A 60,948-nucleotide genomic window follows, 5' to 3' on the forward strand; every position below is an offset into this window, starting at 1 on the left:
TTTCTAGAAAATAGATTTGAAGTTGTACCCTCTGTTAACTTTCTGAGATTAGATCTATCATTTTAAATTCTATCTGGAGAATGGATTATAGTTCTGTGATTCTGTCATTAAAATAAACGACCCAAAAGTAAAATATAATTGCAATGAACCAAGGAATTAAGGTGAGATAATAAGTTAGTAATTCATTCAAAGGACAAGCCAGTTTCTCTCTGTTAGCTTCAAGTTCATAGATAAAAACCTGAAAACATAAACAAATTAAAATAAAGAGAAAAAAAAACAATTCTTGAAACTGAGTTAGATCATTTTATCACTTCTACATATCTCTCCCATAGCTCACCCAGGAGGTGAAACAGAGATTGAACTGTTGGTATCAAACCAAAGAATGACATTCAAAATATTTTACAACCAACAAGGCATCAGCACCTAGTAGAACAGATGAGCAGAATACAATAAGGGAATAGACTCTAGACTATCTGAGGGAGGAAGTAAGTCTCTGAGGAACCCTTTTGCAGTAGGCAAAAGGGGGAGGATCTGGTGTAGCAAGGGCAAGGGGGATAGTGGGAGAAAAGTCACTCCAAGAATAATCACTATTCTATGTTCAACTTGGCCTCTTCAAGCTTCTACCTCTCAGAGCAATACTCCTTGTCTTTGTGTGTGTGAGCCTGAGCTCTCAATCTCTACCTCTTCTGTTTTCATGTTTAATCTATTTTACATACACCTCCTTCATAAACTGGTAGATATTTTCCACTCCTGTGCAGAATTGGACTAAGTATGTATAAGAATCAAAGAAATTCATTATAAAAGATAACAAGGGCTGGGGTTGCAGCACAGTGGTAGAGTGCTTACCTAGCAAGTGTGAGACACTAGTTTCAAGGCCCAATACCACTTCAAAAAAAAAGAAAAGAGATAACAAGAAAAACTGCTACAGATATTTTCTGGTTATCTGTTCAATGAGCAGATGGTGTACTTCTGAGAAATATCAAGATACATGAAAGAAAACATTTAGGCAACTGATGTTTATGTGGGTGCTGATTTCTGGCTATAGCAGATGCCTGTTGCTTCCTGACATCTGCCATACTCCACTCTAACTACCGAAAAAACACAGCTTACAAAGTTATAGAGATGGTGGTCTTGGATACTCATAAATTATATTAGCTGGTCCTATAAAGTATCATCTAACAAGAAACACAAAAGCTTGATCTCTCAGCTTTCATGGCATAGTGGAAAGAAGAGAGACTTTTCAAACAAATCTGAGTTCACAATCCTGTGCCTGACATTTACATGCTTGGTAACCTTGAGGAATATTTTTAACCTTATAGAGCTTGTTTTTTTTTTTTCTTTAATCAGCAAAATAATACAGTAATGATTCACCTGCTTATTGCTATAAGATTCAAAAAAATTGCTTGACAAACAGTAAGCATTTACCAGTTAACTATTCAACCCATGCCCAAGTTTAATATCATTAAAGTATGCCTTGATGGACTATCAGATTAAACAGAAAAAAAAATTAATTTTAGATCTTGAAATTTAAAGGGAAGAAATGGCCCTAAGGGTGAACAGGTTTAATACAGAAAGAGGAATAAGGAATTGGCATCTATTCTTGGGCTGAGATATCAACAGGCCTAATGGCAATCTCAGTTTATAAAAAGACTCAGTGAAGGTGACTAGTAGACTAATAAATGGGGCTACCCAGAGGAAAAATGAACAGGAAATTCCAGAGACAGGCCATGAGGTCAGTCTTCTGATTGCTTCTTTTGTGGTGTAAGACTTCTAGTCTCATTTTAGTGTTATATTTAAGGTTCAGAGGAAATTGGATGCATTGAGGCAATGGCCTGTTGAATGGTAAAACCAAAGGGATAATCAAGACAGCGCTCTCTAGTCAGAAAGGAATGGTGGTCTCCTTAAAGATCAATGCTCAGAGAAAGTCTGGGAGCTCAAAAAGATTCCCTGCCCCTGTCCAAGGCTCATGTGGTCAAATATCTAAGGTCTCAGAGCATCTGAGAAAGCAACAGGCCCCTAAATCAGCTACATAAACAAAATATGAGATTAGGCCTCCTGACATCTTGAGTTAAGTTCATTTTCATATTGCCTCTTGATTGCTGAGGAAAAAAAACCTCTAAGGAAATTCAGGTTCCTAAAATAATGCCTCTGCCAAAAATCTCTGCTTATTCAGAACTTTGGTGTTTTTGTATTGTTTTGTTTTGGTTTGGTTTGGTTTTGATTTTTGCTGCAACTGATTTATTATATATCCACACAGTCAACATATTTCTTCATGAGTTAGCACACCACATTTTCTAAAAATCACTCTTAATTACTTTGGCCCAACACCAGTTCATTGTTATTGGCTTCACTTTATATATCAGTCCCAGTCATTGGGAAGTTATAAACAAATGTTTTGTCATTACTCTGGAAATCTTTGTCTAAGATCTGTTAAGAAAATGTGATGATTGATTTTATAGTCAGCTTGGCTAGGTCATGGTACCCAGATATTTGATCAAATACCACTCTTGATGTTGGTACGAAGGTATAATTTAGATGAGATTAATACTTAAATGAGTAAAACATTACTCTCCACAATGTGGGTGGACTTTAAGAGGTCTTAAGAGGGCAGAGAGAGAGAGAGAGAGAGAGAGAGAGAGATTACCTCTTTTGTTCCCTAAGGAAGAAGAAATTTTAAAAGAGTTAATTTTGCCTGTATAGTGCCTTTGAACTTGAGCTTAAAACATTAACTCTTCCTAGAGTCTTCATCAGCATTAAAAGAGAATAAAATCATGGCATTTCCAGGTAAATGGATGGAGTTGGAGAATATCATGTTAAGTGAAGTAAGACAATCCCCAAAACCAAAGGCTGAATGTTTTCTCTGATAAGTGAATGCTGATCCATAATTGGGGGTAGGGTGGGGCGTGGGGTGGGGGGAGCATGGGAGGAATGGAGCAACTTTGGATAGGGCAAAGAGGAGGGAGGGGAAGGGAGGCAAAGGGGGCATGGGGGTAGGAAAGATGGTGGAATGACACGGGCATCATTACTCTAGGTACATATATGGTATGACTGTACATTTTATACAAGCAGAGAAATGAAAAGTTGTGCTTCATTTGTGTACTATGAATCGAAATGCCATTCTGCTGTCATGTATAACTATCAAAACAAATATTTTTTTTAAAAATTGGCTATAAGAAACTAAAACTAATTCAATAGCAGAATTTTACCATCTCTGTGTTGTTTTAGCTTTTACAAAGATTATGTGATACATCCCCCAAATTACTTCTTGGACATTATACATTCCATCACAACCATCATTGTGCTTTGATTACATAGTACTTTCCATAGTCATTATCAACTCATTGATTTAAAGTCTATTGCTCCCAGACAATGTCTATTTTTTCATCATAGTCATAGCTTGTCTTGTACATGGTAGGTGTTCATTGTCTGTGTGTGTATGTGTATGTGTATGTATAAACTTGTGTGCTGAATGAATGAATGAATTGCTTCTGGTGTTAATTACTGCAATTTCGTTTTTTAATTATACAGAAGTTTGATTCAGGTTTAACTTTATCCATCCAGTTTTTTTGAAGATTGTTTGATTTCTCTGTTGTTTATAATTATATATGCTTACTCAAGTAGTGTTTGGAGTCTACATTTCTTCACTGGTCTTTAAGATGAATTGTTGTTCTAATTGAGTTACTCAACTTTCATTGTTAAAATTCTCTCCTGGAATGTGATGAGTGAGCAATAATTAATAGGAATGCTTTAAAAACAGCTACATAAAATTCTCTCCTGGAATGTAGTAGGTGAGCAGATGTTAACAGGAATGCTTTACTGTTACCCTTAAGTTCTTATGCCACTGGACAATGATCAAAAGGTTTGAGAGCCATTATTTTTTTAATTTTTTTAAGATGTGTTTATTCATTTAGTCAATCAAACAGTAAAGTTTCATTTTCTAAATAGGTAATAGGAAATACACTGCATTTGGATGTAGCCTAGCATTTAGGATATAGTCTCTAAATATTGGCAACAAAACTTTTTTAAATCTGGCACTTTTTTCCACAACTTTACATCTGTGAATAATAATCACATTTATTTTTTTGTTTTAATTAGCCATACACGACAGAAGAATGCACTTACATACTTCAATGTATCATACATGGATGGGATAATGCAAAAAAAAATTAAAAATAAAAAAAAATGTTACCTTAGATTAGGTAGAGGGAAGTGAAAGGAGGGGAAGGCAGAGGATGTGGGAATAATAAAAATAGTAGAATGAAACAGACATTTTTACTGTATGTTTGTATGTGACTGTATGACCAATGTGATTGTACAATATGTATACTCAGAAAAATTGAGAGCCATTATTTTTGCAAGAGATGTCCTTTGTCAAGGAAAGGGGTATATCTTATTTAGTTGACACCTTGGTTCTAAGGTCATGGACATTCTGTTTTCAGAAATTCCTACATCCTCTCTTCCACAAGACTACTATCTGAATAGCTAAGCTTGCGTGGCTCCACCTGAGGTGATGCCACTTTTTTACTTGTTTAATTGTTAGCCAAGATGTGAGAAGAAAGGAGTCTTCCCATTCCAGGAAAATGATCCCAAGTAATTAGGTTTCTGTGTATTTTGTTTTTTTATAAATATGCAGGTAACAAATTTGAGCACCAGAGATGATTGTGCAAATTTCCATGTCTTGAAATCCAGGCCTACTGGGAGAAAGGCTTCTTTGGAAAATATCAGCCCTGCTGATCTGTACTCAATAGCTTCAAATACAAAGTTGGTACAATTAACCTCAGTATTGCTAACACTTAAAGAAAGATCCAACTCCAGCAAGTTATTTTAAACTGTTTCACTAAGGGCAGCATTAAGGTAATTTAGGTAAAAACAAAATTTAAACAATACAAGGAAAGGGACTGTTAATTACTTTGGGGAAATGTGTAAACTTCCTCTTCATTGAATGTTCAATGCTTATTTGTTCTAATTGCTCTTTAGTGACTATTTATTGTGCACATTATGCAAGTTGTGCTTCAGAATTGCTGATTCAGACATCGCAGAAAACTGCAAAACTACCAATAAGTTTACCAGATGTACAGAATCCTAAAAGCCCTTTTGTGCTTAACTCCTTTGGCATCTTCTGTACAAAGTTATCAATGAATCTAATGACCCAGTTCTGCCAAATACCAACCTGTTACTCTGATATGTGCTCCGAATTTAAGCTGCAAGTTTTATACAGGTTGACCCAATATGCAAAGTTGAGAGATGTGGCTAAATGGTTCCTGACACTGCAACATGTCCTTGAAAAGATAATCTTTTCAAGCTATGGTGTCTAGTTATCTTAAAAAAGAAAAAGCTTAGAGTTTTTTTGTGTGTGTGAGTTGGAAATGTGGACGTTTTTATAAAGGAAAGAGCAGCTTGTATAAAAAGTGTTTTTATTTTTACCTTTTTTTTAAAGAAAGATCATTATAATATTGCAAGTCCTACCTCCCCCTGCCACACACACATACACAAAAACCAAAAAAAAAAATATGCCAAATATTTCCCTTATGTGTTTGGTCTATTGTCTAAAAGTTAACATTTCTCAAAGGCCAACATCCAAAACTGTTCTTCCATGTCCAGGTGAAGCCCTCCCACCTCCAACTTCTGAGTTGACTTCCAAATGCATCAGCTCATGTCAATTCCTCTCTTCTCCCATTGTCTGGGCCACTGGTTATATCTCTTCTTTCTTGGCTATTTGTCTTTATTAAACTGTTCTACTTCTCCATAATCAGAGTATAAATTCCAGGAGGGTTAGGAGATTGTTTCATTTCCTTTCAGACTAGAGCGAGGAGAATTTTCAGTGGCTAGTCAGAAAGTACCTTGAGTACACTAACACAGTTGTAGAGCTAGAAAAACATCCCCACATGGGATACCCCAAAGACATATTCTCACACATCCATCCAGACCTCTCTCTAACCTATTATTCCAGCACAGGCTCTGGGCTCTCTTTACCTATACCTTTTGAAAGCACATCCACCTGATACTCAATCATTTGAGTTCTGCATCATTGATAAAACCACCTTCCTTTCTTCCTTGCAAAAACAAACAAACAAAAACCTGAGCTAGAAAAAAGTTTGTTACAGGCTTAATGGATCTCTGACATATTTTTATTTTTCTCTAATACCTCAGTATTATGTATATCATGGTACTACTACATATGGATTGGTTCCAGGTCACTGGTTGGCAAACCTGTATTTCAATTCTGGAATGGTATTTCACTTTCAGGCTTCACTGTCTATTGAGCAATTATGTTATTTGTGTCAGAACAGATGAATAAATAATGTAGCCGACCTATCACCCAGGAATTTTGTGTTCTGCAAGCAAGTGATAGCATTACAACAAATTTATAAGTAGCTGAGGAAAGAGAAACTTTATGAATCTAAAAAGTACAAAAATTACCTTCAAGGATTTTCCCCTAAATTAGAAAAGGGACTTTCTTACTTAAACAGACTTGTGTGTCATGTTCATAGAAGCATTATTCACAAAGCCAAAGATAGATGCAACCCAAGTGTTCATCAATGGATGAATGGATAAACAAAATGTGATATAGATATACATACATACATAACAGAATATTATTCACCAAGGACATTCTAACACTTGCTATAACATGGGTGAATTTTGAAGACACTTGGCTAAGTAAGTCAATCACAAAAGGACAAATACCCTTGAAGAAGGAAATAGTGCTTTATAACTTTCTGAACTTTGTAGGAATGTAGCTGTGTCACTTAATTGTTAGGTTGAGTCATAGGTCACTATGTCACTTACCTGCTGTTTGAATTATAAATTTGTAAGAACATTTTGTTTGAGTTATGTCTCTTAGGGGTGTAAACTTGCAGTCACCTTGAGAAACTGCTGCCAGTGGTAAAGGCCACTTCCCACTATCATTGATAGATATTCCACTGCCTTTGTTCTGCTTTAATAAGCTGCAATGACAAGAATTACTGCTCATGGGCTTTGGTCACATGGGCCAAGAATTCAAACCCACCCATGTTGTAATGGTTAAGAAATGATGGCAAAGTTTCTATAAAAGATCAGGGCCCAGAATTTCAGAGCACTAGCTCACCTGGGTCCGCTGGAGTAAGAAACCTGAGTTCTCCAAACTTCCAAGTGGTGCTTGGTCTCATGCTGAATGTGATTTCCACAATATGATTCCATTTATATGAGGTTCCCAGGTTAGTCAAATTCATATACACAGAAAGTAGAACAGTGGTTTCCAAAAGCCACAGGAGAGAGGAACTGGGGGTTAGTGTTTAGTGGACTTCAGTTGGGGAAGAGGAAAAAAGCACTGGAGGTGGATGGTGGTGGTGACTTACTACAATGTGATGTGCTTAACACCAAAGAAATGTATACTCCAAATGATTAGAATGGTAAATCTTATGCATATTTGGAACAATAAAAGGTGTGGCAGGGAGTTGGCTTCCCATTTCTTCACTTGGCTAACCACAGCCTAATTGTTCCATTGATGATGATACAAAAAGACCACTGAATCCTGATCATCTTCTATTTAAAATATTTTTTAAGATGCATAATTAAGTTTTTTAGTTTTCTTAAACAGACTTGTGTGCCATGTTTATAGGAGCATTATTCACAAAAGCCAAAAGGTAGATGCAACCCAAGTGTTCATCAATGGATGAATGGATAAACAAAATGTGATACAGATATACACATGTACATAACAGAATATTATTCAAATATATGTTATAATATATTTATAAGTTATACTATATTTATAAGTTATATAAATATATTATAACATATTTTTATAATATATTTATAAATAAATGTTAAAATAACACATTTTAACAAATGTGTTAAAATTCTAATACTATAAACTTTAAATCACCATCATCTTCACATAACCAAGTAGGTTTTTTACTTACTCTGCCCCTAAATATTTCTTATACCTTTTGACACCTGAAATTCCATGCACAAGGATAAAACTTGGGTTCTACAATGAAAAACAGGAATTCATATACACAAAAATTAAGAAAGAAAAGATATTTTCTGAAATTCACTAAATCAGTGTTGAATGTGATTTCTACAATATGATTCCATTTATATGAAGTTCCCAGGTTAGTTAAATTCATATAGACAGAAAGTAGAATAGTGGTTTCCAAGGGCCACAAGGAGAGAGGAACAGGGGGTTAGTGTTTAGTGGGTCTAGGGTTTCAGCTGGTTTCTACAGAAGGATTTTGCAATACACTAGGAAACTAGAAAATCTATTAAAAAATCTATCCCAGACATACCAAATCAACATTTGGGGACTAGGGAGTTGTAAACTGCATTTTAAATTAGCTCTTTTAAGTTACATTTATGCTCATTAAAGTTTGAGAATCTGCAAACTAAAACACAGTGAATGATACCAGGATAAGGAATCTTCCTCCTTAGAAAAACAGAAAAAGATGAAAATGGGAGTTTGGGTAATGGGAGTCTGAGCAAAGTAGAGAAATATAGACTGGGTAGACCAAAATCAAAGTTGCAACATCTCTTTGTAGAAACCTATACCTGTACTCAGAGCTCTTCAAAATAGATTATGCCAGAATCACATCACAGATTTTATGTGTGTGTGGTGCTGAGAATTGGACCCAGGGCCTCACATTGCTAGGCAAGCTCTCTACCATAGATATAAATTTAAAACTACAAAGAAGCAAAAGTTCTCATTGGGAAATGCACCAACGGGGACAATCTGTGTTAAGTGTCTTGGAGAAACTAAAGGAGCTACATAATGTGTATGTGTCAACCGCAGGAAGAGAACAGAGCAGTCTCTTGGCAGCGTTCAGCCTTGGCTGGCCTGCCCAAACTCAAATAAGACTTAGTATAGTGTTTTTATTTTATTTCAATTGTCAAAGTAACTTTTAATCACAGCCCACAGCTACACAAAGACCTTTATGCTTGACTTTGTTGCAGTTTTCTCTCTCATAGCTTCCAGAATGGTGGAATGTCTTCCTATAGCTGAAAAAACATCATATAGAAAGTATCCAAGCAAAGTTCAAAGAATGCACAAAGTGGTTTTTAATCTCTTAGAAACCTACTTTTCCGTCAAAAAGCAAAGGATGGGAGGAGAGTTTAAAATTCAAAGCAACAAAAATATGAATTAAAAATATTGTCAGTGATGCAAAAGCTCTAGTGTTCACACAGCCTTTTGACAGTCCCAATGTTTATGCTACAATAAGGATTTCAGAACATTCTGCCTGCAATATAGCTTAGTCAATGTGGTTTGAGTGATAAGGCTCATATCTCCTCTCTTCAACTCTTCTAATGTCCATTTTGTGCCTTCATTCTGTTCTCTCTGCCTGTATGTCTACATTTAACTCCTTCCCCTCAGTAAAGAATGGCATCTCTGACTGTGACAACATTAAGAACAGCTCCTTCTTTTAACACTAGTTTCATTCATGAAATAAAATGATACCTGTCAGCAATAAAAAGAAAAGTAGCATGAACAAATCACTTTGGAACAATTATCTATGAAGCTGCTATCATCACTTCTCACCCCATACCTTCATGTCCACGCCATGCTTCAGATATTCTGGGTCCAGAAAGAAGCAGCTGTCTGTGTAGTATATGAGGACATCCACCTGTGGGGCCAGAGAAAATGAATGAGTACAGGGACATTATGAGGGAAAAAACAGATTTCATAGCTGAATGAATGGGAGAAGCTAGGAAGGGAAGACAGGCGCCAACCTGAATCAGAGGTTTCAAGCTGGATGATAGAGAGAATCATGGTACCACCCACAGAAATAGAAAAGGGAAGAGCTGGTTTTGACAGCAAAATGATGCATTTCATTTTAGGCATAGAATTTTCAAGCTGATGACAGGATATGCAAATAGAAACATCTGGCAAATAAAATGCAGATGTATCTCTGTAGCTAAAGAGAAGGGTCAGGACTAGAGATGGTGATTTGATCATTTTAATTTATGTGATGGTTATGTCATCATGATAGAGGAAATATCTGAAGGGGGATATGGGAGACAAAGCAGAGTATAGGGCTGGACCTTTAACTTAGAAAGAGGAAGAGAAGCCAGTGAAAGATGCAGGGGAAAAGTAATCAGGGAAATTGGATGAAAGCCATAGTTGCTCAGAGTTGCAGAAGTCAAAGAAGGAAAACAAGAAAGTGGGAACTTCAATTGCATGAAAAACTAGATTTAGAAATTAGGAGGCCACTGGTGTATCTCAGTAGAGCCATATTTAGCGTAATGAGGAAATGGAAAGATACAGTATGACACCACCAGCCAAAATAGAAAAGAGGACTGATTTTGAAAGCAACATGATGCTTTTCACATAAGACCTAGAATTTTCAAACTGATGGCACAATATCCAAATGGAAACCAGCTAACAGAATTACAATGGGAACCCCTCCACTCAGGCTGGTTGACCCCAACCTTCAAGTAGAATTCCCTGAACGCCCCTGAGATCCAGATACCCAGCAGAGATTGGCATCTGCCTGGGCCTCAGGGTGTATTATTATAATCCCTCTGGAACAGATACCACCCAACAAATTGCCAATGTTCCAATCAGAGGTAACCCCCAGCTACCAGAACTTCTCATATAGAGTTCTGCACCAGACCCAACCTGGGAGTGCATTGATCTAGATAAAATTCTGATAGACAGTACTTCCTGTTCCATCCTACCTTGTACTGGTGAGCAGGGAAGCTGAGAGCTATTTCAACAAGTTTCAGTTCCAGGGGTCAACACAAGAGGAGGAATAGTTTTTCTTACAGAGCCCGAGAAGAAATGGAAAAGATGGGCAGGAAATATACATCCTTAACCACAATTGCAACTACTCAGTTAAGACAATTCTTTCATTTTTCATTAAGAATTCCTTTTGGAGAGAGATCCAAGATGGCAGAATAGAGGAGGTCACATTCCTGGCTGCTCCACGGTGTGAAACAAAGAAAGCTTCTCTTCAAGGTAAGTGAACAAACAAAAGTGGGGGTGGATTTTTTTTACTGGAATCTAAACCTGGACATTCAAAAGCAGAGTGGGGACACATGAGTGTGGATATAATAAAATAAGGGGGAAAATCCCCAGTGGCACAGCCAGGCCAACAACTCCAGCCAGAGAGGTCCCTCTGTGAGCATAATAGAGAGATAAGGCAATTAAAGGAACCCCGATTTGGGGGAGGTCCAAGGCATGTCTGAGTACAGAGTGTTTAGAGACCAAGGACATTGCCCAGCAAAACTGAAGGACATGTGGTAGGATATCCATGTGTGGGAAAAGAAGCCGTCATCTCTCCAGGTGGCATGCAGAGGACTAAGGAAGGAACCGTTTTGCAGCTGTGTCACAAGGGCTGGCAACTCAAGAAGCCAATTCCTGGCAAATCTGAGTTTGGTGCGAAATACAGGCCCAATAAACACATGCTGCATGACATAGAGTGTGCTTAAGTGACCAGGAGAAAATCTAAAGTGGAGAGAGGTTTATACAGAAGATGATTGGTCACAGAAACGCACCTGGCTCTACCCTCTCACCCCCCAACCCAACTGCTTGCAGGACTGGCTGGGAAATGCATCTGGCTGGGAACTCGCAAGGGCAGGAGTGGGAGAAATTGCTTGGAGACTGAACCCAAAACCAGGAAATGTGGGGTCTTCAGGTGAAGCAGGGACTAAGGACTAAGAGTTTCCTTGGGGCACAGTCTTCCAGTGTGAACCAACAAGTGTTGGGCCCTGGAGGTGTGCTGATTTAAAATCTCCAGAAAAATTAGCATTCAGCAAAGAACCTAGAGCTCACCTCAGCCTAAACTGTGCTTCCAGGAATTCCACCCATGGGATTACCTCTCTCCAGCAATCCACAGAGTAGAGCATCACACTCCAGAAGACCCCATCTAAAACTTCTGAGAAGAGAAGCTGAGAATATTTTCAACTCCAACAGAGAGAAGTCTTTAACTTTCTATCAAGATTTTTTTTTAATTCTTTTTCACTGTTTAATTGTAACCTTACTGGTACATGACATTTATATACTTTCCTATTTTTTTCTCCTCATCTCTAGTATATGTGAAGCCAGTTATTTTACATGAATTGTTTTTTTTTGTGTGTGAACTAGGATGTTTGATTAGTATATTTTAATGTTGATTTGTATTCTTTTATTTTTATTTTTAATTTTTTTAACTTTGCTTTATATATATTTTTACCCTACCTGTTTCCCTTGATTCTCTCTTTTCTTCTGCTAACAGCCAATCCCTATGGTTCTCTCTTTCACTCTTCCTTTAATCTTTTACTTCTTTCTTCTCTCCTCCTTCATAATCATCACAACCTATATCACTTCTGTTTTCTCCCTGTCTACCATTTGAAAATGTAAACCCTTTTGCAAACTTGCTGTTTTTATTAAAGGCAATAACTTATCTTATCAATTCTGTTACTGTGATAATTTTCATTGTACACATCACAAATAGTAGGAACTATTTGGTTTAATGCTGTAAATTGTTTGCATTGGTTATTATTATTATTTGTCTCCCCCTAAACAGCAAGGTACTGAAAATCTTCAGGGACACTAAAAGTCCACAGGATAGAAACTCTACTGCCTCAGATCCATACCGTTATATAGATAGATACAAAAACAACATGAAAAGGCAAAGGAACAAATCACCCCAAGCAAACCAAGATACTCCAATAATAGAATCCATCAACACCACAGTGGAAGTATTGTCAGAGAAAGAGTTTAGAATGTACATAGTTAAACTGACCTGCTATGTAAAGGATGATGTAAGAAATAAAATATAGGTAGCAAAAAAAAAACCACTTCAATAAAGAGATAGTGATTCTGAGGGGGGAAAAAGAAATCCTTGAAATGAAGGGAGCAATGAACCAAATTAAAAATTCAATTGAAAGCATCACCAACAGACTAGATCACTTGGAAGAAAGAGTTTCAGGCAATGAAGACAAAATATATAATCTTGAAAACTGAGTTGAGGAGATGTTAAAAAACCATGAATAGAACTTCCAAGAATTATGGGATAACATGGAAAGAACAAATTTAAGATTTATTGGGATAGATGAAAAGCAATGCACAATCTTTTCAATGAAATAATATCAGAAAACTTTCCAAATCTAAAGAATAAAATGGAAAATCAAATACAAGTGGCTTACAGGACACCAAATGTGCAAAAGTACAGCAGACTCACATCAAGCAAATGATAATGAAAATGCCTAGCATATAGAATAAGGATAGAATTTTAAAGGCTGCAAGAGAAAAACATCAGATTACATAAAAGGGGAAACCAATATGGATCTCAGCTGATTTCTCAACCTAGACCCTCAAAGATAGGAGGTCCTGGAATAACATATACCATGCTCTGAAAAAAAAAATGGATGCCAAACAAGAATTCTATAACCAGCAAAATTAAACTTCAGATTTGAAGATGAAATAAAAAATCTTTCATGATAAACAAAAATTAAAAGAATTCACAACCAGAAAGCCTGCACTCCAGAATATTCTCAAAAAAATATTCCATGAAGATGAAATGGAAAAAAAAGTAAAAACCAGTGAAGGGAAGATGTACACTAAAGGAACAGTCAATCAAAAGAGAAACTAATTCAAATAAAAACTAGAAATAAACCAAAGTGACCAGAAATACAAATCATATCTCAATAATAATCTTGAACATTAATGGCCTAAACTCATCAATCAAAAGACATACACTGGCAGAGTGAATTAAAAACAAGACCCAACTATATGTTGTTTTCAACAGACCCATCTCAAAGACAATCATAGACTGAAAGTGCAGGATGAGAAAAAAACATATCACTTCATAGACAAGCAGGGATTCTATCCTCTATGTGGACTTTAAGCCAAAATTAATCAGAAGGAACAAAGAAAGGGGCTGTGGTTGTGGCTCACTGGTAGATCAGAACATCTACATATATCAAATGAACCCTTCTCAACTTCAAGAATCAAGCATATCATAACACAAAAATACTGGGTTTGAATATTTTTATCCATATAGATGAATACAAATATGATTATATATGTGAAAATACTTAAATTGACATGGATTTGTATATAGTTATTTTTCTTTTGAGATGGATATTTACAATTTTGGTAAATATAATATAATTATGTAACTGAATATATGTGAAAACTTACGGGTAGGATTTTGGTTGCCATTAGGGTACATGTATTTTATATGTTTATATATATATCAATGTATATAAACATATAAAGAATATATATGTGAAAATATATATAGATATTCAAAGTTATATTTATAATTTTTGTTTAAAAGGCTCATGGTTATGAGTAGGATTAGGTTTTAAGTTCTGAGTTACAGCCTTGGTTTAAGAGATGGGTTACTTTTGGAATAGATACCTCAATATACATAGATATAAACATGAATATAGAGGTAATATTATATATCAAAATTTACATATATATATATACAGACACACATACATTTTGATCTATAGACATTTTTAAGGTGAGCAATATTGTCACATTACATGTGAAAGCTGGGTTATGCCTTTGGAAATGAGTATATATATATATATATAATATCTATGTGTTTTTATGTAAATTTATGAATTACATTCCCAATTACATAGGTACATTCATGTGAAATGTTATGATTTACATGTATAGAGGTTTCTCTGTGTTCTATTGGTAGGGATAGGACTAATGTAGAAAAATAGGGTTAGTTTATGGATTGAACATTTTTAAAATATTTTTTAAGTCGTCAATGGCCCTTTATTTATTTATTAATATGTGGTGCTGAGAATTGAACCCAGTGCCTCACATGGGAAAGGCAAGTTGGGCCACAACCCAACCCCCTGGATTGAACATTTTTATTCACATACAGGAATATAAATATGAATATATGTAAAAATATTCATGAAAATATTTAAATGCATATAAATTTGTATATAGTTATTTTTCTTTTGAGATGTGTATTTATAATTAATTTTAGGTATAGTTTATGATTATGTAACTGAATGTATACGAAAATGTGTGAGCAGGAATTTGCTTGCCATTAGTGTGTATGTATGTATGTATATATATATATATATATATATATATATATATATATATATATATCAACATATATAGGAATATATATATGTGAAAATTAAAATAAATAATATAATGAAATGAGCACTATAATCAGAATATACAAGAACTATGGGACAACATTAAGAGACCCAGTTTAACAATTATTGGACTTGAACAGAGATCTAAGATACAAGTCAATGACACCAATAACCTTTCCAAGGAAATAATAACAAAAATTTTCCACAAACCTTGGAAATGAGATTGACACTCACATACAGAAGGCAATCAGAACCCCAAATAGACAAGATGAGAAAAGAACCTTCCAATGACACGTTGTAATTAAAATACCTAACCTACAGAACAAGGTTAAAATTTTGTTTTTGTTCTTTTGTTTCATTTTGCTTTGTTTTTAGTGCATTATAAGATATGCAGTAGTGGGGTACATTTTGGCATATTCATAAATGCATATTACATATTTCTCTCCATTAAAATCCCCATTACTATCCCTTTTTTACCTCCCTCCCCCAATCCTCTTCTTTTGTTCCATTGGTCTTCTTGCTATTTACTTATTTTTTAATCAATGCATTAAGTTTTATATATATATAAATGGCATGCATTGTGATACATTCATATATGGATGTAGCATCATTTGGTCAAATTTTTTCCCCAGTTTTTCCCCTTTACCTTCCCTTCCTCTCTACCCTTGGTAACCTGTTTCTAAACTATTTTTCCTTCTATTTTCACAAGATCTCCTTTTTTATTCCTTTTTTTCTCTCTAGCTTTCACATATAAGACCCTTGACTTCCTTGGTATGGTTTATTTCACCAGCATGATGTTATTTTGTCCAATTCATTTACCAGTAAATGCAAGGATAGAATTTTAAAAGCCTCAAGAGAAAAACATCAGGTCACACTTAGAGGTAAATCATTCAGAATTACTTCTAATTTCTTAGCATAAACTCTAAAATCCAGGAAAGAAAATAATTGTCAACCAAGATTGCTATATCCAGAAAAGCCACCCTTCAGAATTATAGCAGAAATAAATATCTTCCAAGCTAAGCAGAAATTAAAATAATTCACAAATACTAAGCTAGCCTTATACTTAAAGGAAAATTATACACTCCAGTGCTCACAAAAGGCAAATTTCATTAGAAGAGTAGATAAACAAAAGATAAATAGGACCAAATTGAACATTAGATCAATCAAAATGCAGGAATTAGAACATCTATAATAAGATTGAATGTATATGGTCTCAATGGTCCAATTAAAGGACATAGTCAGGCAAAACACATTAAAAAAATAAAATCCAACTACATTCTGCTTTCAAGAGACTCATCTTTTTTTTTAATTTCTTAAATCTGATGTATTTAAATTCACTGAATGTGAAGCCACACTAGCACCAGGCAAAGTGACAAATTGGAGAGCCAGTTTTGATCTTTCAATTGGGACTTGAGATAAAATTGGAAGAGGTGAGGTCTGGAAATGCAGTACATGGGTTAAAAGTTCTAATTGTCTTCCCCAGCCTCTGGGTGATTCCCAGCCATATGAGAACTCTCTGAATGTGTCGCAGGTGCCTCAAATGCTCCACTTTGATTATAATACTTCTGGATTCAGAAATATGACCAAGGCATTTCCACCCACTACAATAAACAAGTCTGCTTCTACATATTATGTGTAATATGTTTAGAACCCAAAAGTATGCATATATGCCTCTAAGAGAAAGAACCATGCAGTGATGTGGCTAAAAGGCTTCTGCTCAAAGGAGCTGTGATCTCTCAGCTCCAGCAGATGAACTGCTCTGCTTCTTTGCAATGTTCAACATTATCTCCCCCATCCTTCCCTGCTGTTTCCGTGCACTCCTCCACTCATATTAAAATGTACACTAGCTGGCTGCTTATGATATTCTGAAGCAATAATGGCTGTGAGCACGTATTTTTAATTCATTCTGCTGTGTCACTGTCACTCTGGATCAATAGTCTTGGCATGGGAAGAACTAACTTGGAGCAGGGGCCGCTTCCTCCCTCCCCAGCAGAACAGCAGGGGCTCCCTGGAGTGTGGCAAACACTTGTGCCTTTGCCATCTCTCTTCCTGTTTAGGTCATCCTTCCCCAGGCTGAGGCTGACCCTTTTTGTAAGGATGGACTTAAGGATAGAGGACTCAGATCTTGATTTGCTTTTTTCTTTGATCCTTGTGCAAAGTTTTATTTTCAGATGAGGAAATAATCAGTTTATTTTTAGCTTTCATCCTTTTGCCCAGGCAGAATTTTGCAGACTTTAAGCACAGGGATCTGGAGAAAGCATTCCTGAGTTCCAATATTTCTAATCTGTGTCCTTGGACAAGTCACTTAACCTCTCCAAACCAATTTCACAATCTGGGAAATGGGGATTAAAAATGGAGCCACTGTAGAGTCGGGATTGGATGACCTCACACATCAGGTGCCTGTGTGCCTGTTGAGGGTCAGCCAAGGTTATTGCTTCTCTTGTCTTCTCTTTTTTATTTTTAATTTAATTGATTTTAATTTTTTAATACATGATAGCGGAATGCATTACAATTCTTATTACACATATAGAGCACAATTTTTCATATCTTTGTATATAAAGTGTGTTCACACCAATTCATGTGTTTATACATGTACTTTGTTTGTTTTTTGCATTATAATTTTTATTACACATATATACCACAATGTTTCATATCTCTGTTTGTATCTAAAGTAGGTTGACACCCAATTCGTCTTCATACATGTACTTTGGATAATGGTGTTCATCACATTCCACCATCCTTGCTAATTCCCTGACTCCTCCCTTCCCCTCCCACCCTTCTTCCCTATCTATAATTCATCTATTCCTCCAATGCTCCCCCTCCCTACCACACTATGAGTCAGCCTCCTTATATCAGAGAAAACATTCGGCATTTGTGTTTTTAGGATAGGCTAACTTCACTTAGCATTATCTTCTCTAACGCCATCCATTTACCTGCGAATGCCATGATTTTATTCTCTTTTATTGATGAGTAATATTCCATTGTGTACATATGCCACATTTTTTTTATCCATTCATCTACTGAAGGGCATCTAGGTTGGCTCCACAGTAGCTATTGTGAATTGTGCTGCTATAAACATTGATGTGGCTGTGTCCCTGTAGTATGCTGTTTTTAAGTTCTTTGGGTATAGACCAAGGAGAGGGATAGCTGGGTCAAATGGTGGTTCCATTCCCAGATTTCTAAGGAATCTCCATACTGCTTTCCATATTGGCTGCACCAATTTGCAGTCCCACCAGCAATGTATGAGTGTGCTTTTTCCCCACATCCTCACCAACACTTATTGTTGTTTGTCTTCATAATAGCTGCCATTCTGACTGGAGTGAGATGATATGATATCTTAAAGTAGTTTTGATTTGCATTTCTCTGATTGCTAGAGATGATGAGTATTTGTCATATATTTGTTGATCGATTGTATATCCTCATCTGAGAAGTGTCTATTCAGGTCCTTGGCCCATTTGTTGATTGCGTTTTTGTTTGTTTGGTTGGTTGTTTTTTTGTTTGTTTTTTTGGTGTTTAGCTTTTCGAGTTCTTTATATACCCTAGAGATTAGTGCTCTATCTGATGTGTGAGGGGTAAAAATTTGCTCCCAGGATGTAGTCTCTCTGTTCACCTCACAGATTGTTTCTTTAGCTGAGAAGAAACTTTTTAGTTTGATTCCATCCCATTTATTGATTCATGGTTTTAATTCTTGTGCTATAGGAGTCTTATTAAGGAAGTTGGGATCTAATCCCACATGATGCAGATTAGGGCCTACTTTTTCTTCTATTAGACACAGAGTCTCTGGTTTAATTCCTAGGTCCTTGATCCATTTTGAGTTAAGTTTTGTGAATGGTGAGAGATAGGGGTTTAATTTCATTTTGTTGCATATGGATTTCCAGTTTTCTCAGCACCATTTGTTGAAGATGCTATCTTTTCTCCAGTACATGTTTTTGGCATCTTTGTCTAATACAAGATAATTGTAATTTTGTGGGTTAGCAAGAGACTCATCTTACACACAAAGACAGCCCAAGGTTGAAAATAAAGGGATGGAAAATAATAATCCATGCAAATGGAGCACCAACACAAGCAGGAGTATCTACTGTCATGAAGTCAAGCAGACTTCAAGTCAAAATTAATGAGATATAGGAAGTCACTTCATGTTGGTAAAGAGAACAATCCAACAAGAATATATAACAGTAAATAGTTATGCCTAGCTACATAAAACAAACACTACTCAACTTAAAAGTTCAGATAGACCATAATATAATACTGGATAATTTTACTAATAGATAGGCTATTCAGACATAACATTTAAGACTATTCAGACCTAAAAAATATTATAAATCAAATGGACCTAACAGATCCATTTAAAATTGTTTAAAAATTAATTTCTTTATAAAAATATAAAATATTTCAACCAACAAAAGACAAGTTGACTTTCTCCTCACCTCCTCATGAAGTCTTTTCCAAAACTGACTATACTTTAGGCCACAGAATCTTAGCAAATAAAAAAAATCAATATAATTCATTGTAATTCATGCTAAATGACTTGATTTAGGGACTAAAAACAAAGTGAAATGACAACTATATGAGACAATGAATGTTAATTTGCTTCATTATAGACACATTTTTATTATATGTTTACCTATAACATTATTCTGTATACCTTATATGTATACAATAAAAACTTTTAATAAAAAAATGTCAAACAGACTAATTTATATTGAAGAAATATAGTTTGCCCCAGTCTGGCTGAGCAAAAATCACCAGCCACTTGAAGATTCAAGCAGGAATGAATATAACTCAGGCTGCAGCCCGCCCACACAAACTCTCCAGGAACTCCCTGAGAGCTCCACCGGAACTTCGGGAACTTCAGGAGCACTCAACCGGAATTCAACCCTCAAACTCTCTAGGAATTCCGGGAGAGCTCAAAAATAGCAGGCACCCAAGGCAGCAGGAACCGCTCCTTCTGGCAAAATGCCAGGCACCATCTTGACCTGGCCATGGCTCTCAACAATAGTTTATCAAAACACTAGCCCTCCAAAAAAGACACAAGTTAAAATGAAATGGTTTCAAAAGGAGATTGTAACAATCCTTCAGAGATCATATTATACCAATGTTTCTGTGTTCCAAAATAAAGGGGCAGGGCAAAAAAAACTTCCTTATCTACCCTCCTAAATATCTTTTTAACCTGACACTATCCTCCATGCCAATGATTACCTGAGCTCAGATTCTCATCATCTCTTACCTGAAGTCTCCAACCTTTCCTCATCTAATTTTTTGCATATTGAATCCATAAACGTAGCTTTCTAAAAATAAAAACCTGACTGTATCACCTCTCTTTAAAATCCTTCACCAGCCACCCATTTATCCAGAATAAATTTTAAAATCTTTAGAAGGGTATGTAAAGTTCTGTAAGGATAGTATCTTATCAGCCCAGCCCCCACCTGCCATATGCCATAGACATATTGAGTTTCTGCAGAGTCTTGAATGTGCCATGCTGTCTCACATCTCTGTACTCTTTCTCCTCTACCTGGAGTGCTTGCCCACCCCTTCTAATGGCCCAGTTATAACTGTATACCAGTTCTACTCACACTAATCCTTCAAGATTGCTTGTGTCACCTCCACTATCCTGTATAGCAGTTGCCACTCAGCACTGAGGTTGATAGAAGTAATCAACATGTCAAATGAATGAAAGAAGAAAAATATTTCAGTACATCCATACAATGTAATATTATTCTGTGATAAAGAAATAAATGAGATATCAAGCCATGTAAATGCATAGAGAAAACTTAAATGCATATCGCTAACTGAAAGAAGCCAATATGAAAAGGCAAGGTATTATATAATTCCATCTACTGTATATGACAGCTTGGAAAAGACAAACTATATAAATGGTTATATTATCGGGTTGCCAAGTTTGAGGCAGAAATGAAGAAGTGCAAGTTCCTCATCAGAAATGAAGAAGTGCAATATTGGGGATTGTTAGAATAAGGAAACAATTCTATATAATATTATAAAAATAATTATTATATGACATCATGAATTTCTCTAAACTCATAGAACTTCACATCCCAGAGTGAACCTTAAACTATAGACTTTAATTAATAATAATATATCAAAATGGTTCATCAAGAGTAATAAATTACTACACTAGATGTTAATACTAAGAGAAAAGGAGTAGTAGGAAGAGGCTTCTGGAAACTATCTTTGATTTCTTCTGAATTTTCCTGCAAATCTAAAAATGCTCTAAAAATAAAGTCTATTTTTTCAAAAGATATAGTTTCCTATTTCTATTGATATCTGTAATTGAAATTAACATATTTTTAATTAATTTATTTTATTTCAGTCTTTCTTTTCTCATTGAAAATCTTGTTTCTTAATTTTATCAATATATTTATATTTACTTATTTGCTTTTCCTTATATATCAATAATTTTAAAATACTGGACTTCTTTTAAAATTGTAGCAAAATTACTAAAATAACATTAAATCCACTGAATGAAGTTTAAGATTTCTTCATTATTCTTTTATTCCATATATCCCAGTTAAGATGTATAAGGTATCTGGGTGCATGGATAATTGAAGGTATAGGGATGAAAATTACAGCTATCAGTTTAAACATAATTGGTTTAATAAATCCAACTATTCATTCAAGTTTTGGACATATGAGGCTTAAGGGGCCTTTAAGTACTCCAGGTAGTCTCTTTGTAAGGCATTATAGAATTGAAAAAGTAAGATGGCTATGAAGATTATTAAAAGAATTTGAAGGAAAAAAAAGAGAATTTTGTGAAGAAAAGTTCAGAGAATAAGACAGATCCTCAAAATGATTTTGTGGGATAGCCAGGTAAGTAACTTTCTTTGAGGACTTTATCTTAAATCAAGAGGACTGTTCAACTGCATCTTTCTGTAGGAAGTCTTCTTACAGACTTGACATCTTAGAAGTTTGAATGCTCCAAAAGGAAACCATTTATTTTCTACTTTGGTGACTCAGTGGCTTTGCTGATTAGTGAGGAGACATGTTAATGTGTTATACCCCAACATAATAAAATACTCTTTAAAAAGAGAGAGAGGAAAAAAATTATTAGAATATTTAATCAATGTCAAATAACATATAAAGCAACCAGTATTAAAGCCAAGGTTATACTCATGGCCAGCATTCTGTACATTTCTTCATTTAGCAGTCCTCCAGAATCTCTGCCTTTGAACCTGTTAGAGCCACTTGTACTGCTTTGTGTTAGTAGTTAACTTCTCTTAAATTAGATTACACACTCCTTCAGAGCAGAAGCCACATGTTACTATACTTTTGTCATCAACAAAATCCTTTATGACTTAGAAGGAAGAAACTCCACCATATTGTTAACTTTAAACTTTTTTTTAATCTTAGAAAGTGAAAATAGGCCACTTATTTCTACTTTTTGACTTTTATAAACCAAAGCACAAATTTCTGCTATAGAACTCTTATGTAAGATTAACTACTATTACATTTTTTTTCTTTAACATTTTATCTGTGAGATTTCTGTGAAGATTGGCACATATTTTTAAAATTTTGCTATTGAAAGAGATTAAAAGGAACTGTGCTATACACATGACAAGATACATCTAGCAAACTTGTGGTTTAGATTCTTTTTTCTCGGGTCAGGGGAAATGTCAAATATTTTGATTATCACCATCAGTAGATATTGTGGTTCATAAAAAATATGTCAATCATATCTTTATTATTATTTTTAACTGTTGTCTAATGTAAAATTGTACTGTAAAAGCCAGGGAAATCTAGATGTGGAGAGAGTATCTTGACTGACTTAAGTATTTTCAATTCAAAGTATAAAGAATATTTTGCTTCCTTTGGCTATTTAATATACTCATAGCCTTGAGCTAATATTGAAAGTCCCTGCAGTTAATCCATTATTTATGTTCAGTATAATTAACTATTCTAATATATCATTTTAAAAGACTCATCAGTGTTCATCAATTCAGAATAGTTGAAGAAAAGGCTAAAGGCTAAAGGCAAAAAGTTTAAATGATAAATCATCTTGAAATAATGTTAATATTTAAAATATACAAAGTAATTACATGATAACATAGTTGAGTTCTCCATTAATTACTTCAGTTAATAAACTTAAAATCAACATGTTTTTAGTTGTATCTTTCAGAAGTATATAAAGACCCACAGAATGTTTGTTCTTATAAGTAGTTTTTGACATAAACTTACAATTTTGTTAATATTGTTAATTTTCTTAGGAATCCCTTTTACATAGATGGTATAAGAGAAAACATTGAGCAAATAATCATGAGATATAAATTCAGTGATTATAGATCAATTCTTTACTTGCTTATAAGTTGTTGCCTTTTAATTTGGTGTATTTCTAAATTATTTTCTTCATTTAGGCACAGAAATTCAAGTTGCCCTCTAAGACCTAGGAAAATGAAAACATAAATTTCTGAGAACATGGGGATGCTTACTTAGAACAACTAAGGATAATAAAGTAGGTACCACCATGGTTGCACTAAAAGGTTGTTTCTGGGAGTCATGAATGGAAAAGAATCCAAATATTAAAATGATTCCCAGTTTGTACAGATGTCAAAAACTCTCAAGTCCCTTCACCAATGACTTCCTAAAATTGCATGCATTGCAAAAAGTCTGAAGGCTTATACTTTACATTCAGCTGAGCATTTAATATCAAGCAGTACATTGTTCAAGTGGCAAATTGGATTATGTCTTAAAATTATTGCATTTTCCATTTTATTTTGAAAATTATGATGAATAAAGTATGTATCATTCTGGGTCCTGGCAGAAAGAAATAGCTCATACAAACAGGAAAATTTAAAGGAATTTAATATATTTATAAATGTATAGAAAAGATTAAGGGAAATCAATTAGGAGTAATGTTTAATCTTGGGGCTAGCAATTGTGAAAGGTATTAGTCCCCTAGGTCTGATGGTTTGAAGTGAGAAAACAGCTACTCAAACATGGAGAGAAAAGGGCACTTGGCTGGCTCTGGAGCCTTTAGAAGACCAGCCAATCTATTGTGATTTAGGAAGGGAGAACCTTTAAAGGATAAATATCTGACCTAATCACCAGGCTGTGACTGAACACAATCAGAAGTTAAAGGGCAAATGTGTTCTTTGATGTAGTCTACACAGGTCAATCCTTGAAGGCACAGAGGTTGGAAAGAGTAAAGAGTGAATATTACAAAAGGCAAGGGAAACACACATTATAGCACATTTTTGCTTCTGGTAACAAAATCGAATTCAAGTTAGTTTAAGAAAACAACTATTTATCCACTTGTACATCTGAAAAGTTTAGGGATAGATCTGTCTTCATGTCCAGCTTGACCCAGTATCTCAAAGGATGTCATTGAGACTCAATACCTTTTCATCTCTCAACTCTGTTCTCTTCCATGTAGAATTCACTCAAAAGTCTTCTTGAGGTGGGATGATATCTGAGAGCAGTTTTAGGTTAAAGTCCTAATAAAAAAAATAAGATAATAAAAATAAAAAGTCAACTCAATAGTTTAATCAGAGTTTCTAGGCTTGACACTCACTGGCTTAATCAAGTCACCTGTTCATTCCTACACCAGAATTTAATTATAGGAATTAAACATGGTGAATGGTCTGTACTGAGTCACATGCTTATCTTTAGACTCAGTGCTCTAGGCTACCTAAAGTCCAGGACAGAGAGTGAGGAAAGGATATCCTTTGAGGAAAATTTAGAGTACTGTTACCAATATTAGAAGAAAAAAATGGATGCTAGACAGACAACAGATAACAAATGACTCAAGTTCTCTTCAGTAATCAAAAATACTTCTTAGCTCTTAATTAATCTTGATGTTCATGAATATGTGAACCTTTATGTTAGGTATAAATAGTAGTAAAAAAAATATGATAACAAATTCCACCATCTAAATTCCACATTACCATTCCCAAGATGGCCGCCAATAGAGTGCATCACACCCCATGTACTGCGCCACTGCGCGGGTGAATAATGAGTTAGAACGACAAAAAAACTATCTTGTTAGGAACTTACAGCAAAATGGGGGTGCACTGAAACCTAGAGGAAGGATTTCCAGCACCGAGGTCTGGTAATTGAGTCTCATACATGAGTCAACTGTGCGACCGGAGATCCGGGCTGACTGATTCGCACAGCCCACCGCGTGGCTACAGACAGCAGAGAGCCGCCGAGGAGCGACCACCAAGCAGGGAGAAACGTTGCTGCAGAGTCTGTGGAATCCTGCTGCCTGAGCACTCACGGAGCCCCGGGCTGAGTTCGGGATTTCAGACGGGGAAGGAAGCGGTACAGTTCTACCCCCACAATGGAAACTCCACCGAGGAAACCAGCGGCCACCATCTTGGAGAGCTGAAGTAACCACCGCCACTCTCCGACAGATTGCAACAATAAAACAGGTGCATGTTACTCAGCTCATCTCCCATACAGCGGGGAATTCACATAAAAATCTCTCCTAGGCTCTCCGGGGGAGGGATTATCAAAGCAAGCCTGCATAAAGACAAGGGGAAAACTAGAGACACCCGACCTTCAACTCCCCCTCCCATCAGCGGGGAAAACGAAACCTGTATTGCCAGCGCGGAGGGAGGGGCAAGCGGAAAAAAATCAAAACAATAGAGTGCCGGGGATCTCAATAGCCACCCTCCACGCCCAACAAACGGCAGGCCCAGAGTACAGTTTGAACTGCCGACAGGCATCACTCAGGGGAAATCTGGTCTAGCAGGAGAAACCAGGACTAGCAGGAGAAACCGGGGACTAGAGGCCAGGCCTGCGCAACTGGGTGGCTGCAGTCTGCCCGCCGCTGGCGACTGACCACGCGACTGGGCGGCTGGAGACTGCCCGGCCGCCGGCGTCCGGGAGCTGAAACCAACCAGAGACAGTCCAGTCCCACCCCACCTTCGGACACCCCGGCAAGGAGCCTGGGGCCCGCCATAGCAGAGAGGTGACATCACTGGAGCTCGGCCATCGAAATTCCTTCCCAGCGAAATCGACTTTAGCAGGCATAGTCTACCAACACAAAGGAGAGACAACAGAGATATAAAAAACCAGAACAAATTTATAGAAGAGAGCAGAAACACAGCAATCAAATAGAGCTGGAAAGTAGCTTGAACATCATGAAAAAACAAGGGAAAAAAGGAGTACAAACAATGCAGGACAACTTAAATCTACAGGAGGACCTAGAAGCATCAGAAACAGGGATAGGGAAAGAACTCAAGGCATACCTAACTCAGATGGAAAGGAATATTAGAGAAGACATGAGACAGCAAATCCAAGCAATAAAAGTATATTTTGAAAATGAATTAAACAAACAAATTCAAATGGCAAAGAACGAGCTTTACCAGGAGATAGAGATCTTAAAAAACAATCAAACAGTAATATTAGAAATGCAGGAAACTATAAACCAAATTAAAAACTCAAACGAGAATATTACAAATAGACTAGATCAAGTAGAAGTCAGAACATCAGATAATGAAGACAAGGTTTATCAACTTGAAAAGAATATAGTCAACACAGAAAAGATGCTTAAATCCCACATGCAATCTATTCAAGAGATATGGGATGTCATAAAAAAACAAATTTCAGAGTCATCGGGATAGAAGAAGGCACAGAGACTCAAACCAAAGGAATGGACAACCTATTAAATGAAATAATTCTAGAAAACTTCCCAGAGATGAAAGATGGAATGGAATGCCAAATCCTGGAAGCCTACAGGACCCCAAACATTCAAAATCGTAATAGACCAACTCCAAGACATATAATTATGAAGACAGCCAACATACAGAACAAGGAGAGAATATTAAAAGCTACGAGAGAAAGGAGGCAGATTACATTCAGGGGTAAACCAATTAGGTTAACGACTGATTTTTCATCACAGACTTTGAAAGCAAAAAGATCCTGGAACAATGTATTTCAAATGCTGAAAAATAATGGATTCCAACCAAGAATACTGTATCCAGCAAAATTAAGCTTCAGATTTGACAATGAAATTAAAATCTTTCACGATAAACAAAAGCTAAAAGAATTCGCAGCAAGAAAACCAGCACTGCAAAGCATTTTGAGCAAAATACTACAAGAAGAGGAATTGAAAAATAGTGCCCAAAACTAACACTAGGAGGTATCTCAGTAAAGGGGGAGGAAAATAACCGAAAAGTAAAAACTAGCCAAACTAAAATAAATAAATAAATAAACATGACTGGAAGTACAAATCATATTTCAATAGTACCCTTAAATGTTAATGGCCTAAACTCACCAATCAAGAGACATAGGCTAGTAACCTGGATCAAAAAAAACAAATCCAACAATATGCTGCCTTCAGGAGACTCATATGATAGAAAAAGACATACACAGGCTGAAGGTGAAAGGTTGGGAAAAATCATACCACTCACATGGCCCTCGGAAGCAAGCAGGAGTGGCCATACTCATATCAAATAAAATCAACTTCAAACCTAAGTTAATCAAAAGGGATAAAGAAGGACACTATATACTATATAAAAGGAACCATCCACCAACAAGACATAACAATTATCAGTTTGTATGCACCAAACAATGGAGCTGCAATGTTCATAAAACAAACTCTCCTCAAGTTCAAGAGTCAAATTGACCACAACACAATAATTATGGGTGACTTCAACACACCACTCTCACCATTAGACAGATCCTCCAGACAAAAGCTGAATAAAGAAACTATAGAACTCAATGACACAATAAATAACCTAGACTTAACCAACATATATAGAATATATCAACCATCATCAAGTGGATACACGTTCTTCTCAGCAGCACATGGATCCTACTCAAAGATAGACCATATATTATGTCATAGGGCAACTCTTAGTAAATATAAAGGCGTGGAGATAATACCATGCACCATATCTGATCATAATGGAATGAAACTGGAAATCAATGCTAAAAGAAGGAAGGAAAAATCCTGCATCACATGGAAAATGAACAATATGTTACTGAATGATCAATGGGTTACAGAAGACATAAAGGAGGAGATAAAAAAAATTCTTAGAGACAAATGACAATACAGACACAACATACCGGAATCTATGGGACACAATGAAAGCAGTTTTAAGAGGGAAATTCATTTCTTGGAGTTCTTTCCTCAAAAAAAGAAAAAAACTAACAAATAAATGAACTCACACTACACGTCAAAAACCTAGAAAAGGAAGAGCAAAACAACAGCAAATGTAGTAGAAGACAAGAAAAATTAAAATTAGAGCAGAAATCAACGAAATTGAAACAAAAAAACATTAAAAAAATTGAAAAAACTAAAAGTTGGTTCTTTGAAAAAATAAATAATATCGACAGGCCCTTAGCCATGCTAATGAAGAGAAGAAGAGAGAGAACTCAAATTACTAACATACAGGATGAAAAAGGCAATATCACAACAGACACTACAGAACTACAGAAGATAATTAGAAAGTATTTTGAAACCCTATATTCCAATAAAATAGAAGATAGTGAAGATATTGATAAATTTCTGAAGTCATACGATCTGCCCAGATTGAGTCAGGAAGATAAACACAATTTAACCAATAACAGACCAATAACAAAGGAAGAAATTGAAGAAGCCATCAAAACACTACCAACGAAAAAAAGCCCAGGACCGGATGGGTATACAGCGGAGTTTTACAAAACCTTCCAAGAAGAATTAATACCAATACTTTTCAAGCTATTTCAAGAAATAGAAAAAGAAGGAGCTCTTCCAAATTCATTCTATGAGGCCAACATCACCCTGATCCCGAAACCAGACAAAGACACTTCAAAGAAAGAAAACTACAGACCAATATCTCTAATAAACTTGGATGCAAAAATTCTCAATAAAATCTTGGCGAATCGAATACAAAAGCATATCAAAAAAATTGTGCATGATCAAGTAGGATTCATCCCTGGGATGCAAGGCTGGTTCAATATACGGAAATCAATAAATACTATTCACCACATCAATAGACTTAAAGACAAGAACCATATGATCATCTCGATAGATGCAGAAAAAGCATTTGACAAAGTACAGCATCCCTTTATGTTCAAAACACTAGAAAAACCAGGGATAACAGGACCTTACCTCAACATTGTAAAAGCTATATATGCTAAACCTCAGGCTAGCATCATCCTAAATGGAGAAAAACTGAAGGCATTCCCTCTAAAATCTGGAAGAAGACAGGGATTCCCTCTATCACCACTTCTATTCAATTTAGTTCTTGAAATACTAGCCAGAGCAATTAGACAGACAAAAGAAATTAAAGGCATAAAAATAGGAAAAGAAGAACTTAAATTATCGCTATTTGCGGATGACATGATAATATATTTAACAGACCCAAAAGGGTCTACAAAGAAACTGCTAGAGTTAATAAATGAATTCAGCAAAGTGGCAGGATATAAAATCAACACGCATAAATCAAAGGCATTCCTGTAAATCAGCAACAAAACTTCTGAAATGGAAATGAGGAAAACCACTCCATTCACAATATCCTCAAATACTTGTGAATCAACCTAACAAAAGAGGTGAAAGATTTATACAATGAAACCTACAGAACCCTAAAGAGAGAGATAGAAGAAGATCTTAGAAGATGGAAAAATGTACCCTGTTCATGGATAGGCAGAACTAACATCATCAAAATGGTGATACTACCCAAAGTTCTCTACAGGTTTAATGCGATGCCAATTAAAATCCCAACGGCATTTCTTGTAGAAATAGATAAAGCAATCATGAAATTCATATGGAGAAACAAAAGACCCAGAATAGCAAAAGCAATTCTAAGCAGGAAGTGTGAATCTGGAGGTATAGCGATACCAGAGTTAAAACTGTACTACAAAGCAACAGTAACAAAAACAGAGTGGTACTGGTACCAAAACAGGCAGGTGGACCAATGGTACAGAATAGAGGACACAGAAACCAATCCACAAAATTACACCTTTCTTATATTTGATAAAGGGGCTAAAAGCATGCAATGGAGGAAGGATAGCATCTTCAAAAAATGGTGCTGGGAAAATTGGAAATCTATATGCAACAAAATGAAGCTGAAACCCTTTCTCTTGCCATGCACAAAAGTTAACTCAAAATGGATCAAGGAGCTAGATATCAAATCAGAGACACTGCGTCTGACAGAAGAAAAAGTTGGCTATGATCTACATATTGTGGGGTCGGGCTCCAAATTCCTTAATAGGACGCCCATAGCCCAAGAGTTAAATACAAGAATAAACAAATGGGACTTACTTAAACTAAAAAGGTTTTTCTCAGCAAGAGAAACAATAAGAGAGGTAAATAGGGAACCTACATCCTTGGGAACAAATTTTTACTCCTCACACTTCAGATAGAGGCCTAACATCCAGAATATACAAAGAACTCAAAAAATTGAACAATAAGATAACAAACAACCCTATCAACAAATGGGCCAAGGACCTATACAGACACTTCTCAGAGGAGGACATACAATCAATCAACAAGTACATGAAAAAATGCTCACCATCTCTAGCAGTCAGAGAAATGCAAATCAAAATCACCCTAAGATGCCATCTCACTCCAGTAAGATTGGCAGCCATTATGAAGTCAAACAACAATAAGTGTTGGTGAGGATGTGGGGAAAAGGGTACACTTGTACACTGCTGGTGGGACTGCAAATTGGTAAGGCCAATTTGGATAGCAGTATGGAGATACCTGGAAAAGCTGGGAATGGATCCACCATTTGACCCAGCTATCGCCCTCCTCGGACTATTCCCTGAGGATCTTAAAAGAGTGTACTATAGGGGTACTGCGACATCAATGATCATAGCGGCACAATTCACAATAGCTAGACTGTGGAACCAACCTAGATGCCCTTTAATAGATGAATGGATAAAAAAAAATGTGGCATCTATACACAATGGAGTACTGCGTGGCACTAAAAAATGACAAAATCATAGAATTTGCAGGGAAATGGATGGCATTAGAGCAGATTATGCTAAGCGAAGCTAGCCAATCCTTAAAAAACAAATGCCAAATGTCTTCTTTGATATAAAGAGAGCAACTAAGATCAGAACAGGAAGGAAGAGCATGAGGAAAAGATTAACATTAAACAAAGACGAGTGGCGGGAGAGAAAGGGAGAGAGAAGGGAAAGCATATGGAAATGGTAGGAGACCCTTAATGTTACACAAAATTATATAGAAGAGGTTGTGAGGGGAAAGGGGGGGAAACAAGGGAGAGAATTGAACAACAGCAGATGAGGTAGAGAGGGAAGATGGGAGGGGAGATGAGGGGGGATAGTAGGAGATAGGAAAGGTAGCAGAATACAACAGTCACTAATATGCCATTATGTAAAAATCTGAGTGTGTAACCGATATGATTCTGCAATTTGTATTTGGGGTAAAAATGGGAGTTCATAACCCAATTGAGTTAAATGTATGAAAGATGATATATCATGAGCTTTGTAATGTTTTGAACAACCAATAAAAAAATAAATAAATAAAATAAATTCCACATTACCAAGGAAACAAAAGATATATTCTCTCTCTCTCTCTCTCTCTCTCTCTCTCTCTCTCTCTCACACACACACACACACACACACATTTATTCATATTTGTATGAATGTACATAATACATTTCCCATCACAATAATTTGATTTGTTGTACTATTAATTATTTATATTAGTTCTCAAGATTCTGTAAGCACATTTTCACAACACAGGCATTCAGGCATTCTGTTTTGGCTGCTAACTACAGAAAAAGAGGAGCCCTTTCTCTTTTAATTGTTAGTAAAATTTTCTTCCCAAACTTCTGGCTGAATTAATGAATTAATTTGATGCTAGCATGATACTGATATCAGTGATGAGAATCAGGGCCAAGTCCCATTTCCCTGACATGAAGATTGAACACCCGATAAGAAAAACACTGAGGCAGGCATAGAAAGCAACTTTTATTTAAAGGATAGAACAGAGATAGACTTCTCTGAAGAGAAGGGGCCCCAGAGCTGGGTGTTAAAGGAAGTGGGGGTTTTATATATTTTAGATTTTATATATTTTAGATTTCCTTTATTCGCATGCCTTCTCCTCCCCCAATCCTGCCTAAAGACTAGTGACCAAAAGGTGGGCCAAAAGATGGAGTGACCCAAGGATGGGAACAAAGCTGCCCAGGGTACAGGAAGGAAGGGAGTGGCCCAGGGGGCATTCATTAACAACTCCTACAATGCCCTGCAGGGAGTGACAATTCCCCGGAAGCAGGTAACCTTGGCAACAGGTGGAGTATTTTATTTCCTTGTGAATCAGCCCCCATCTTTCTGACCCAATCATTCATTGCCTATACTAACTATCATTTTGCCTTCTGGCCTCAATACTTTGGACTATTTTATTCAAAAAGGTATATTACTTTTTCCCAAGATAAGTGGTTTTGAAACCTAAAGGGTTGCATAATCACAGAAATTTAAGATGAAAAGGAGCAGCTTATTTAGAAACTAAGAACCAACAAAGTTCAACTGACTTAAAACTAGATAACATTTCAAACCAAATCTTTTTTAAAAATATTTTTAGTTCTAGATGGACACAATGCCCTTATTTATTTATTTTTATGTGGTGCAGAAGATTGAACCCAGTGCCTCACACTTGTGAGACAAATGCCCCACCACTGAGCTATAATCCCAGCCCTCAAAACAAATCTTGAATAAATGAAAGTCTTTCTCCAAAATGAATTATATTACGATGAAGTAAAGAGAGTATGTAGCTGCTTTATTTTAACCAGGGACACTATATGACTTTATAACTCATAGTAATTTTATCAAGTAAGTAGCAAGGAACTGTTGGGAATAAGCCTAGATGTGTATTTCCCCTAACTCAGTCTGTATTTGGAGAAGAAAAGCTTTAATCAATTCAGTTCTCTCAGATCACATTGATGGGGGAAATGGAGATTTTTATTGCAGCTTTCTATGTGCTGATAAAAGAAAGTGAAGTACTTTATCATCGCAGCTTCTTTAAAATAATAAAGAACACGATTTATTTTTAGCTATCTATTACAATTTTTTTTTTACTTTTCCTTCCATAATGTACCTACAAATTAGTTTTCAAATTGTTTACCTACACCAAGTATATTAGCTTTTCATAGGTTCACAGGCTGGCTTCATGTTTATTCCTTTACAGAAATAAGCACATCCCTAAAATTATCCAGTAATGAATCCAGAGCTACATGCTTAGAAGAGCAACTGGGGAGCAGGAAACCATTTTTTGAAACAAACTGAGATGTACCAAAATGAAAACTCAGTATTTAGTGTGCTTCCTTTTTGTCCTCTTTCTCCTCCTGGTTGTTGCTGAGCTGAGGGACTTAAACAAATGTCACTATGACATCCAAATGGAAGAGCTGTCCACTTGGGATCTTAATTGGTCTCATTCTAGGGAACTGGTATCCATGGAGATCATGTTTCCCCACAGTGATTCAACTACCAGGATGCAGCAACATAATCTGATCTTTTCCCATTTTCCTCAGGAGTCCCATCCTGGCCAAAACGGATAAACCTTCTACCTATGTTGAGTCTCTCCTCACCTATATTCTTTCTGGTGGAATGTTCACTGCTTTTTCATACACCTCTTGGACCAAGAATGGCCAATAAGCACTCACCTGTGCAAACTGTGCCTCCAGCATTCTCTGATCCATTGCTTTCAAGTTACTATACAATGGTATACTTCAGCAAGCCTACCAAAGTTCCAGAGAGAAAGGTTAAGGCCACAGAGAAAATCTATCAGTAAAAGAGGAGGAAAAGTAATTTACCCCGACTTCCTTCCTGATACTTGAACCAGAATTCATTCTAAGGGAGATGCCTGCATTTAAAGAAATTTTTTTAAATTTAAATTTAAAATATAATAAAAGCTGATTTATCTTTCCTTGTTTCCATCTTCATTCCTACTCTTTTTTTAATTTTTATTAGTTGCTCAAGACAATACAATGATCTTGACATATCATACATTTGATTCAAATAGGGTATGAATTCTCATTTTTCCACATGTACAGATTGCAGGATCACATTGGTTATACATCCATGTGTATACATACAGCAATCCTAGTGTCAGTTGTATTCTGCTGCCCTCCCTATCCCCCCTCCCTCCCCCTCCCCTCCCATCACTATTCTCTACCCATTCTACTGTGACACTTATCTCTCTCTCTGTCTCTCTCTCTCTCTTTCTCTCTCTCTCTCTCCCTCCTTCCTTTCCCCCTCACACCATCATATATAATTCCTACTCTTAACATGTTATTTATAACTTATGAATAAATCCTTGTTTGTTCATTCTATTATCTCCTCTATTGTTTCCAAGACTGCTTCTGTTGATGGGATTTTCATCTGGTTATGGGTCACATTTTCATGCTTTTTTATTTTTTTAATCTCTAGTGACTTTTGATGAATGTTGGACATAGTAAATTATATTGTTGCAAGAGTTTTATTTATTTCTTTAAAAAGAGTTGAGTTTTGTTCGGTCAGGTAATTAATTTACTTGATTATTTTGAAGCTTCTTTTTCAACTTTGTTAATAAGAATCTAGAACACTTGAGGATTAGATTTAGTCCTTCTTTTTAGTACTAAATTAAGAGTATGGACTTCTGGGGATCTGAATTGACCTAATGTTCAGCAGGTCTTTCTACACTAGTTGGTCAGAATTAAAACATCTCTCCACCCTGAGAAATTCTTATGGTTGTTCAGTTCATGGCTTCCCAGTAGTTATTCTTTGCCTGGTCATTGTTCTTTGTCTGGCCTTGTGAGGTCTCATCCTATATACACGTAGCTTAGTATTCAGATATGAAAAAAAAAAAATCTATGCAAGTTTCTGGAGTTCTTTTCCTGCTTGGCTTCCCCCTTTTTGGTTCTCTGCCTCATCAGTTCCAGTTTTTTGAGGTTTCCCAATCTCTCATATCTGTTTCCCTCATCTTAGCAAGGCTGCCATGCTGAGTGGGTCTCACCTCTCTGCACCATTGCCTATTAAGTGCTTCTAACCAGAAAACTGGACAATTCCAGGAATTATCTAATTTATTTTCCTTCTCTCAGAGATATTCCTGCATTGACTATTACGCAGTGTCTGAAAACAATTGGTTCATATATTTTGTCCAGGTTTTTTGTGGGGTAGTAGCAGGACAGAGGATTTGTCTGTTACCAGTAGTCTGTTACCAGCTACTCAGTCATAGCTGCAAGAAGAAGACAAAGCTTTTGATTTTTCAATTAAAATACTACTGACAGTCCCTAAAACAGTGGTCAAATTTCTATGGTAAGTGCCCAGCTGAAGACTGCATCACTATTTACTCATTTGAACAGCAAAAATAAATAATTAATTCATAAGCCGTACTGTCATAACTTATCCTCAGTTTCTATAGGTTTGTAAGCTATATTGTGTAGTCAAATTTTATTACTACTTTAATTACCACAGACCAGATATATAATGTGCAGGGATAGAGCCAGAAGACTGCTCGACAAACCAGGACAAAAAGGAATATACGAGAATAGAGAAAGGAGAGAGAGATGAAATTTAGAAATGACTTTTGGAAGAAGGAAGGAAAAGCAATTTCCTGAAGAACAAAAAGAAAGATTAAGTTCTCACATTTTAATTAAGTTTTAAAAAGTTTCTTAGGTGTTATTTGATCACTTTGTGGCCTTTGGGAATAGAACACAATGCACTAGAAGAGTAAATAGGAGACTTGCATAAGGAAGATCTATAAGAATTTGCATAACTCCCCCCTAGACTTAAGATGTGATATTGTGTACACATGCAAATGTAATAACAAATCCCACCATTATGTACAACTATAATGCACCAATAAAAAATATGGAAGGAAAAAAAAAGACGTGACATGGTAGGTGTGGTAGGGCTTACCTTAGAAAAGAAGTGCACCACATGCTCCAGGTGAAGATGGGTTTTGCATAGATTTTCAGAGAAACTGAAATGAACACCTATAAGTTTCAGGGAAATTGAGAGTGCACAACCTAAACAGACAAGCATGACAAAAAGTTTCAGGTGTACAGATAAGGCATCAATATTTGAAAAAGACAAGCAGGTTTGTAAAGACAGATTAGCCAAGAAAATCACAACAATAATTTGTTATCAATCTGCTTTCCTACTAAAATGTATTTTTGTTTAATTATAATTGGTAGTCTATCAAGAGAATACTTGTCTTACAGTTAAAACCTTGCTCCATGAGTATTTATAAAAGGGATTATGTAAAACCCAAAATATTTCATAAAATTTTTTTTTAGTAAATGGTATAAGAATTTCATTGATCATTCTTTTTTTTTTTTACAAGCATAGGGCTTTTCTTTATTGACATACCTTGCTTACAGATTTTACTTTAACTACAAAAGATTTTTAAGAATAAAGCAACAAAAATAGTAAGCATCAATTCTATTATAAACTTCCTACTAAATATGTATATAACTTATACATGTTATGTAATTGTTAAGTATAACATTAACATATTTTTGAAAAAAAAGAAACTTACTTTGCCAAAGCTCAGTGAAGGTTCCTGACATCTTTAGCTGTGACAGAGAACAATCACTTTATGTTAAATACAACTTCTCTACAATTACCATTTAGAGGCTAAAACAGATCATTTTTGCTCCATGATCCCTTGCCAACTTTTCCAAATGAATGTTTGGTTATGGATTTTTGTGTTAATGAAATTCTAATTGCTCTTAGTGTTTTCAACGCAACCACACAAATAATACAAATCAGTCTGTTTTCATCAGTTAATAACAGAACCATACATGATACGGACAGACAGACCATTACATGTGTATTTTTATACATGCACGTTATTTACAGAGACACACATTTATGTTAGTTTGAATATTATATGATAGACAGATGCACAATATTCACCTTAAAAGTCAACAAATATTTTTTTAAAAAAATATATGTAAGGAAAGGATAGCTCATAAGGATTGTTATGTTTTAAATCAGGTAAAGACAAAATTGATCCTTCAAAAGTAACAGCCTTATAAAATAATCTTGCCTGCAAAAATTCGATTTTATAACTGAAATAATTTGTTACCATTATAGGAATTAAGAAAATGAATTAAAGAGATTTTCTACTATTTTGTAATTACTTCAGAACCATGAAAAGGCCACAAAGGAAGCATAGGTGTGCACTCCACAGTCCAAAAGAAATGAATTATTAAGTAGCAAATTGATATTTTTTAACTAAATAAATTGGATGTAAAAGCTGCAAATGGAAGATAAGCTCTCATATATAACATTTTAATAGAATTACAGGGCATTTATGAATATCTGCCCCCCAAATACATACACGACAGATTAGAAAGACACTGATATAAACATACATAAAGGTCATTGATATGAACTGATAGGTCAGAAGGCACATTCTGAAGAATATATTCCAACAAAGAAAAGAGAAATAGGGTATACTAATAAAGTAAAATTCTCTAAAACTCTTATTTGAGGCTTAAAAAGTAATTTAAGAAGCAACACAAAGTTGTCTTATACATAAACAAAAATTCTTACAGAGTTTAAAGGGTTTTTCATCACCATTTAGCTCTAAAGAGTTTTTAAAATTCACAAAATAAATGAGAAAATAAATTTTTTCCAATTTGAATATTTTTTGAAGCACCTCACTTTCTCCTAATTTTTCCTTACTAAAAGAAAAACAGGTAATGTTAGTGTGGTGCAGATTGCATTGTAGATTCAGTGCTATTTTCCTTATCCTGTTGTTCATCTTTATGTGGTGAATCTGTTTCTTTTTTGCTATATTGTTCTTCACTGGAATCACTGTCCGATCCATCTTCAACCATGGCACACTGCTTGTTCTGGGAAGAACTTTCACAGGCTTTGTCTGTGGGAACAGCTCCTTTCCTTTGGGGTAAGATAGTGAAAAATGCTTCTTGCCAGTTTCTTGTTTCCAGGTATCCCAGAATAATCTCAAATACATGATTAACTGCCAAAACTTTTCGACTATTCATCTTCACAAAACTTCCAAGGGGGAGCTGTGCATGATGAATTCCAAAATCTGATGCTTGTTTATATGTGAATCCCTTATGATGATTGTGATCCACTAATCCTCCAATCACATATGCCTTTGATTCATCTAATTCCTTTAGAATATTAGGTGAATCTGATGTAAGATAAATCAGGTCTTCTTTTTTTATGAGTTCACTATAGTGCTCTGGTTTGATGTGGATATCCTTCCAGTTGACCCATCCTTTGTCATTTTCATCCATGTTCTTTTTTAGTTGGCCTCCATGGCTTGTCAAGTAAAACTGCACAGGATGCAGTGCTCGTCGGTTTTCTGCATAGCATCGTTGGATCTGCTTATGAAGTTTCTTAATGTCCTTTAATACCATCAAATCATCAAAACTACAGTCAATGATAAGGCGGAGTGTACTGTGAACAACATGTCTTCGAACACGTTTTCTGTCATTTCCATCTGAGTTTGATTCCAGTTGACACTGTCGCTCTAATTTCTTTCTCTTGCGTTTTTCTTTCTGCTTTTGTTTGCGGAGTTCTCGTTGTTCTTCCCATTGTTTCTGTTTTATTAGCTTCTTCATTTGTCGTTTAGATACTGGTTCAATCCCTTCATCTATTCTTGGTTTCTCTTTTTCCTGATCTTCAGTTAAGTCTTGCTTCCTTTCAACATTAGAAGACTCAATAAATGCTGATGACGTTTCAGATGACATTATGTTGGTGTTTCAAACTGAGTTGATGTGGGGAACGTAGTAGTTCAGAAAGCCTCTCTTGTGTGCTCTCAGTACCGCGGGCGAGTCCTCCTACTCATTGATCATTCTTATGCCACTCACTCCAAGAGTCCTACAGAGACTTTATGCAATAGAGGAAATGAATTATCTTTAACTTTGGGCAGAAAAAAAGAAGCAATGGCACAGGCTTGAAAATATTTTTTATTATACAAAGATAATCAATGTGATGGTATTTTTCATTGTGAAATTACATTGTGCTATTTTGAATATTTTTCTTCCCTTAAAATCATATAAGGATACTATTATTTTTATTCTGTGGAGCTGATAGAAGCTTTAAAATAGGATTTGGGATGTAGCTTAGTGGTATGTGCTTACCTAGCATATGCAAGGCCCTGGATTTGATCCCGAGCACCACAAAAATAGATAAATAAATAAAAATAGTCTACTTTCCTTTCATACTCAAGTCCATAGGTTTTAGAGTTAAGGAAGACTCTTCAGATGAAAGCAAAACATCAGCAATGGGCACTCATCTTATATTTTTCAATTGGGATTTTTCTGATTTACTCATCACTGAATTCTCATCACCTTCAGCTGTTTGGAATAAGTAGGTATTTGATAAATATTAGATGAATGAAATAATTACAACTCTCATATTCATGCTAGTCTCCATGATGCCAATGAAAATGAGTATAATAAATTTTGGATCATCTGCTAATGAAAAATCAAGAAAAAATAAAACAAAAGCAAAGCCAAAAACTTTTCCTCATATGATAGTTGGTTTGTTTATTATTTTTGGTGAGAGGAATTGAAATATGGCCACAGAAATGGGAATGAAATGTTTAACAGCAAAACCCTAGATTGCTACAACTAGGAGTGATATTTGATAGTTCAGCTATAGAATACATCTCAGGTCAATAACCTATGTAAAATGGTGATGATTTTATACCTAGTATTCAACATGAAAGTTATTTTCCAGAAATCACCATGGAGAAAAAAAAATATCTTAAGTCCTATATCTTATAAGTGGCAAAATAAAAACATTACAGGTTTAGAAAATTATACACTTATCTATTGATAAAGGCCTTTAAATGAAATCAATGCAATTTTAGATCAAAAACCTATGAAATCTCTATAATTCATATTACTCCTCTGTTATAAGTAAAAAGCAGTGGTTCAGCTCACACTGCTACTGCATATGGACAATGTGATGCAGAATTTCTGAACATTACAGGTTCCTTCAGCTGTTCTTCATATAGCCTGGCTTACAGCTGCTTCACCATCATGGTGATGCACTGCTCCAGATTGGCTTCATCATTTTAAAATATGGCATTGAAGTAGAACACAATTTTAATGGTTAATTTTGTGTCCACTTGGCTGAACCATGGTGCCCAAATCTGTGGTCAAAAATTATTCTGGATATTTCTGTGTTGGTGTTTTTGGATAAGACTAACTTATAAATCAATGGATTTTGAATAAAGCAGATTGCTCATCATTATGTGAGGTCTCATCCAATCCCTTGAAGAGCTGATTAGAACACAAGACTAATATTCCCAAAGCAACAGGAAATTCTGCCATCAGGCAGCCTGCAGAATGCAGCATTAGCTCTTCCTTGACCTTCAGCCTGCCAACCCACCCTACATATTTAGACTTGCCAGCTCCATAATCACGAGTCAATTACTTACACGAAGCCTCTTTTTAAATATACATCCTGTTGGTGCTATTTGTTCTGTAAGCACAGAACACCACAGAGAAAATATACCTACTCACAAATAAAATTAAATCAACAACTACATAAAAGGAAAAACCAAATGTAAACCTGGAAACCTGAGTGGGAAGTGCTGCGATAAAGAGAAGAGAAAAGAAGATTACAATTGCTTTTCTGATTAGTACATTATTTAACCTATACCTAAGCTTACAAAAAAAAAAAAACCCTCCTCCTTTAGAATCAAGTTAAAAAACAAATCAAGTGACATACTCCTGGAATACTGAGTCACCATGTTCTGTGCACCTGTCCAAAAAGCATTTTTAATCCATTCTGCATTGTGGATAAAATGTATCTATGTTGTAAAATAATGCCTTTGTCTGATGCCATTATTTCCAAATGCCATGCTCTGCTTGCCATAACTACCTCCCAAGCCAACAGATGACCCTATTGCCCCAAACTGAAGTTGATTTTCAGGTCCCTTCCACTCAGCCTGTTAACTAAGCCTTGCTCCATCATATATATGATATATTATGTCCCATCCCTTACTCTAAATAAATGTAATATGTACATGCAAATTTTTTAAATAGTTATTTTTTCACTCATTTTGTAAATAGTTAATTTTTCACTTAGTTCCTGATGTGCACCAGGCACTGAGCGAAACATTGAGTACAGAGTCATGAGCAAGACAGATATGGTCCTGCCTTTATATATCTTAGAGTTTAATGGGACGGGTATTCTATTTTAACTATGTTAAAATTTCACCAAATTATGTTGTGTGCATGAATGAATATGTAACAGTGAATCTAATACACATAATTACAATGCACCCATTAAAAAAATTATAAGATTTTTTTAAAAACAACTATGTTAAGTATTACAATGAAAATAAGTATGTGAAAAGGGGAGGGAGGGGATGGGAGGGGGAGGGGAGGGGAGGGGAGGGGGCATGGGGGTAGGAAGGATGGTGGAATGAAATGGACATCATTACCCTAAGTACAGGTATGATTGTACGAATAATATGACTCTACTTTATGTACAACCAGAGAAGTGAAAAATGGTGCTCCATTTGTGTGCTATGAATCAAACTGCATTCTGCTGTCATGTATAATTAATTAAAACAAATAAATTGATTAAAACAAGAAAATAAGTGGAGTGCTATGAGGGAGAAATATTATTTTTTTCTAAAGGATATATATATATATATATATATATATATATATATATATATACATATATGTATTATTTGTAGATGGGCACAATACCTTTATTTTGTTGTTTATTTTTATGTGGATCTAACCCAGTGCCTTAAACATGTCGGGCAAGTGCTTTACTACTGAATTACAACCCCAGCCTAGAGAAGAAGTATTCTTTATGGTGAAACCCAAAGATAAAAAGAAAGAAAATTAAAAGAAGCACATTTCAGAAAACAGCAAGTACAAAATATATGAGGTGAGAAAAAATTGGAGTATTTAGAAGATAACAAAATCTATGTGATTTAATCCTAATGGAAGGAAAGGGGTTGAATATCAGTTAGGACACATAGGCAAAGGCCAGATTATGAAGGTTTTTATAAGGGATTTATTGACTTGAACTGGAAAATAAAATTACCTTCTGAGAAAGTGAAACTAGGAAAGGTCAAAGCATAATGAACAGGAATCATCATCCAATTTCAATTGGATACAAGTAGAAGAGAAAATGTGTGTGTGTGGCTGGAGTATATGAGAAATGCACAACTGCAAAGTGACTGAAGTATGGACAGAGACAAATGATTAGCATATGATTTTAACTTAAACTGTAACCTGATCGAAGATATAGAACTCTGCCTGCAGAAGTGATCTGTTAACAAGTCTGAGACATTTCTTAAAGCTACCTCTCCAGCCACAATTTGATGTGCACACGGGATGGGTGGGTGGGAACTAAAAGGAAAAGGAATTACTGGGTTGAGTTCTCAGTATCTTCCTGTCATTGCTTCCAGACTTGCCTCAATGGTTGTCATCTGTTTTGTACACTGGACTTCCATATTCAGAATGTTTTTTAAAAATGAAAACTGCATTTGAAAGCAGTTTTCAAATACCACCCCCCCACACACACACACACATATATGGAGAGAGTGAGAGAGAAAGAGAAAGAGAGAACTGGGAAAGTGTGCCAAGGTGAACAGACCATTGATTCCCTTAGCAGAATATCCACATACAGGAAATAAATTCATAATATTACATAATTTGATAATGTCAGTCATTAACATCACCTGATAGACTACATTGGCTTTTTGTTTGTTTTCTTTGCTTTTTTTACCTTTTGTCTTTGTTGATTTGCATTTTCTTTTATTCAAGGATCATGAACAAATTTCTAACTAAAGCTGGCTTTCCATGGTAGAATATATTGATACTTAATATTGAGTTCCTGATCTATATAGCAATGATATCTAACCATCAATACATCATCGGTGTGATTTCTACAATAGTGTTCAGTTCGTTGGATTAGAATATATCAGACTGCCATGCTAGACTTGAAGTTCTACACTGAGGTTCCCCTGACTCTGTAATGGGGATGAAACCCAAGGCCTCACCCATGCTAGGCAAGTGCTCTGTCACTGAGCTACATCCCCAGCTAGGGAATGTCTGCACTGGAAAAATGGAATATCAGTGCCCAGAATCTTCATACCTCATAGAAGTATCACACTGAGACTTTATAACAGTGATTAGCCAATCTCTTCCTGTGATTTCTGTTGCTGGTCCTTCTTGTAACCACAACCACAAGAAAAACAGAATCTTATTCATTTAAAGGGACCAGCCACAGTAGGAACACATGCTTACCAGCACTGTAGCACAATAAGAAAATAACTTCATACCGATTACATGGAAAAAGCACAGTGGCTTAAAGACAGACACACAGTCTTATCACTTGGACTGTTTCTATCTTCTGACAGAGAACATTGAGAGTTATATCTCAAAGTTCACTGTGTCTAACCCCTTAATATTAAAAGTGACAAGAGAAGGGTAGGAGATTAGATGATTTGCCCCAAATTCTCCTGGGCTAATGCTCTTTCCACTATGGTAAATACAGACCTCAGAGTAATACTTTCTTACATCTTAGTCTGATTCCATTAAAATTTCATGTTCTCACTCTATGCAATGACAGGTAAATTTTAAAGTAAAATTATATTTCTTAAGAAATAAGAAGAGATATTTATCCTTCTATCAAACTCCCTCCCACTTATGAACAATGGGTATTTAGTTGATTTCAGCTCTTAAAGTCACCAAAGTGATGCTTTTATAATGAAAATCATAATCCCCTCTGCCTAAAACCTTGAAGTGACTCCCAACCACTATCAGTAAAAAAACAGGTTCCTGCAGTGGCCACAAAACCATACACCTGCATGCTCACTCTGTTCCTGCCACATTGTCTTCCTGGTGTTCCTCAAATATACCAAATGCCTTTCCCTTTATGGCCTTTGTTCTGGGTGTTTCCTCTGCCTTTTTTCTCAAATAAGTTAAATGACAAATGCCTCACCTCCTTCAAGTGTTGGCTTAAATGTCACCTTTTCAATGAGACCTTTCCTAACTATTCTAATTAAAACTACTACACCTATCCCCCTGCATTTTCAATGCCCCTTACCTAGGTTTATTCCTTTTTCTGCAGGATGTTAATGTACTACATCGTTTACTCATTTACTATGTTGATTGCTCATTATCTGTCTCCCTCCAGAATATATTTTTTCCACTGTTACATCCTTAACATTTGAAACAGTGCCTAACTCTCAACAAATATTCGCTGAATGAATACATTAATGCATTTGACAGGCTGACCACTCTGTCTACAGATAATCAAATGCCATATCTAAAGTATCCAGGACCAAAGTTAAATCCTTCCCCTGATATACTGAATCTTCCTGTGCATTCCATTAAGAAAGGTAATAAGATAACCAACCAATACATTTCTAGTTCCTGAAATTCTCTTGGTGCTGTCATCAATAAAATAAAAAAAAATTGCTATTTCATAATTAACAATGAATTGCTCTCATGTTTTTTAAAAAATGGCTAATTTGCATTGAATTGGGTATCAAAGCAATCCAGGATTATTGACAAATAATAGTACCTATTTACATTAAGCTTTCAATTTTTCTTGGTTGTAATCCTCCCATGTTCTTTGTATAGCATTCTGAAAATTTACTACAAAATGAGAATCTAAGAATTTAAGAAGTGTGTCTTTATAAGCAGTCATAACTATCCGAACATCAGCACACAAACCTATTTCATGTCAGTATTACACACGTTTCAACCATTCCCCCCCCACCTCAAATCATGATGGATTTACTCTGAAATATCTTCTATTTCCTAGCTTTGTTTGTAAACAAAGACCAAACATGGAAGAAATGCTGGAAGGCCAGCACTACAGATGGCTACTACATATGGTCAGGCACTGCACACCTCCAGGATGCATACCATACAGGGGTTAGGGTGCAAATGTACCTCCAGTCTGTTCCCTCACCCTGGAATTGTACAATGTTCACTCTGGGCCTCTTCAGAACTAACCAGCCTAGATTGGAATTAAAACCAGTGAGCTTTCCTCTAGGGGGAAAAAGTAAACTAAAAATCCCAAGTTAATCAATTCTGGGCATTGAGAATTATTTACATTAAAATAATATTCTCAAAACATTTACTGGTCACTAAAAGATGGAGAAATAATAGAGACATAATTATCTAAAATAACTCTGTATGATAGGTTCCTTATCCCTGATTCCTTGTTTGGTTGTCAGAATTTTTGGTAAAGTATATACACTTGATACCACAATGATCTTATAGCACCCTCAAGTGGTTTAGCCTGACAATGTTTCCAATCTTGAAGAGATATGTTGTTCTTTGATGGGAAAAAGAGAAGTTAGAATCTTTTCAAAGACTATTGGAATGAATGAAGATGTATCAATCCTTATCAGTCAGATTGACTTATAGTTCTAATTATTCCTCTAATAATAGAGATGAGTTCTGGCTGATTAGCTAGACTTTCTATTAGTATATCTCAATCTTTCTTGAGTCACTTTGGGTGACTTTAAATAGAAGAATTTTGAATAGAACACAGCTAGCAACATAATATGGTAGCAAAACTATAATCTACATATCTTGCACCATGTGCTTAGGAAAGAAACCAAATGCCCCATTATTGGGGGAAAAAAAAAAAGGTTAAAGGCTACTGTTGAATATTAGCATAATAATGGATGTGTGCATTAAATAAAGGGGATATATACACATTTATATCATATCATGAAGAATTGGTTCACATGATTATGGAGCATTAGAGAGACTGGGAAGTCCTTTGATGCCTCAGTCTGGCTGGGCACAATTCAGGAGCCACTTGTCAAAAGAAACAAACTTTATTTTTAGAACCACACATGCCAAACCACACAGCTCCTCAGGAAAAACCCTCAGAGCCCAACTGCCACCACCACTGGCTTCCCACAAGCCTCTCAACCTCCCCCACTCCTCCTGCTCTTGAGGCCGATTGGCTGGGTCACGTGGGCGGAGCCAAAAAAAGTCCCCCAATAAGCAGCTCCGTGGTCTGAAAGGGCGGGGAAACAGCCAATGAGCATCACCGCAGAGGAGCCAATCAGTTGGCAGCTAGAAGTTGCTAGGGCCGCTGTGAGCCAATCATCAGCTGGCATCTGGAAGTTTGCTGGCAGCTGGAAGTTTGCTGGGGCCCCTTCGGCTGTGGCTCTCAACACTTTGATTTGATATCTGTAAGTTGGAGACCCAGGAAAGCTGGTAGCACAATTCAGTCCGATTCCAAAGGCCTGAGAATGAGGAGCCAATTATGTAATTCTCAATTTGAAGGCAGAAGATGAACTAAAATGTCCCAGCACAAGCACTGAGTCAGGACAAAGGCACAAATTCCTCCTTCCTCAGCTTGTGTTATAAGCAGGTGCTTAATGTATTGGATGAAGCCCACCTATGCTGGAGAGGGCAATCTACCTTACTGTATTCACAGATTCAAATGCTAATCTCATTCAAAAATATCTTCACAGACAGGTTGACACCTAAAATTATCCCAATATTTAGAAACAAAATAAGTTCCATACATGTATATTTAAAACTACATCCTCAAGAAACACAATGTCAGCTAACTCATTAAACTTGCACTGCATAGTAGAAAGATGATTAGATTTACAGTCATGGACAGGATTCTAAAGTTAGTGCTTGAACAGCAAAAGCATTTATTAACCTCTCCACTTTTGTTTCTTCATTCTCAAAATGGCAGAGTGAAAGAGGCAGAGGCTACTAGTTTGTGACTTCTTAGGGTATTAGTTAAGACTCTTGGTTCCCAACCAAAAATTTACTCAATGTGGCTTAAGTAACAAAAAGAGATTGTTCCCCCTCCAAAAAAAAAAAAAAGTGGGGGTTGAGAGATGGAGAACAAAGTTGGAACACCTGACTTCGAGACTTACTGTTAAAGGAACAAAAGACCATGCGGTGTTAAAACCACAACATAAAGAAAAGACCACCGACTCCAATTTTAAATCAAATTAAAGCAAGCTTGTAATTCTGTCCAGGACTCTCTCCCGAAAAACCCTTGGCTAGAGAACAGTACCCCAGCTCTCTGAGCATGGTTTTATAGCAAAAATGTTGCAAAAGGGAGGTGTCTTGAGAACTTACAGATAACAAGATTTTGACAAGCATAATACAAAGGCAGGTGGCAGGTTAATGACCTAAATGGTTCAACATTTCAAGAAAGGGAGTAATTTAGGTCCCAATACCAGAATTTATGAGGCGCTGCTGAGGTTTCAGAGAGGGTTGTTATCTGGTCAGGGAAAATCAGAATTTATTAGGCTCCACTAAGGTTTCAGAGAGAGTTGTTATCTGGTCAAGAAAAGCCAGGCATGGGTGAGTTCAAGGCACAGGCAGGCATTCCAAGCGAGTTTAGAAATTGCAGTAATTTATAGTAAAACAGAAATTAACTTTTCATGACTTTGTGACGAGATGATTCCCAATCTTAAGATGGAATTAGGTTGGGTTCATCAGTGGAACTGGAGAAAGAATAGAAAAACAGATACCAAAGAATTGAGAGCACAGAAATTGACCCACATAAGTACAGTTGACTCATCTTAGACAAAGATGCAGAATAATATAGCAGAGAAAAGTCAGTTCTTTCAATAAATAGTGCTGAAATAACAGAACATCCACTTGTAGAAAAGTAAATGTACACATGGGCCTTGTACCCTTCACAAAATTAACTTAAAACATATCATAGATATAAATATAAAGCACAAAACCACAGGAGAAAATCAAGATAAACTTGGTTTTTGTGATGATGTTTTAAATACAATACCAAAGGCATGATCCATAAAAACAAAGATTGATAAGCTAACCTCATTAAAATTAACAATTTCTGCTCTACAAAAGTTACCATCAAAAAACTAAAAAGATAAGCCACAGGCTGGAAGAAAATATTTACAAAAGACATATACAAAGAACTCTTAAAACTCAATGATAAGAAAACAAGCAAGCCAATTTAAAAATGGGCCAAAGACCCTAACAGACATCCCACCAAAGAAGATGTACAGATGGTAAATAGGCATATGAAAAGGGGTTTCACATTGTATGTCATCAAGGAAATGCAATTTAAGATAAGATAACACTACACACCAATTAGAATGATCAAAATCCTAAACATTGACAACACCAATGGTGATGGTGTGGAGCAACAGGAACTCTGATTCATTGCTGGTGGGAATACAAAATGGCACAGCCGCTTTGGTCTTTCTCACAAAACTAAACATATTCTTAACATATGACTCAATAATCACACCCCTTGGTATTTACCCCCCAAAAGTGAAAACTTATGTTCATATAAAAACCTGCACATGGATGTTTACAGCAATGTCATTCATAATCTCCAAAATTTAGAAGAAACTAAGATGCCCTTCAGTAGGTGAATGGATAAATAAACTATGGCACATCCAGACAATTAAATATTATTCAACACTAAAAACAAGTGAGGCATCAAGCCATGAAAGGACATGGAAGGAATTTAAATTATTAAGTGAAAGAATTCAGTCTGAAAAACTACATACTTTATGATCACAATTATATATTCTGGGAAAGAAAAAATACAAAAACTGTAAAATGTTCAATGGTTGCCACTAGTTCTGGGGTCAGGACAGACAGAACCCAGATGATTTTTAGGATAGCAAAAACACTCTGCATGATATTATAATGTTGAACACATGTCATTATACATTTGTCCAAATCCATAGACTGTATCAAGAGTAAACTCTAAGGTAAACTAGAGTTTGATTGATAGGATGTGTCAGTGTATGTTCATTAGCTATAACAAATATGCCACTGGGGGTGGGGGATGTTGATAATAGGGGAAGCTATGTATATGTAGCAATAGGACATATATGGGAAATTTCTGTACCTTTTACTCCTTTTTGCTATGAACTTAAAATGTTCTAAGAAAAAAAGCCTATTTTAAAGAGAGAGAGAGAGAGAGAGAGAGAGAGAGAGATAAAAAGATGCTCAGAAGTGAAAAGAAGACATAACATAATAGACCCCCTGGGGTCTTATTTCCTACCTGCCTTCCCTGACACATTCATCTCATCCTTAACCCCAGATAAGAATGAGGTCTTACTGAAATTGTTTGCATCAGGATCAAGAACAAGAAAAGAAAAAAAATTGTCAACAGATAGTCCTTATAAATGAATAGATTATTTGTATGTCCTTTACAAATGGTAATATGAAAGTTCCTGAGATTTAAAAAAAGACCTTATCTTTTGCAGATAAGCTAGCAGCTGTGCATATTATTTTGGGAACCCTGGAAGATCCAAGAAAAGCTATACTGAGATATGCTGCTTCTGCTCCTATTTAATGTGACTACCTTACTTAACCTAATTTGTGTTCTTTGCTAAATAAATTATTATTTTAAACTGGGTGTGTAGGTGCACACAGAGGAAAAAGGAGGTTTTATCAACATCTGTACCCCTCCTCAAATGACACACTTATGTAATGAAAATGTCTATAAACTAATATGTCCCTACCTACCTCAATCACATGTGTGATCTCCAGAATGCATCTTGCTTTTTCACACCTCTTATCTTTAATTATATTGGTCCCTCTGCCTGGACCACACATACTTGCCTTCCCCTCTCCCTCTTATCCACAGCAACTTCTGTTACCTCACTTCCCAGAGAAGAGAGACCTAACAGACACCCTAATATGTGTTCACAACAATAGAACTTTTCACTGTGCCAAATTTTTTCCTTCTTATGTCTATTCGGTCAGTGAACTGTGAGCCACTCAAGAAACAGAAGTGGGTTTTTTTTTTCAATTTTTTTATTGGTGCATTATAATTGTACATAATGGTCAGATTCATTGTTGCATATTCATACATGCACACAATATGACAAGATAATTTGACCAGTGTCATTCTCTAGTAGTTCGTGTTTCTCTCCCCTCCTCCCTCCCCCTGGTCCTTTTTCTCTACTAATCTCCCTTAGATTTTCATGATGTTCCCACCACTTTTCTTTTCCTTTTTACTCCCTAGCTTCCACATGTGAGAGCAAACTGTTGATCTTTGACTTGGTGAATTTGGCTTATTTCATTTAACATAAAGTTCTCAAGTTCTATCCTTTTTTTTTTTTTTTTGGCAAATGACATAATTTCATCCCAGAAGTGTTTTCTTCATCTTTATATTTCCAGGGTCTAGAGTGTTTGTTAAAGGATGTACATATGTGTTTATTTAAAGATGAAATTTGACATCACATTAAAAATCAGCCTAAAGTTAGACATCAGAGATGTGTTTTGCCTGGCCAGCCTTACCCATTTTCTCCACCTCGACTGTTCCCTCTCTCCCCTTTGCTTAATTATTCATATTGCTTAATCTGGAAGTTTCTTAGAAAAATATTTTTTAAAGTTTTTTTAAGATAGCAAAGAAGTGGGAAAAAAAGTATTTTCTTTCAGTGCTCACCTTGAGAAGCAACATAAGCAAGACTACTTTCTCCAAAATGAGAAGCAAACTAGTCCCTTCACTTGCTCTCCTCATTCCTTCCAATCCTATCAAAGATCCAGTGTTCCGTCCCCTTCAAAATCAACACCTTATCTGTCCCAACAGAAAATGAATTCAAATGACTGTATATGTGGGAGTTAAGAAGTCTCTCCTTGGCACCTAATGTGGCTACCTCCAGTTAAGACCAGTATTAACCAAAGTTAGAAAATCTCCAACTGGGTTTCAAGTACACCTGCTTAGAGTTAATTTCTCTTGTTACTACTCTATATACAATAGACATCCAATAAGTATCATCCTTAATGAATCCTGCTTATCCTCTACTAGGGGTAAAGCTATAACACTAGAATGGCATATGCATATGTCTTTTGTAACTCTAAAATCGCTAACAGTAAATGGAGTAAGAATAGTAAACTCCAGTTGATTAAAAAATATTAGCTCCCTTCCTTTCTTCTGCACTTTAGTCTTCCAGGTAACCTTTCCAGGGCAGCCGTTTTAATGTGATTATGTCCCCCACACAGATATTGATTTATGTTCTCACTCAGGTACTGGCATTTTGCACCGCCTCATGAAAATGAATTATTCACCCTAGATTAGAGATCGGGCTATTTCACCACGTCAACTTTTTAAAGCAGTCTACCTGAAAGCCCACTCAGTCCTCAACACAGAATACACTTAGCGCTCTCCTTCCGGCTTCCGTAATCTCGCTCGGTTTCGCGAGAACGAGGTAGAGCTCCGCCGCGCGGCCACCGGGGGCGCCTCGGGAACACTTCCGGGAGGTGAGCAAGTAAGTGTGTGTTTCCGGCGGCTGCTAGGCTGCTGCCTCAGCCTCCGGGATCACGGGCTCAAGCAGTGGACACGGAACTGGGTCCTAGCAGTCCACCGGCTCTCGGACCCCGCAGCCTCTCGCCATGGACCGGGATCTTCTACGTCAGTCGCTGAATTGCCACGGGTCGTCATTGCTCTCCCTACTGCGGAACGAACAGCAGGACAATCCGCACTTCCGGAGCCTCCTAGGGTCGGCATCCGAGCCAGCCCGCGGCCCGCCGCCCCAGCAGCACTTACAGGGCAGGTAATGGTGCTGCTGCGCCGCTGTGAGATCGGGGTGGGGACGCCTTCCACTCGGGCTCCGCTCCCGCAGCCCCGGGCTGCACCTAAAAGAAGCGGAGCGGTGGCACGTGAGACTGGCTAGCTGGTGCAGAGTGCTGAGTGAAAGAAGGTTGGCGCACCAGGTTTGTGTGCAAGGAGGATTTCGAGCTGAACTTTCTGGTACTGCTAGATCGAGCCACGGATTCCTTAGTTAAAATCTCTCGGGCTTTCCTATCTGAAGCTGGAGGCGCCACCTCCTAGGTTTTCCCGCCCTCCGCTTCCAAGTTGTCGGATGAGGGAGTGCCTGGTTAAAACTTTTTCCTGGGCTGTACGGAGTGGGTTTTTCATAATCAGAAGTTTAGACATGAAACGGCTTTGCAAATAAACAAGTTTTCATTTCTTTTAAGAAAAGAGAAAAGAGTTGACAACATTGAAATACAAAAATTCATCTCCAAAAAAGCAGATCTGCTTTTTGCACTTTCCTGGAAATCGGATGCACCTGCAACTTCTGAAGTTAATGAAGACAATGAAGGTGAGTTTAGTCTCCAAACCTTTCTAACATGGGAGGTTTGATTTAACAGTCCTTCAGATAAAACAAGTCAAAACTATTGTTAGTGATGTTAAATTTTTTTTCTTTTTTTTTTTTTTTTTTCAGATCATTATGCAGTCATGCCACCTTTAGAGCAATTCATGGAGATACCTAGTATGGACCGGAGAGAGCTGTTTTTCCGTGATATTGAGCGTGGTGATATAGTGATTGGAAGAATTAGTTCTATTCGAGAATTTGGTTTTTTCATGGTATTGATCTGTTTAGGAAGTGGCATCATGAGAGATATATCCCACTTAGAAATCACAGTAAGTTGCTGTCTTTTCACCTATCTACCTTACTTCTGTTTTTGATAGTCCTCTCTGCAAAAAATTATGTGTTTGCATCCAGTTGTGTTTAAGAATATCTGCTTTGGAAATTAAACATTGGATAAAAATAGGTTTCCTTAAAAAATAAAAGTTACTGGTGAGAGAGTTACAGCTTCTTTCTCCATTTCTGAATTTAGAGGTTTTGTGGACTCTGGCTACAGGAGGGGTTTCCTTTTTACCTACTCAGAAATGGACATGGTGAAGTCCATTGGTATTCTGGAATTATGTCTTCTAGTTGAACATATTCTTGGTTATTTTATTTTTAGCATTAGACATTTGAATGTGGATAATTTAGACAAAAATTTCTGTGATTTATAATTTACATAAATATAAAATTTGTCTATTGATAATAAGGCCTAAGATAGTCTTGAATTAATAATGTGTCACTTTTAAAGACTTGATATTTGCTGTCTGTCCAGACACATAGAAAGGAAGAAAAGCAGAACTTTGAAGAATTCAAGTTTCATTTTCATTGGAATCCTGTTCTTTATGAGCAGATTATAGTTTTATTGTTGTCAAATGCAAATCTGTTTTTGGTTCCTAAAACTAAAGAAAACAATTCATGAGATTTTACCTTTTGAACTGAACTAAAAATGTTTATTGTGTTTGGACATGGAAATTTCTTGTAACTAAAATCCTTATTTAAATTTTAGACTTTAGCTTAATCTACGAGTCCATCAATGGATGAATAGATAAGGAAATGAGATATGTACACACACAATTAAAAATATTATTCAGCCTTGAAAAAAGAATGAAACTCTCTCATGTATGGCAACATGGAGGGAATTAGAGGATATTCTACTAAGAAATGAGTTAGGCACAGAAAGACAAATATAGCATGTTCTCCTTTATAATGTGGAACTAAAAAGTTGATCTCAAAGGAAAGGCTAGAATAGTGGTTACCAGAGACTGAGAGGGGAATGGGGGGGATAGAAGGAAATTGGTTAATGGGTACCAAAATATAATTAGGTAAGAGGAATAAGTTCTAGTGTGCTGAAGCATAGTAGGGTGCCTATAGTTAACAACAATTTATTATATACTTTATGAAGAACTAGAGGAGTTTGAAGGCTCCAACTAGAAAGAAATGATAAAAAGTTGGAAATGCTAATTATCTTGGTGTGATAATTACACATTTTATACATGTATTGAATTATCACTATATCGTTATTAAAAAAATAAACTGTAGAATGTTGGTTGTTTAAATGTTCATGTCAATTATTAGCTGTTTATACTGAACAATTTAAAACTAAAAGATACTGTTCTCAACAAAAAGTGAGATGAATAGTGTTTTCACGAATTTTTAATTGCAGGCTCTTTGTCCATTAAGAGATGTGCCTTCTCACAGTAACCATGGGGATCCTTTATCATATTACCAAACTGGTGACATCATTCGAGGTAAGCATGTTCATCATACTAATAACAAAGTCAGAGCTGTTTATTTTTTATTAATTTTGAAAATGTAGTCTAATGAGGGTAGTGTTGAGAAAGTTTTATTTAATATATATTTTAGTTTGTTTTTTATTAATCAGTTTTTTTCTTTTAAGCTGGAATCAAGGATATCGACAGATACCATGAAAAGCTTGCAGTATCTCTTTATAGCTCAGCTCTTCCACCACACCTGTCTGGTATTAAGCTAGGTGTAATTACTTCTGAGGAGCTTCCTTTGTATTACAGGTATTTATCCATACTGTCTCAACAATGCTCATTACAAATTTCTTGAATTAAAATAGCAAATTTAGTCAAGTCAGGCTTCTGAAAATGATGGAATTTTAATTTCTCTTATTATAAAATGAGTTCATCTTATTTTTCTAATCCTCAGAGCATTTCAAATTTGGTAGAATGAACCATCCTATAATAGTGCCACTTACTTCCATAAAAGACAAAAAAATGCTATTAGTTTTTAAACCTTATCTTATGATAATATATCTTTAAAGAAATGGGATATGCTAATTATTTGTTATTCTTGAATTTTTGCATTTTTGTCCCCCCCACCCCACCCCAAGGAGGAGTGTTGAACTAAATAGTAATTCTTTGGAGTCCTATGAAAATATCATGCAGAGTTCTCTGGGATTTGTTAATCCCGGAGTAGTTGAATTCCTTCTAGAAAAACTTGGAATAGATGAATCTAATCCACCATCTTTAATGAGAGGCTTACAAAGGTATAGTAACATCAGTATTATTCTCTAAGGTGGTAAGGGGAATGGGCTAAACTCAAAGGTTACATAACATATTGACCATCATTGGCCTAGCAAAAGAAATATGCCACAGGTTGAATGAACTGGGTGATTTCATCTGCTTCAGGACAGTACTCTTATCGATGATCAGTTGTGTATCATGTGACCAAGTAAAGAGGGATGCAAAAACTTTATAAAATTTTTTTGTATGTGCTTAAGAAAAAATAATATTTAACAGTAATGTTCATTTCTGACAGTTGAAGGATTTTGCTATGTAAATGGAATACTAATTTCTTGCTTGAGTTTCATTCAATGTTGAGTGCCTGTATGTCAGGCAGAGTGAAGTATAGTTATTTTTAAAGTGTTTATAGTCTAACTTTGATTTTCTTTTAATAGCAAAAATTTCTCTGAAGATGATTATGCTTCTGCATTAAGAAAGAAACAGTCTGCGTCTTGGGCCTTAAAGTGGTAGGAAGATGTTTTGTTTTAACACTTATATTAAGTAGTCTAAAAGAGTACAGAAAGTCAGGCATTCTTAAATCATTAAGATCAGTGTGTGTTCATACATATAAAATAAAGTTTTTTTTGTCATTAGCCTATTTTGTAGGTATCACATTGGTCTTACATTGTAAAAAACAGACTTAAGTTCATCCAGCATTTTTAATGTCTTTCAAAATTAAATTGAGTGACTGTAGTATCAACATAATTATTATGAAAATATCAGAATGCAGAGTGCTTCTTGTATATTGCAAATTTTAAGACATTTGCTTTTAAAACTTATTAAAATTTTATTAGATATTTTATGAAATGTTTGTGATTTTTAGTGTGAAGATTGGAGTTGATTATTTTAAGGTTGGACGCCACGTGGATGCTATGAATGAATACAATAAAGCTCTGGAAATAGATAAGCAAAATGTGGAAGCTTTGGTAGCTCGTGGAGCATTGTAAGTGAATTATGGATTTTTAAGGAATATTTACAAGATAAATCTGAAAAATATTTATAAATAGCTCAAGATTACATTTTTCTTATTTAATATCTCTAGATATGCAACAAAAGGAAGTCTGAACAAAGCAATAGAAGATTTTGAGCTTGCATTGGAAAACTGTCCAACTCACAGAAATGCAAGAAAATACCTCTGCCAAACACTTGTAGAAAGAGGAGGGCAGTAAGTGTCAAACTTAGAGATCTAATATGGAACCAGCTACTATTAAAACCTTACATAAAGAAAAAGCATCTTTAGCTCACTCAATTCAAAACTCCTTTCCTTTCAGTTTTGGATGAAAATATTTTTTAAATATAGTCCTTTTGAATTCTTCCCCTCCCTGCCTTATTCCCGAGGTTTTTATGATTTGGGTGTATTTTGGTGTCTCAAGTTTATTGCTCTGAATATTCTCATTTCATAAAAATATAGATGGAAAAGTACCAGAGTATTATTTTTTTTTCAAGACATATACTAGGAGTTTTCTAATAATGAAGAATTTACTTTCTAATTTAATCATTCTAATAATGTAACATCAAAAATATATATTAAGGGGCTGGGGTTGTAGCTCAGTGGAAGAGCACTTGCCTAGCATGTGTGAGGCACTGGGTTCGATTCTCAGCACCACGTAAATATAAATGAAATAAAGGTCCCTCACCAACTAAAAAATATTTGAGGAAAAAAAATTTTGTGTGTGTGTGTGTGTAGAGAGAGAGAGAGAGTGAGAGTTCTTTAGTTAATCGTGAATAAGATTTTGCTATCTGTGAATAAGATTTTCAGCCTCTAACTCTGTCCAGGAAAAACCCACAAATTCAAATTAAATGGTAGAGCAAATCACTAAGAAAAAACATAATTACTGAGATGCTGGCATAATGCCTTATGTAGCAAATAATTAATGACCAAACAGATCGGTGGAATTTTATTGTAGTGTTTTTTGAAGAAATGTAATGCTTGTTAAGTATCATTTGGTAATAGCCTGCTTTAATAATTGAGCCAGTTCATGATTAATAGCATAGTTTTTCTTCTGTTTTTTCAAATATTTTGCAGTACTTTTTTTTTTTTAACTCACAAATACTTCTAATTAGTGATTGGAACTGCTTTACTTTCTCTAGATACATTGCTATTACCTACTGAGGTATGTTTCTTATTTTCCATGTACTGGGTATCTTTTAGCTGAGGAACGGCAAAATCAACCAGTTATTAAAACCAGAGATATTGATGATCTTTGATTTATTCTTTACTACCTATGTCTAGTCTACTGCCACAAAACTGATCCTGATGTTAGTTTTACAGTACCTTTCCTTCTTTGAACTAAAAGCATCTTACAAAGTACTTTCACTACTCTGTGTCCAAACTTTCTAATTTTGATTTTTCACAGCATAGATATCTGGGCTTTATTTAATGATTATCTACAAATTAGTTGTGATATATATACGTGTGTGTGTGTGTGTGTGTGTGTATTCCCAAAGTTAACAGTGGATTTTCTGGGGGAAAAATTTTTATAGAAAGGAAAATTTTTTTATAAACTACTAGGAAAAGCCGATATACATAATTTTATGTTAAAGCTTGAGATTACCCTAAATTTGCAGACATCAATTTATCATGTATCTTTCTGTATTTCTACAATAAATGTGCCAATATTGTTAGTTATTAGTAATAGGTTTTCATTTGTTTTATGGAGTCTTTTTTTATCAAATAAATTACAGTGAGAAACATAGTTTAGGTGTGGTTTTTAGAAAATAATTTGGTAAACATGACTTTTCCCTAATAAGTTCCATCATATAAGCCTCTGACCTATATGTGTATTTGGGTGATTTTATTGTTTGTATAAAAATGCCTAAATCTTCCTTTTAGGCTAGAAGAAGAAGAAAAGTTTTTAAATGCTGAAAGCTGCTATAAGAAAGCTTTGGCTTTGGATGAGACTTTTAAAGATGCAGAGGATGCTTTGCAGAAACTTCATAAATATATGCAGGTGATTCTTTATTTCCTCTTAGAAACCTAGAGATATTTAAAAGTAATACCAAAGTATAATGTTCTAGGAAAAACTTTTGATTACCTAGTGGAACATTATGAAGTTCCTTTTTAGGTTTAGCTTATCCTGATTAGGTTTGGCATTGCTTCATAGTGCCTATTCCTCTTTTTGTTTGTTTATATTCAAAAGTAAAAATAGCCCTATAAGAAAATTCCTTTTACCTAAATTCAGTATAAAGGTATGAAAACTATCTATGGGCTTACCTGGTAAATATGAAATTATCAGTGTTGCTACTGTATAATTGAGCTAATTATAAAAATCTTTTTGAGACATATTTTCATCTGCCTTTTCCTGTAATACTGATGATGATGTTTTCTCATGCATTTTCTTCTGAATTGGACCATTGCTGCTGTGTCTGTGACATCTGGTGCTGCTCATCCCCATCCACAAACTGGAAAATGATATCTTATGTAATCATGCATCCAACTGGGCTGTGCTATTTTTAAAATGGTTTGTATTTGAACGTGGTGATTTCCTCCCTTCAATTCACATTAATGGAATATATGTATTTGCATCTGACCTTTAAAATTTATATCTTATTTAAATTTTTCAATTTTTAAAAAATTCTTTTTTTTCCACATGCTTTTTTTCCCCCCCCTTCTTGCACTCTGGGTCATTGGTACCACTGCAATGGCTTCCCCTTTTTTCATGGGATACCAACTGCAATATGGTCCTCAATACTGTTCTGGCCATTCCAATGATTAATGCCAAACATCTATGTGATTAATTTTTTTATGTTAAAATCAAATACTGTTTAATGCTGGCAATATGGTGATTTGATTAAAATAAATTGGGCTTCTGGTTGGGGGTGGTCTTTTGAATATTATTTTGCATATTCTGCTATTTTTAACGTGTGGTTTTTTCCGATATCTGGGTTCTAAAAGAAATCTTTGGAATTAAGAGAAAAACAAGCTGAAAAGGAAGAAAAGCAGAAAACAAAGAAAATAGAAACAAGTGCAGAAAAGTTGCGTAAGCTCTTAAAAGAGGAGAAAAGGTAAACTATAATATTCATAATTTTTTAACTTAAAGCAACTACTGAGTTGAGCCCAAAGTGCCATAAGGAGGTAAAGTAAGTAAAAAAAAAAAAAAAAAAAAAAAGGTATTTCAAATGATAATGTCTTAAGAATTCTTAACAAGTATGTGTTCAACTTGTTTTCCTAGAAAAGATTATGCAAAAAAAAATTAATCTTAGAATTAAAATATAGAATAAGTTATTTTAATTTTCTGTCATGAAGAAATGTTTTAGAAGAGCAGGTTCTTATCTAGGGATGGTTTTGTTCCCCAAAAGACCTTTGTCAGTGTTTGAAGATATTTGGTTGTTATAAGTGGTGGTATGGTACTAGCATCTGGTGGACAGAGGTCAAGGATTCTGTTCAACATCCTGCAATACACAGGACCTACACCCTCACAAAGAGCTATTTGGTCCAAAATGTTAGTTATGCTAAGGTGGAGAAACTATGAAACTAGAGAGGGTCAGATATAAAACTTCAGTTTTCTCCCTATGTGTTAATATAGTTTTAGTTTTTAAGGTAGTATTGAAAATGTCACTGTGTCCTTCAGAATTGACCTGCTTACAGTGACACCTGTCCACATAGGTATTTTTCCTAGAAGTCATGATTGATGATAAAAATTGGACCTCTTAGTAACAGATTATTGTTACATCATTTATCTGAGCTACAGCTTATAGGAAATCTGTAAGTGAAACAATAGGATTAAAATAACTATGGATAATTTAATAACAGTTTTGTATTTAACATTATCTGATGAGTGAACTGGGTTTTTTTTAGGCTAAAGAAGAAAAGAAGAAAATCATCCTCCTCTTCAAGTGTTTCTTCTGCTGATGAATCAGTTTCTTCCTCATCCTCTTCCTCTTCTGATCACAGAAGGCATAAGAAACGAAAGAGGAACCGGTCAGAGTCTTCTCGAAGTTCCAAAAGGCATTCATCTAGGGCATCCTCAAGTCAGATAGATCAGAATAGGAAAGAGGAGTGCTATCCAGTTCCAAGTAATACTTCTGCATCTTTTCTTAACCAAAAACAAGAAGTGGAAAAACTACTGGAAAAGCAAGACAGGTTTCAATATCAAAAGACACAGGTAAAAGAGAAGGATAAATGCCCTCTTTCTTCCTCTTCAGCTGAAATACCAGATGATTTTGGAGGTAGGTCTGAAGATCCAAGAGATTTTTACAATAGCTATAAAACCCAGGCAAGTAGTAGCAAAACTGAAAAGCCATATAAATCAGAAAGACATTTTTCCAGTAGAAGAAATTCCTCAGATTCCTTTTATAGGAATTCAGAGGACAAGATAAAAATGTATGGTCACAGGAGATTTGAAAAAGACATAGAGGGAAGAAAAGAGCATTATAGAAGGTGGGAGCCAGGTTCCGTGAGGTATTCCACTTCACCAGCAAGTTCAGACTACTCTTGGAAGTCAGTTGAAAAACACAAAAAATACACTTATTCTGGATCACGTGATTTCAGTAGACATGAGCAGAGATACCGGTTAAATACAAATCAAGAATATGAAAGAGAGGACAATTCTGGGGAAGATAACAAAACAGAGATTCCAGAAGAAGATGGACTAAATAGTAAAGAGCAATCAGAAAGCAGAGTTAAAAAAAATTTACCTCAAAATTTACTCAATATATTTAATCAGATAGCTGAGTTTGAGAAAGAAAAAGGAAATAAGCAAAAAAATTAATATTTAATGGAAATCTGCATGGTTACACTAAAATGCTGTTGAAAGTTTTGGGGTGTTTTAGTCATTAACAATCTGATGCAGAAATGTCTGCTCTTAAGATTATTTGTAAAGATTACTGAATCCCTTTTCTCAAATTTTATTTGTTTCAGTTGTAGGTCCCTTTGTCACAACCTGAGTTTTAGGCTTTTTGTGGGTATGTTTATGTATAGTGTATTTCTTACTCTATTTAAACTTCTTCACCTGAAGATAATTCTCTGACAACATTGTTCCTTTGTTATATTATGGTGTGTGAGAATTCTGTGGCTCACCTACCTTGCCGTATGCAAGTAAATTAAATTCATGCATTGAACGCTTGGATCACTTTCATCAAAAATTGTATCTTCTGTTCAATTAAAAGCCCTCAACTTTTGAAAGATCGTGTGTTTGGATGATTTTTGAGTGCTATTTTTTATAGCTAACATTTATTACTTCTTTGCATAATTTCATTTTAGACTGGTAGATTATGTCCAAATTTTCCTGTAAATTAGATCCTGATTTAATTTTTCAAATTTTTGTGTATGTATGGATGTGGTGCTGGGAATCATACCCAGGATCCCCATGCTAGGCAAGCCTTCTACCACTGAGCCACCTCCAGTGGCTTCTACTGAGCTTAACAAATTCTTTAGGAATAAGAACATGTTAG

The 60,948-nt window shown here is 35.7% G+C and overlaps 2 protein-coding genes across 4 annotated transcripts; one reads left to right on the forward strand and one right to left on the reverse strand.

Annotated features, from left to right (window-relative positions):
- Window positions 1–37,106: 37,106 nt before the first annotated feature.
- LOC308653281 (tRNA methyltransferase 10 homolog A-like) lies at window positions 37,107–38,697 on the reverse strand. Its single transcript, XM_081301898.1, has one exon. It carries the CDS (start codon window positions 38,655–38,657, stop codon window positions 37,641–37,643), a length of 1,017 nt encoding a protein of 338 aa, XP_081158024.1. The 5' UTR covers window positions 38,658–38,697; the 3' UTR covers window positions 37,107–37,640.
- Window positions 38,698–51,100: 12,403 nt separating this feature from the next.
- On the forward strand, window positions 51,101–60,679 carry TTC14 (tetratricopeptide repeat domain 14). Of its 3 annotated transcripts, none has more exons than XR_014023034.1 (12): window positions 51,101–51,448; window positions 51,873–51,997; window positions 52,121–52,320; window positions 53,691–53,775; window positions 53,925–54,054; window positions 54,384–54,539; window positions 54,951–55,022; window positions 55,379–55,498; window positions 55,598–55,720; window positions 57,389–57,506; window positions 58,451–59,260; window positions 59,354–59,491. XR_014023034.1 is itself a non-coding variant. In XM_081301896.1 (12 exons), exons 1-12 carry the CDS (start codon window positions 51,288–51,290, stop codon window positions 60,264–60,266), a joined length of 2,313 nt encoding a protein of 770 aa, XP_081158022.1. In that variant the 5' UTR covers window positions 51,105–51,287; the 3' UTR covers window positions 60,267–60,679. The 3 variants fall into 3 exon arrangements, 1 of the variants encoding a protein (XP_081158022.1); XM_081301896.1 differs by having other exon boundaries at window positions 51,105–51,448; window positions 58,451–58,560; window positions 59,354–60,679; XR_014023035.1 differs by having other exon boundaries at window positions 51,102–51,448; window positions 57,389–58,016; window positions 58,451–59,493.
- Window positions 60,680–60,948: the final 269 nt, after the last annotated feature.

This window comes from Spermophilus citellus (assembly GCF_964194105.1).
Source record: "Spermophilus citellus genome assembly, chromosome: 7".
NCBI lineage: Eukaryota > Metazoa > Chordata > Mammalia > Rodentia > Sciuridae > Spermophilus > Spermophilus citellus.

Excerpts from the sequence above, each read along its gene's own strand:
- TTC14 (XM_081301896.1), top strand. The coding sequence starts at position 51,288 with ATGGACCGGGATCTTCTACGTCAGTCGCTGAATTGCCACGGGTCGTCA. Across the intron at positions 54,540-54,950 it reads TTAATGAGAGGCTTACAAAG|CAAAAATTTCTCTGAAGATG; the intron begins GTATAGTAACAT and ends TTCTTTTAATAG. Across the intron at positions 55,721-57,388 it reads CTTGTAGAAAGAGGAGGGCA|GCTAGAAGAAGAAGAAAAGT; the intron begins GTAAGTGTCAAA and ends TCTTCCTTTTAG.
- LOC308653281 (XM_081301898.1), bottom strand. The coding sequence starts at position 38,657 with ATGTCATCTGAAACGTCATCAGCATTTATTGAGTCTTCTAATGTTGAA.